Source organism: Vigna unguiculata, chromosome 5, assembly GCF_004118075.2.
Source record: "Vigna unguiculata cultivar IT97K-499-35 chromosome 5, ASM411807v1, whole genome shotgun sequence".
Taxonomy (NCBI): Eukaryota; Viridiplantae; Streptophyta; class Magnoliopsida; order Fabales; family Fabaceae; genus Vigna; species Vigna unguiculata.
The window spans coordinates 38,392,041-38,458,161 of record NC_040283.1 but is presented as its reverse complement, the minus strand read 5'-3'; the positions used below and the strand labels follow the sequence as shown (position 1 = coordinate 38,458,161).

At 29.1% G+C, this 66,121-nt stretch overlaps 4 protein-coding genes across 6 annotated transcripts; 2 read left to right on the top strand and 2 right to left on the bottom strand.

The window, feature by feature from the left end:
• Positions 1-12,782: 12,782 nt before the first annotated feature.
• Positions 12,783-17,945, top strand: LOC114183803. Its single transcript, XM_028070944.1, has 3 exons — positions 12,783-12,995; positions 13,215-13,269; positions 17,554-17,945. The coding sequence occupies exons 1-3, from the start codon at positions 12,911-12,913 to the stop codon at positions 17,714-17,716; spliced, it is 303 nt and encodes a 100-aa protein (XP_027926745.1). The 5' UTR covers positions 12,783-12,910; the 3' UTR covers positions 17,717-17,945.
• Positions 17,946-32,914: 14,969 nt separating this feature from the next.
• On the bottom strand, positions 32,915-34,709 carry LOC114183290. Its single transcript, XM_028070258.1, has 2 exons — positions 34,000-34,709; positions 32,915-33,677 (listed from the first exon to the last, which is right to left on the bottom strand). Exons 1-2 carry the CDS (start codon positions 34,619-34,621, stop codon positions 33,310-33,312), a joined length of 990 nt encoding a protein of 329 aa, XP_027926059.1. The 5' UTR covers positions 34,622-34,709; the 3' UTR covers positions 32,915-33,309.
• Positions 34,710-48,044: 13,335 nt separating this feature from the next.
• Positions 48,045-53,510, bottom strand: LOC114185455 (ADP-ribosylation factor GTPase-activating protein AGD5-like). Of its 2 annotated transcripts, XM_028073183.1 has the most exons (11): positions 53,267-53,510; positions 52,316-52,374; positions 52,042-52,132; positions 50,948-51,002; positions 50,746-50,836; positions 50,409-50,634; positions 49,906-50,131; positions 49,587-49,768; positions 49,135-49,338; positions 48,992-49,056; positions 48,045-48,466 (listed from the first exon to the last, which is right to left on the bottom strand). In XM_028073183.1, the coding sequence occupies exons 1-11, from the start codon at positions 53,315-53,317 to the stop codon at positions 48,304-48,306; spliced, it is 1,413 nt and encodes a 470-aa protein (XP_027928984.1). In that variant the 5' UTR covers positions 53,318-53,510; the 3' UTR covers positions 48,045-48,303. The 2 variants fall into 2 exon arrangements, with proteins under 2 accessions (XP_027928984.1, XP_027928983.1); XM_028073182.1 differs by having other exon boundaries at positions 48,057-48,466; positions 48,992-49,338.
• A 7,795-nt stretch (positions 53,511-61,305) lies between these two features.
• On the top strand, positions 61,306-64,807 carry LOC114183388. Of its 2 annotated transcripts, none has more exons than XM_028070400.1 (7): positions 61,306-61,869; positions 62,778-62,855; positions 63,192-63,226; positions 63,335-63,390; positions 64,192-64,287; positions 64,398-64,480; positions 64,569-64,807. In XM_028070400.1, the coding sequence occupies exons 1-6, from the start codon at positions 61,453-61,455 to the stop codon at positions 64,451-64,453; spliced, it is 738 nt and encodes a 245-aa protein (XP_027926201.1). In that variant the 5' UTR covers positions 61,306-61,452; the 3' UTR covers positions 64,454-64,480; positions 64,569-64,807. The 2 variants fall into 2 exon arrangements, with proteins under 2 accessions (XP_027926201.1, XP_027926200.1); XM_028070399.1 differs by having other exon boundaries at positions 61,307-61,869; positions 64,398-64,476.
• The last annotated feature ends 1,314 nt before the right edge of the window (positions 64,808-66,121 follow it).

Sequence of the window (66,121 nt, the reverse complement as noted above, 5' to 3'; positions counted from 1 at the left end):
AATATTTTATATTGTATCAATGTATTTAGATTTTTTTTATTCTTTTATAGATTTTAATAGTTCCAGGGATGTTTAAATCTTTAATCTATTCTTAATGTTTTAATTAAAAAATCTAACTTGGTTTGAATTTTTAGAATTCTCAACTCCATCTTCTTTACCTTTTTATATGTTTTTAATATCTATCCTTCTTTTAAATATTTTTATATATAATTTTCTTAATTATTTACGAAAAAGGATCCATTTATTTTAAGATTACTATAGAGAATTATTTTTAATCAACTTTTAATTTAATTAATTAACAATAATTAAGCGTTTCATGTTTTTATAAAAGGAATAACAATGTAATCGAAAGTATTTCATAAATAACATATATTCAATTATTTCTCTTCTTCTCTCAATAATAGATATATAGTGTATGTTAGCAATATGAAATGTTAATAAACTACATGTATTTATTATTAACTAACTGAATTATCAATTTAAAATTAAATAAAAAGTAGTTCTTTATACTTACAGTTGGATCAAGTAAATCCCTTCTCATTATGTATATATTTTAATTTAAAAATAAGATATGTAACAGTTTAAGTTGTTTATTGTAAATTCAAAATATATTTTATATATTTAAACATTTACAAAAGATTGGAAATTTTAGAGCATAAAAGTTAATAAAGTACAAATAAGATATTTTAATAGATAATATAAAAATGATAATGAAAATAATTTTAGCTACGACAGAAGAAAATGTTAAACAATTATGGAACGAAAATTAAAATATAAATAGTTAGGCTATTAAATAGTTACGATATTATTTTTTTAATAGTGTCCCGTGCATTCAATTTAAAAACTTTAGAATATAAAAAATAAAAAAGATTAAAAATTTTAAAATAATACAGAGGCCAGCAATCATGCACCCTCGTTTCCTTATCTATTATTCATTACCTAATTAGATTATTATACAATCCTTTAGTGACATTATTATTTTTAGTTTAAAATACACATATTCATTAAATAATATTATATATCTTCACTCATTACATTACTTTTACATGATTTTTTCCTATTCATTTTTTTTGTATCATACATCAGGTTATGATAAATGTCTAGTAAATATCATTTCACTCACCACATATTTAATTTTACTTACACCTCTCTTTCTGCTATTCCTCTTTTATACAATCAATTATTCTACGTCTTTTGAATTAAGAGTTTGAATAATATTTATAATAAAGTTCTTAGTTTTTAATTTAGCCGTGGTAATTGTAAATAAATAAATCAAATTATTTTACAGAAAAGAAAGTAAAAAGAAGGCAAATAGCAGTGATAAAAGAAATAGAGAAATTAATTAAGTTGTATGTATACAATAAGTACAAAATTACACAAAGAATAAGAAGAGAAGTATAATGGCTGTACCAGATCTTCCATCATGGTAACAAATAAGGTGAATTTGTGTGGTTTTTTTGTTTTTTCTTTTCCGACAAAACTTCATTCATGAGTATATATGCCTGTCATGTCCCTACCATGTGCCATACAACATTACAACACCAACTGCCCCGTTTTTTTTGCCTACCTTGTACACCAAGTCATTTTATTTTCACTCAAATTACTTTCAACTAATAAAAAAAACTAAGAAATCTAATTTCCTAAAGTGGAATTATATTAAACAATTATATTAATTAGTCATTACACAATTTATTTATCATGTATTAGAATTGTATAGGTTAAAAAATTTACATTAAGTAAAAATAAAAGATTAACTAATATATAAAGAAAATACGCCTATAAAATAGATTATGTTAAAATATTTGAGAAAATGAATACTTGTATATTAAATTTACGGGATTTTAGAAAATCATTATATTGAATTTGATATTTCACTTATACGTGTCTATGTTTGATACGTGTGAGACACAACAACATTATTACATTTAAAAGGCATGTCCTAACTTTGCATATATAATAATAATAACTTTCTTCATCCCAAGAAAAAAAAAGTGTAATTATCATAAAATAATTCATGTCACTTTATTAAATAAATAACAATGTGGTATTTATGTTAGTTATTTCTTTCTAAATGTCTCATTTAAGAAAAGTATTTTTGTTGTGTGGTATATTCACATATTACTAAATAGTTTTTTGGTTTATATTTTAGTAAAATTATTTTTATATAATTGATTTTAAAATGTGTTTGTGCGCGCGCTAAAAGTTATTTTATTTTTTTAACTATATCATATTATATTTGAATTATTTATTATTTTTATTGAAGATTAATTTTAAAAAAAAATCTGACCAAATATTTTTGATAAAGTTGATTTTATATTTGAACATTAGATTTTATTTAAGACTGTCACAAAGTGCATGAAGGGAAAAGAAGCTCCATATTCCATGCCATTGACTATACTTATCCTTATCTACAACGATTAAACAAAGCAATGAGCCATGTTCTTCACAACAATAACAGATATCATTGTCATATTCATGATTATGATAGATGAATATTATTCTATCAATAGAAAAATAGTTTGGTGATTAATTTGTCATAATTTGTTAACTTATGAGTGCACTTATGCCATGTCAAACTTTCTCTCTGTTGGAGTTTGCATCAAAAGTTTTAAACTAATGATGTGATCTAATCATATTAATTAATAAACTCAAAAGTGCATTTGTTTTTCTGATTTAGGAGTTGTAAAAGGCCAAATATTATTTTCTCATGGAAAATAATGAACATGTTTAGATTCTATTTAGCAATAACCAACTATAGTAGTTTAAATAATGGTTGATGTCATCATTATTTCACAAACACCATGTGGGTGTATTATTTTCATATGATATGAGGTCCAAAAAAACCTTATTTAGACCATAATATTTGGTCTCTTTTCAATCCAAAAACGAATGGTTAATTTGATTTCATAATGCGAAAAAGCAGTAAGAATTGTGATTATAAAAATGAGCTTCAATTGGCCAACTTTAAAAAAACTTCTTAAAAGTATTTATTCATTAATCAAACAAAACTTCAATATATATATATATATATATATATATATATATATATTAAATCAAAATATTAATCAAGAATTCAGTTCTACGTCAGTTTAATAATTAGTCTGATATTTTAAAATATTTTTCTTATATAATAAAAATAGTGTTAGAAAAACATGCAACCTCATTCATTAAATTTTAGCTTAGTTGGGTTACAGGTAAAGAAAATGAAAAAGAAAGTATAAAGAAAAAAAAATGGAATACGATTAAATGACTATCCATTTATCTGAGAAAAAAAAGTTGCGTAAAAATGAAGAAAATTATTTCATTTTAAAAAAATAAATTAAACACAATTACAAATATACTCATATATGTATGAAGTAGACGAGGGATGATTTTAAAAAAAATATCATTTTTTATTTTTTATTTTTTCCCTCTCATATATAAGTAAAAATGAAAAATATGAATGTAATTAAAAGTAACATTTTTTCTTTGTTACCTAACCCAATAAATACCTTCTCTATGTTTTCCACTTAAAAATACATTTTCCTTTCAACAGAACTAAGCAGTTAGTGAGAGTTGAAAAGGTTTTGCCAACTGCAAAAATGATTTAATAGTACTGCAAAAAAATAAATTCAAATAAAATATGATTACATTATGAAAGAATGTTATGTAATTTGTTTAGGAAATTATATGTTAGATAATAGGTCAATGACATAATCATTATTTTCTGAAATATTTCTTTCATCTTATAATCAAAGCTCACGTTTGGTATGAACATTGAAAATATAGTTATTAGTCCATTCTTCTAGCTTTGCTTTCAAAATTAGAGACAGAGTAACAAAATCCTTAGTTTACTTTAATATAAATTCTCATTTGATATTTTAAGATATCAAATAAGTATAACAAAAATATGTTATTATAACTTAATTTAGATTAAAGTTTACACTATAGTAGTATTTTTATTATTTTTTTAATATAATGACCCATTCTTTTTTTTTTCCCTTCTTTCTTCCTTCTCTCTCTTATATCTCTTCTCTCCTTTTTTTTTCTTCAAATTTTTCCTTTTGTATCTCATTTATTTTAGAATTTTATCACACATGATTGTAATTAAGGATATAAGGGTCAAATAAAAGAAGTTCTCATTTAATTCTAACTTGTTAGATTCTCAAACAAAAGAAGTTCTCATTTACTTTAATTTGTTCTCTTTTTCTTTTCCAATGACTTTGTCATTATTTTTTAGGTCAGTTGAGAAAAATAATTTTTTAAATTAGATTAAATATTTACTATTTTTTTATGTTTAGATATATTATTTTAAGTTATTGGATTTTAGAATAATATTGTTGCTTAGTTTTAAAAATTGATTTAAATGTAAACTAGTAAACATTTCAGGTAAGGAAAATTATTTATAATTGTAGTTGATTGAAAAAATTGCTTAAATGTTAGAATTGAAGTGACGTTGGATTTCGTTTGATAAAGGATTGTTTTAATGTTATGAATTGAGCATCGACGTTTTTTTGAGTACAACAAGACAAAAAACTTAAATTTAATAATTATCAAAACTAATTATCATTAAAGTGAGAATTTTAAATTCACAAAATAAAAAAAAAACAAAAAGTAAAAGATAATTGCATATTAATCTTAGTTTCTCTTTTAATAAATATATATAACAATTAATAAAAATAAAATATGTTAAAATAATAATATTTTTCTTATTATATTAAGAATAAAATATATTAATAATTTTTATGCTAAATAATGTATTTATCCAATAATTATCCTTAAAGGTACGAATTTTAAATTCATAAAAAAAACAAAAAATAAAAGATAATTGTGTATTAATCTTAGTTTTTCTATATATATTAATAAAAATAAAATATGTTACAATAATACTTGTTATGATAAATAATCTATTTATCCAATAAATGACAATAACATTTGTATAATATAAGTTATATACTGAACTTAGAAAGCAACTTTTGCAAGAACTACTAATTTGAATATACTAAGATACATAAGATTTAAAAATATAAAATTTTAAGTAATATCTTATCCATAAAAATGAAAAGATAATTTTTCATTTATTTTAAATATATATTTCTATGAAATGAAACATGAATTAAAATATCAAACTTATAAAATTATTGTATTAAACAAAAATAATAAAAAAATTAAAATAATATAATACTAAATTTCAGAAAAATACAAATTTATAAAATAAGAAGGTATTCTGCGCTGAAACAGAGAATATTCTGACTGAAAAAAAAAGAAAGCATTCTGAGCTCTGTGAAAGAAAAAAAAAAACATTAAATAAGGATAAAAATGTTTTCTTTAACTCTATCTAACTTTCAATCTCAAAAATCTAAACATACCAAACTTGTTCCTCCATATTCGTTTTTCGTAATATTTTAGTTTCTTGAACAACTACAGTAGAAAAAAGGTATATTGTGACAGTGATGATTGCACTTCATTCTAAAAGATGAAAATTCCTTCCTCTACGTACTGTCTAATCAGATAATTCATTTACTTTAACTTTTCTGTTCCTTGTCTTTACTATTTGTCTGTAATGTAGTGTCGAACACTTTTTAAGGACATGTTTTTCAGTAATTTCTTTTAAGGACATGTTTGGATTTACCTTTCAAAAGGATTTTTTTAATCATTTTTATTTTTCACGTCTGATCCAAAGCTTCAAACTTTTAATCGAACAACTATGAGTGAGTGTGATGGGAAGACTTTGATTGTTAGGTTGAAATAAATTATTCACTTTTATGTTTTTGTTCCGTAGATAAAATAGAAGTGACGGAGAAGAAAATGGGTCCAGTAGTAACAAAAGCCCAATCTAAATGATGCCGCAGTGAAGTCTATTGCTTCCTGCACTTTCAAATTACTAATTGCACTCCTAAAATATAAGGAAAAATTCCAAACTTTATTTATCATTATACCACACCATATCATCACTGTTACCTAAAGGAAGAAAAAGAGAGAAACAACGCTGCACAGGACAAAAAGAAGAAGAGAAAATGAAAAAATAAAACTCTATCGAAAGTATTTTCAAGAATATATTTCATGTGTTTTGAAAAGATATTTCCGAAATCTATTGGAGTTTTATGATTGCTATCATCTTGATAAGCCAAAAGACACGAAAAGAAAAAAGCGAAAGCGGAGAGAGAGAAAGAAACAGAAAAAACTTTTTGATATTTTCACTGTATTGTGGTCAAACATGGTTTATATATATATATATATATATATATATATATATAGAGAGAGAGAGAGAGAGAGAGAGAGAGATTAGAAAAGGAAAAAAACTAATTATATACGTAGAAACTAACAAACTAACTAACTGCGTAAAACCTGGTAAAACCCAACACGCCCCCATAAGCTCAAGAGTGAATATCAAGTAATCCGAGCTTAGACACAACACTTTTGAAGATGCCAGGATCAAGTGCCTTTGTGAAGACATCAGCGACTTGATGCGTGGAAGTTATAGGTAGGAGCTGGAAGAGTTTGGCCTGAACCTTCTCACGGATGACGTGACAATCTATTTCGATATGTTTCGTTCGTTCGTGAAAAATGGGATTCAAAGCAATGTGACGCGCTGATTGGTTGTCGTAGTATACTACAACAGACTCTTTTGGTTTAATTTGCAGTTCATCCAATAAGTATTTCAACCACTGAATCTCACAAGTGAGAGTGGCAAGGGCCCGGTACTCTACTTCTGATGAAGACCTTGAGACGGTGGATTGTTTTTTCGATTTCCAACTTATTAATGATGAATCAAGGAAGACGCATAGTCCAGTTGTAGATCTACGTGTGTTGGGGCAAGTTGCCCAGTCAGAGTCACAAAAGCCCTTTATTTGTAAAGTTGAGTTACTGGGGAAGAAGAGGCCTTGTCCAGGTGCTGCTTTAATGTAGCGAAGGACACGATGGGCAGCTGCGAGGTGTTCTTCTGTGGGGGATTGGATGAATTGACTTAGGAACTGTACGACATATCTGATATCAGGCCTGGTGTTTGTTAGGTAAAGAAGTCGCCCAATCAGTCTTTGATATGGGGTGATGTCTTTAAGAGGAACTCCTCATTCGAACAAATCTTTAGTTTCTTTGGTAATAGGAGTAGCACAAGCCTTTGAAGCAAGGAGACCATTGTCAGCTAAGACGTCTAAGGCATATTTCCTTTGTGAGACATGGATTCCCTCACTTGATCTAGCAATCTCCAGCCCGAGAAATTATTTCAAATTTCCCAAATTTTTGACTTTAAAGGTGTCATCTAGGGATTGCGTGATTTGCTCAATATCAGAGAGATGATTTCCTGCAAGTATAATATCATCAACGTACACTAAAAGAACAGTGATGTTAGTCTCGAATATTTTTACAAACAATGAATGATCATATGCAGATTGAGAAAAACCAGAGGCTTTAAGGTGAGATGAGAGCTTCGCAAACCATTGCCTGCTGGCTTGCTTCAAGCCATACAGGGATTTCTTCAATCTACAGACTTTCCCGCTTTCAATATCAGCACACCCTGGTGGAGGAAGCATACAAACTTCTTCATCTAGATCTCCATAGAGAAATGTGTTGTTCACATCCAATTGTTTCAAAAACCAATTCTGGGCAGAGGCAATGGCAAGTAGAAATCTGATGGTGGTTAACTTTGGTACAAGGAAAAAAGTATCCAAATAGTCGATGCCCTCCAGTTGAGTGTAACCCTTGGCTACCAACCTTGCTTTGTAGCGTTCTACGTCACCATTAGTATTATATTTTACCTTATAAACCCATCTGCAGCCTATGGGTTTTTTGTCTCGAGGTGGATCAACAATTTCCCAAGTCTCATTTTGTTCAAGGGCTCTAATTTCTTCTGTCATGGCCTTCCTCCATTCGGGAAAATTGACAGCTTCACTATAAGAAGATGGCTCTCTATTGGTGGACATAGCAAGAACATATTTCAAGTGTGAAGAAGAAAGTTTACTGTAGCTGAGACGTGAAGATATAAGATAAAGGATATCTTTACTGTTTTTGTTTGTATAAGAGCTAAGTTGGCAATGATAGTCTTGTAAAAAACTAGGTGCTCTTCTATTTCGAGTAGAGCGTCTCAAAGAATCAGTAACTTTTTCAATTTGAGATTCAGTGTGTGAATGATTGTGTTCAGTTTGCACATTTCCAACATTGTAATTGATAGATTCAAAAAAAGGATTAAAATATGATATTTGACAAGTATTATTTGTTTGCAGAACATGATCAATATGGTTGGCATAAGGAAACACCTTTTCATGAAAACCAACATCTCTGGAAACAAAAATATCTCTACTCTTAATGTCCAGCACAACATATCCTTTGGTTCCATTCTGGTAACCTAAGAACACACATTTTCTAGCTCTTATGTCGAATTTAGACCTATTTCTTTGCAAGCTAGAGGCAAAACACAAGGATCCAAACACTTTAACATCATTTAAATTTGGAGTGATCTCATATACTAACTCATAAGGGGTTTTTTCTTTCAAGACTTTAGTTGGTAAACAGTTTATTAAAAAAAAGCTTGCATAACAGCATAGGACCAAAAAATCATAGGAATGTTAGATTGAAAAATAAGACTTCTACTAACTTCCAGAATATGCCTATGCTTTTTTTCTACAATAGAATTTTGTTGGGGGGTTTCTATGCAGCTGGTTTGATGAATTATACCAAGATTATCATACAAGTCTCTACACATAAATTCACTTCCATTATCAGAACGTATGATTTTAATTTTCTTGTGAAATTGAGTGTTAATCATGATCACAAACTTTGTTAAAGCATCCCTAGTTTCAACTTTCGTTTTCATTAAGAACACCTAACAAAACTTGTTGTGGTCATCCACTATAGTCAGAAAGAATCTATGTCCATGTATAGAGGTGGTGCCATAGGGCCCCCAAATGTCAACATGTATCAAATCAAAAACATGCTCAAAATACGAGCTACTATTATTAAAGGAAAGCCTAGTCTGTCTTGAAAAATGACATACATCATAGGGTTTGGTTTCACTAAAGACAATATAAGGAAAACGTTTACTGACAAGATGTAGAACTTTATCTGAGGGATGTCCCAGCCTTTTGTGCCAAATTCCCCCATCTTGAATCTTCGAGTTATCATGATGTCCCTCAGTGATGCTGGAGAAGGAATTTACAATCTTCTTTGTGGCTGACAATTGCAGCAGGTACAATCCTTCTTGGAGCTTAACTTCTCCAATCATCTTCAAAGAACGGGCATCTTGGATCTGACACAACTCAAAGGAAAAAATTAGTTTCCAGTTGTGGGATCTAACAATCTTTTGCACAGAAATAAGATTGAATGCAAACTCAGGTACAAGAAACCCATTATGCAAGAAAAAGTTATCAAATAGTTGAAGAGTCCCATCATAGTGTGCAAATATATGTGACCCATTTGGCAGTTTAATACACGTCGGTCTTATTTTTCTAAAAACTACAAAATTAGAAACATCAAAGGTAACATGGTTAGTTGCTCCGGTATCTAGAATCCATGTAATGTTTCTGTTCTTACCAATTAAAACCTTCTCACCAGTAGAATCAGACATCAGATTGTTAACTTTGTGAGAAACATCACCTTTGGCTTCTTTGATCATTTTCATGATCTGAAGCATTTGTTCATTTGAGAAAATACTACCTTCCTTGCTTGGTCGTTGATCATGTTGTTTAATCACAGTTTCGTCTTTTTCAGCAATAGTGTTGTTAACCACCTTTTCACCTTTGGTCTTGTACCAAGGGGGATAACCGTGCTTAGCATAACACTCATCTATGGTGTGGTATAGTTTGTGGCAATAGCTGCATTGTTTGTCATTATTCTGATTCCTGTTTTTGCCTCGTCCTTGTCCTTGTCCCTTCCAATTCTCATGATTCTTGGAATTTCTTTGATCCTCAGTGTTCGCTGCAGCCACCAAGATCTTACTGCTTTCTATGTTGTTCCCAATTATTTGTCGTTCTTGTTGCATAACAAGAGAGAAGACACGGTTTATACCTGGCAATGGCTCCATTACCAAAATTTGTGTCTTCACAGTACCATAAACGTCATTGAGTCATTTTAGAAAACACATGATGTACTTGGATTATTTGTGCTTGATAACAGTTTTGATGCAGTCACATTCACACTTAACCTTACAGGTGCAGCTTGGTGTTGGTCTGAGAGACTCAAGTTCTTCCCACAACGCCTTGAGATCCGTGAAAAAATCTTGACAGATCTTTCTCCCTATTTGGTTGAATGTAGTTCTTGAAGAAGATCAGAGATCCTGAAGTGGTCTCCCTTGGAAAATCGCTCGCGCAAATCATCCTATAAATCTTTTGCGTTTTCAATATACACAACGCTTTGCGCGATCTGAGTATTCATGGCACGCGTAAGCCACAATATCACCATCATGTTACATCTTTCCCAGGCATCATGGAGGATGGTTCCATGGGTTGGAGTTTTGACACTACCGTCAAGGAATTTATGTTTATTCTTGGAGATCAGGGCACGTTTCATGGCGCGACTCCAAGCATGGTAATTAGACCCATCAAGCTGAATATTGACCAACGTTGCTCCTGGGTTTTCACCAGGATGCAAGTAGAAAGAACTCGAAGGATTCTGGGATTCGTCTGTCGTGGCTGTGTTTTCTGATGCCATCAAGAAAAAACAAAGGAAAGATTTGGAAAGACGAAAAAAGAAGCAAAGAGGGAAACCTGGCTCTGATACCATATTGGAGTTTTATGATTGCTATCATCTTGATAAGCCAAAAGATACAAAAAGAGAAAAGCGAAAGTGGAGAGAGAGAAAGAAACAGAGTAAACTTTTTGATATTTTCACTGTACTGTGGTCAAACATGGTTTATATATATATAGAGATTAGAAAAGAAAAAAACTAATTATATACGTAGAAACTAACAAACTAACTAACTGCGTAAAAACTGATAAAACCCAACAAAATCCATTTTTCGAAAGGTATTTTATGAGTTTCCAAAAGTTCTTTTCAAAATTCTCATCCCGAGTAATTTATTTGAAAAACATATTTCATGCCTTCCGAAAATAACGTTTTGAAAATTTTGTTCCGAAATTGTTTATAAAATTTTGAAAAACTTCTGAAATCTGAAAGGGTCAGATGGTCATTTCAGAAGCTTAGGAGCATGCATGAAGAAATTATGGGGTGCAGAAAGTAAAACTTCGAAATGGAATCTAGAAAGTAGAAAACTGAGGTTGAAGAAGCTGCTTCTTAAGTGAAACCTAAATCTCAAAATTTAAATTTGGATATTTCTTTCTGCACCCCTATACACCCTCATGAATATTATATTTTTTTAGTTCCTTTTTACATCTGAAAGTTATGTATAAAAATATAAATTTTTTATATAATTTTTTTTAATCAGCACATATCTATTTAATAAATTAATTAATTCATCAAATTTTAGAAAATCAAAATTTTATGAAAAAAACTTATATTAACATCAATTCATTTATTTTTTATGTGGTCTTAAACACAGTTTTTTTAGTTTGAGAATTTTTTCACGTAATATGTAATATTTCTTCTCTAGTTAGAGTTATAAAGATCATATGTTTTTCTCACACAATAACTATTAACTCTCTTTAATAAATAATAAAAATTTTCGTACTTAAAAATATCAATTCCCAAAATTTTATATATAATATATATTAACCACATCAATTTAAAATATATTGACCACAAATTTAATTTATACTAGTGTACACATGGACATTATTGTGCCTGTGTGTACGCATTTTTTAAATATAAATGATAATAAGTTAGTTGGTAATAATAGTGTAATGTTATTAAGTTAATATATAAAATAAATTTCTATTTATTAAAAATAAAATAAGGTAAATAGAGAAATTAATTGTTGATGAATAAAAAAAAATAAACAATTTTACAGAGAATAAGTAAAAATAATCATTAATTTTAAAATATTTAATAAATAATTATATGATAAAGAATAGAATTGATATTATAAAATGTGGACACGAAAGAGGAAATTCTCTTTATATATATCGTTATAATTAACGACCTCAATAATAAAACACAACCAATAAAAAATAAATATAATAAATCAGAAATAATTTTTTTTACCGTCACAACAAAAGAAAATATATAATATAACTAATTATATAACTCATTTTAACCTATTTAAATGTATTTGAGTTGAGATAAATTTAATATGTTTGCAGATTGGGTGAAACCCATGTATATACATATAAAATTAAAACCATGGTTCATTCTTTGTATTCTAATTGTGCATCTATTGTAAAATGTAGGATGTGGTAGAAATTAGCCTTCGATTTATTTTTTATAATTTTTTAAATATTAAAGGGAATAAAATGAATAACATATTAGAAATCATAAAAATAGATATAAAATATTTCGAGAAACTTACATATGGAAATAAATATAGAATAATTTTGAGACTTGGGTTTTTTCAGTAGTTAACATTTTATATTTATAATATCGATATTTATTGAAAGATAAAACCGATCTAATAATGAGATATAATTCATATTTTTATAAATTATCTATAATAATATATAAAGTGGATTCTTTCCCACTTTTCAAAATATCGATTTTATTCTTTAAATATAATAATTTATTAAATTTTTAAAAATTGACCGTTATTTTTATAAATTTTTTATAAAATCAGATGTTTCTCCTTCTTTTTTTTTTATTTATCGATGATTATTTTTTTATTTGTTTTTATATATTTCACTTTATTTTTAATAAATTTAATTTTAATATATATATTTAAAAAATACATACGTAAGGCTAGCACCTGTGTTAAGCTAGACAATAAACATTGTGTTTTCCAAAAATACATTTTAATTTTTAACGCATAATAGAAAAGGGTACCTGGTTTCGCCAAAACAAGCCGCACTGAACTTTCTCTGCATCGCCGTCGCCTCGTCTTCCCAGAACCATGGCGAAAAATCGGAATAAGAAGAAGAGGAACGGTGTCGTTTCAATGGATACCTCCGACGCACCCGTTTCGGAACAACCTCAAGGTACCTGATTCATCGGTTCCTGATCCCTTTTTACTTTCTATGCTTTTGGTTCAAATAAACATTGAAAATAGTTGAAATTGTAATTCTTTTAATCTTTCACTGGAACTTAATTCCTGTCTTACAAATCTTATCCCTTTTAAACCATTGTTTTACTTTAATTTTAAATTTTGGTTTCTACTTCCTTGGTGTGCTCTAAAATTGAGATTGGTTTACTTGCAGCAATGGATACATCAGAGTCAGGAGTTCAAAATGCGGTTTCCGGTGCCATCAATATGTAAGTAACTAATTTCTCTTTAGTGATGAGAGATAGATAGTGAATTTTACTTTACACCTCTTTGACACTTCTTAGACATCTTGACACAACTTGAACATGAGTAAGGAAAGGAAGTTGACACTTATTCTTGGCGAAAACAATTCGTAGACAATGCTATATTACAAAAGTAGTAAAGAAATTGAAATGAAACCATTTATATTATGAATAATGCATGGCTCTTTTTTTCAAGCTTGTCTGTATAAAACTTAACTAGTTATTTTAACTATTAAGATACGTGTTTCTTATTTAGAGTTACTCTGTGAAAGATTTTATTACCGGGAAACTATAACAAATTTGTTTTTATAGTGTGAATTATATAAGTCTTAACGATTATATATATTAGCGGTGTCGCCTTATCCTATATTTTAGATGTTAGCAATGTCCCAGTGTCTGTGACAGTGTCATGTCCGATGTCTGCCTTATAGATTATTGCAATTGAGTCCTCGCATAACCTTTTTTCTGTGCAATAGTAGTGTATGTATATTGCCTTTCCTTTAGGCCTTTATTCTCACTCACTCAAATGCATGGTTTTAGATTGTGGTTACGATTATACTGGGAATATCATAGTAGTGGTTTGCAATTGCTGTTGCGATGTGGTTGAGTAGATTTTAACTTCTCAGCAAACATACCAATTGAAGTTGTATATTGATAAATCAAATCATCTTTATAGCTATTTGCTCTAGTTGGACAATTTAGATATTTATTAACTAAGACTTAAAAAGCTTTAAATCAATATTGAAGCAAAGAGATTGAATACTATCCTATTCAATTGAAACAACAAATTAAATGAGATTTATATAGTTTTTCTAAAAGACTTGCAAACTTATAAAAATTGATTAAAAGGGTATAAAGATATAACCACAGTTGGATTTCATGAACATGACACAATAGTTTCCAAAGCTTTAATTATAATTTCCAATATAACTCTTCCATTCATATTGTAGTTTAATCAAAACCCTAATTGTAGTGGAAAGAGCCTAAATTTTAATGTAGAAATTTATTCTCTTTTATCTTAACACAATATTTGCATAAAAGTAAGTGTTATAAGAATGACTAAGACATTAAATAGTATGTCTAATATGAAATCTCATCATTGTTCAACCGTAGGTCTACAACTTCTAAAATGTTTTCCAAAGCAATGAAGCTTAACAAAGCATAGATGATTAAACCATGCACATGAAGCATAAATGAAGAACACAGGAATTGTAAAAGAAAAAATATATTGAAATATAAAAGAAAGTACATAGAGTCAAGATTTATTAATCCAACCCCAATGAATGGGATATTAACTACTCCCAGACATTCCTGGAGCACCAAAATGAGCAAGAAATTGTGAAGCTTGAAGATATAAGTCACCCCCTTGCTCTTTTCACGTTTAGAGCATGCAACCATTTGTTTTTATCTAATGCAAAAGTTGTCCTCTTGCATAGCCAAGTCTTCCTTTCGTTTTCAGTTTTCAGTCCATAAAGTCAACTTTTGCTCAGCAACATAAGACTCACTTAACGAAAATGACATAGCAAATTATGTACTTACGAGGCTTCTCGCTCAATGTCCTATCCCTTTGCTGTGCAACTTCAACCTGTTGCATTTTTGTTTCTTCATGTGCCACTCGTTGAGCAATTGATGGGCTTGCTGATTGAGTATTCTCAGTAGTGACTTTCTTTACTATTGCTTCAAAGTTAATTATCTAGGAAAAGTATGGATAACTTCGTGGTAGCCTTACAATTGTAATCCTAAGTAACATGACTTTATTATCTTTCTAATCCACAAAAGTAAGAAATATCTATTACTTAAATGTAAATAAGAGGTCAATAAGGTATTTTCCTCTTATTTATTTTTACAACCAGCACATTGGACTTTTTAATTTCATTTTCTGTCATATTGACAAGGTATGCTTAGTTTTAGAGAGTTTGTGGGGGTAAATAGGCTAGGCATGCAGCGTGTAATAGTTGTCAGCTCTGAAGGATCTTTGTCCATTTTCTTTCATAACATGATAGGTTTTGGAGGACTGAGTTGTTGAATTCTGTATCTTCTCATATCAAGGAGTGCAGACAATGCAGTTCCTTGCATTTACCATTTATTTGTAAGCTATTAAACACAAGTTGTTTGTGTTTTTACCTTACTTAGTCTTTAAGAAAGGTCTATAAGGTAACATGTGCTGCTTCCTGCTTTAGTTTATTATAGTTCCAAGTGTGGGTTTATACACATACACACACACACGCTATATATATATATATATATATATATATATATATATATATATATATATATATATATATATATATGGGTGATGTCTGATACCTTGATATCTTGTGAACTGTTAGTACGTAGCAGACCACATCTTGTTTTGCCATTCCTTAATTACTTTTATAATGGTCTTCTATATTAATAATTTGAAAATAAATCATTTACAAATGGACAATATGTGGTTAGTGATTTCAATGCTTTGTTTAATGAATGTTGAAATAACAAGTTAGCTCTATATGGGTTTGAATAAAGCTTAAAAAACTTTTTGTTGAAGCTTTGGAAAACAAAATAACTTTTACTAGATGGTCTAGAGGAGTGATCGTCTAGTTGAATACAATGTTTGGCTTAAACGAATTTTACAAAGAGGTTAAGCCGATATTTGATAAGCTATTTGTATAACAGAAAATTAAACATACACACTTTTATACTAATTTACTCACTCAAATTTAGCTACATCTAGTTTCAAGCAACCTATAAAGGATTCCTTTCTAATCAACTTATTACAACAATTATTCTAACTCCTATTTTTGGTTCAAGAGTTCATCAAGTCACTCCTCCCGACTAACTTTCTCAATCTCTTCCTAAGATCAAGAAATTAAGTATTTTTTCACACAAAGTCACTCCTAAGTTTCATGAGTATTGTTTTCTTTGTCACTCTTGACTTACAAACAAGAGTTTGATGAAAATGAGATCAACTCTTAAAAGAGAGGATTTACAAATAAGACCACTCCTGAAAAGACACCAACTTCAGTAAGTGAATAAATTACAGGTAAAAGGTCTTTCTTAAACTAGAATACACGGTTTAGTGTTCACTTTATGTCAAAATTTTTGCGTGCAATCTTTTTGCATGAATTGGACGTGTTTCTCTTTTATTTTTTTGGTAATATTCTAGTGGTCCTTGCATGAGCATCTCCTTGTATAGGCGTCTTAGATATTACTGGTAGAGCTTGCATGTGTTTCTTCAGAAGGTTTTGAGCTTTCCGTGCCTTAGGTGGGCATGTGTTTGACCTTTTTCATGTTTTTTCCAGAAAGTCAGCTGCATGTCGAAGCATGTTAGTCTTGTGACACGAGATAACATGCTTTTGTGTGTACAAGATTGTACGAAGTCATTTGTTGACATAGAACATGTTTTTTATCAAAATTAACCTCAAAATCAGGATGGTCAAACTGTATTGTTTATACACCGTCTGCCAGTGCTTTGAGTTTCTAGTATTGATGAACACGTCTTGTGCTACAAGACTTTGTCTATATGCAGAAGTTTTTTGTGAGCTCTTAGATGGTAGATGGCTTGACGTATATGACCTAATAGATGTTTGAATATGGCTTGCGTGTTTTGTTCAGCTTAACTCTTGCAATTACTAGTAATAGATGATAATTCCTCATTTCAGACCTTGGTACTTCAAAACTTAATGCCAAAATTTTAATAGTAGGAATTGTCTTACTATGCAAGTTCTATTCTTCATGCTAGTTTGCTGAGTTGATGGATTGTCTATGTTATTAAACAAAACATGACAGATTTTCTTTGAGAGTATTGCTTAATGTTCTAAAGACAGTAGTTAAGAAGCATGTAATAGATTTTATTAATTGCTTTCAATTACTAAAAATATTCAATTATTTTCATTTTTACTTATTACAAATAAAAGAACTTGTTAACATTTCTCCTTAATCAGTATCATAAAAACACTTATAAACACTGTTACTCCTTAGCCAGTGTCATAAAAGCACCAATAAGCATTGTTTTTTACTTTCCAGTAGAAATTCTACTTCTGTTTCATTAACTATTGTCACTAAAACGCTTATTAACATTGTTTTTCCTTCATACTTTTGCTCTGTTTGCTCCTCAAGTATGGGCAGAGGTCTTATGCCGGCTCCGTTTGCACCTAAATATGGATCACCTGCTTCATGTTTCCATATATTTGCAAAAAGATATGATGTGGCCGCTCTCTTAATATTTTGTTCTTCTAAACAGCTTTTAACTGTTGATATCTTATAAAACAGGAAGATGAAGCAGAAAGGAAGGCCTATGAAGAGATCAAAAAATGTCCGAAAGATGAAAGCAATAGCCAAAGCTGTATCCGCTAACGAGAAGTCCATTGAGAAGGTGTCCAAGAATGAAAACAAAAGAAGTAGAGTTAAATCTGCGAAATCACTCTATGAATGAACGCTCAAGTGCCTCATATCATCATCACTTGGAGAAAGTTTGATATATCTTGCAAGATACATTCCTTTTATAATTTACAGTAGTTAGATATAATTATTTATTAGGTTAAGAGTTCTTTTTAAGAATGAGGCTCCTTTTTTGTTGCATCCTTATGGTAATTATGATTTTATGTACTTTCATTCTGTTGTCTCAATGATGTTAAGGTAAAGTCATAGCTCCGTTTCACCTATCAGCGTCATAGATATGGATGAAGTTCAATAATCCAATGTGAAGCAAACCAGAATAATTATATGGTTTTTTGAAATTGCCAATAACTTAAATTTAATATACAATGAAAATTATTATTCTTTTCTTATTTTTCTGTTTTAAAAGTATTAATGAAAAACAAAACTTGTAATATATTTTAGTCCATAAATTATTATATCTTAAGAAAACGAAGAGGTATAATTGAAATAAGATAAATAAAATATAGGCCCCTTTAAAGATATGGAAGATACAATATTTTGATGGAGAAAATACAATACGCGTAAACAAACCCCATCCTCATTTACGTTAACAGATTGTTCATATATAGATATATAGATAACTATAATTGATTATATATAAAATAAAGAGTTATTTCTATTCTTTTAGCAATCGATTAATTAAATTTCTATCTAAATTTCTTTTTCGACTAAACGATTTCTATTTTCACCTTTTTTTTTTCTTTTATCACTTGCCTACATATTCCAGCTCTGTTTCTTTGGTGCGTAATATTTGGCGTTAAGAAGATATTATACGCTGCATGGGTCGGTTGTTTTTCATTTGGTACAGTCTGATACCTGTTATTTTTCTCACAGTTCTCTTTCTGTTTCTCGGTGAAAGCTTCAATGGCTTCTTCATCATCTTCTTCCTCCTTCTCTTCTTCCTCTGCTTCCTCCTCCTCCTCCTCCTCATCTTCTTCTACAGCGAACAAACTCACCTGCATGCAGTGCAAGTCCGACATAACAAACCTTGTTAACGGGTGGCCTCTTCGCGATGGTAATCTAGCTCAGCTCTGCCACAGATGCGGGTAACTTCTTTTTCTTTACTTGTAATAATCTTTTCTTCTTTCTTTCTTTCTTTCTCTTGTTTCTTCAATACACGTACATTTTCTGATTCATTATGTTCGATCTTTGTGAGTTCTTGATGGGTTTATGAGACTGCATGTAAATCTTTGTGATCATGTTGTTGTTGGGTCTTATTCAATCACAAAAAAACTTCATAGATAAGTGTGGAAAGGGTATTTCGCATTCCCATCGTGACCTAGTATTCATGCATTGTTAACGTTCATCAAGTTCTATACCTCTGTGTAAGTTTCACAATGAAAGTGTTCATGATATAATATTGAAATAAATGGTTCAGACACAAGATATTTTTATGTATTTAATTCTCGATAAAATGTATGAAAACTGAAAACTATGACATGTATAGAAAAAATAACTGCAAGAAGTTTCTTTTATGACTAGATAGTGTTCAAATTATTGTAATACTATGTAGCAGTAGTAAAATATTTGCTTCATCTGACACTTTTATAAATTGTTAACTTCTGTATTTAAATAGTTTCCTTATATAACTGGTTTGAACCTTGAAAATGTAGCTATTTCTATGAAAAAGGAATCTTTTGTGAGACATTTCATAGACATTCTGCGGGATGGTTAGAGTGTGCAATTTGCCTGACGGTAAGGTTGGAATTTTTATTTGTTGGCTAAAAGTGATTTCTGTTGAAGTAAGAAGTGTTGACTTGATTTTTCAGAAGTTGCATTGTGCATGCCTTGCGTCAAATTCAAAAGTTCAGTTCTCGTATGGTGGAGAACTTTGTTGCAACGTTTGTGCAAGGAAATTGATACGAGGAGAATAGTGGCATTTGAGATGTTTCTAGTTCTTCATCACAGTGAAAGAAAAATGAAGCAAAGAGAGTTAGAAAGTTTTGTAGATTGATATAATGGGAAAACCAAGTGTTTGTTTTCTGTTTGTTGTTGTGAATGTCATCATTTCCTCAGTACTTGCTGCAGTAATACACATGATATGATATATTCTTTCTGATACACTCAAAATTCCTATGATAGTATCATATATTTTATGATTGCTCCCTTTGAATACAGTAGCAAAGTCAGGGTCATGAACACATATAACTGATATTTTATTTAAAGATAAAATTGTTAGCTTTATTTAAATTAAGGAATTAAAAAATATATACTTCTTTTATTTTGAAAATTGGATCATAAAAAAATATGTTTGATTTGGGAGATTTTTTTAAAGTTTTTTTTTTTTTGAAAAATAGTTTCCCATTTTTTGTTTTACAAAATAATAGTACATGCACTCACACAACTACTAATCAATAAGCCTCTACTAATCTAAAAATGATATATATATATATATATATATATATATATATATATATATATATATATATATATATATATATATATATATATATATAATACACAGTATTTCTCTATTGCTTCATATAAGAAATAAACGGTATATTTTCTTAATTACTTTTTTATATATTAATTTATTATAAATATGGTAATGATACACCTCACTTTATTCTATATAAATAAATTGATTTATTCACCAATGCTAATATAATTTATACTTACCAAATATCACTAAAGTTATATAAATAATTACAGTGAACAATGATTCTGATTTTTAAATGGTGTCTGTCAAAGATATAAATAAACATTATAAAATAGTTATAGTAAAAGTTGAAATTTGGTGAAATAAGAAATGAGAAAAAAAAATTCAAAACTGTTGTTGGTTACTTAGTTGTTAGAAATGTTGGAACAATATATATATGTTTTCTGACAAACTAATATGATTCTTTTTTAGATTAGTAAAAGTCATAAAGTTAATTCTAAATGCAAAACAGTAAATGTAATTAGATCTTTGCCTTTTATAAATTTTGTAGTTTGTAGTGCAACTTAATATGCAAGATATATAGCCTCAAGTTTAATGTGAGACAAATAAATTTTTAATTTGTGCGTTTATTAAAAGAAATACTAATAATATTTTTTATTGTCTTCCTCGTTTTAAAAGCTAAAAATATTGGTAGTAAAGACACTTTATTATTCTCCAAACATGACATTAAATGAGATTAAGATGTTGTCCTTCTTAATTTAGCTATATTAGCCTTGTTTTATGGATGTAGTTTATTTTATTTTCTAAAAAGTCTATTTAAATTAATAATGTATTAAATTAAATGTTTGTAAATGACTAGATACTTTGGATTAAAATTGAATAACTTCTACTAACTTGTTTTAGACATCAATTGTAAATCAAAGAATGACTAAAAATAAAATGAAAAAAGGGATGAACAGAATTCAGTAAATTTTACAGAAATTTGACAGAAAGTTTTATTCAAAGTTGTTAATGATAAGAGGAATTTAATGCAATACTTAATAAATACCAATATCAACAAAAATTCAAAATGAGGAGCAAAAGAAAAACTCGAAAACTCAAGAAATTTTAAATCAGTTTGATTATTTTCAAATCTATATTCAGTTAATTAGATTTTTTACTAAAAAATTTGAATTGTCTAATTAGAGAAATCATACAAAACCGCTTGAATGAAACACCTTTCATGAATATTTACAAAGGTGATAAAAAATACTCAATTATCTACGACACACACCAGACACTAGAGAAAGATATTAATTCAAATTGCAAAACAAAGAAAGATATTACCTATATATATATATATATATATATATATATATATATATATATATATATATATATATATATATATATATATATATATATATATATTCACAAAGGAAATTCTATAACTTGATCACCTTCTTTAATGAATCTTAAGTATTTATTTTTCAAATAAGATGTAATTTGTAATTCTGTAAAAAAAACTTTTTTTAGAAAATCAGAGACGCAAAAAAATTTTTAAATTAAAAATAATTTACTATTCATATTTATCGTTAAGAATGGAAACAAATTCAAAATATATAACTTAAATAAATATAAATATCTATAACAATATATAAAGAGATTTCCTCTTTTGCTTTCATATTTCAAAATTCCAATTTTACCCTTTAAAATATAATTATTTATTAAATTTTTAAAAATTGACCGTTATTTTTATAAATTTGTATAAAATTGTCTATATCTGCTTATTCTTTTTTTTTCTATTTATCAACTGTTATCTTTTCTGATATATTCTATTTTATTTCTAATAAATATATTTTATTTTATATATTAACTTAATAATATTACAATATCATTACCTACTAATATAATATCATGTATATGTAAGAAATACATACACACAGGCGTGATAGTGCTTGTGTTTACGCTAGTTAAAAATAAAGAAGATTAATGTTCGTTAAATTAATAGTAAATTTATTTAATTTCAATATTTATTTTAGTTAACGTTTATTAAATTTATGTTTGTAGCTTTATTTTAATTAGTATGTGATAAATCGATATTAACTTAAATATACATAAATATTAAAAATAAATAAAATTAACATTCATTAACCCAATAATAATCTTAATTATTTGTAATATTTGTTTTATTTAGTATCTCTAGCTTATTGATTTTTAATATTTTCTAGATACTGTCTATTTATTCTAATTAACATCAACTAAGCTGATATTAAATTAAATGAATATAAATATTAAAAATAAATAGTTAATATCCATCGATTTTAATATTTTTTTAATTTTGTTAACATTCGGTAAGTTGAAACTAATTTATTAGATTTAGTTAGTGTATGCTGAACCAAAACTAATATAAATTATTTTGTTTTAAATATTAATTAATGTTGGATTAACTCGAAAGTTAAATTTATATTTTTTTATAGTGGAATATTAATACTATTGTCTCTTTTCCTGTTTTAAAATCTAAAAATATTGGTAATAAAGACCGTTTTATTATTCTTCCAACATGAGATTAAGATGTTTTTTCTTTTAATCAGCAGATGAGATTAAGATGTAATCCTTCCTAACTTAGTTATATATTAACGTAGTCTTGGATATATAATTTATTTCCTTTTCTAAAACAACTATTTAGTTATATGATAATTTTTGAAAGAAAATTTAAATTAATAATTTAACTAAAATTAGTTATTTTAATTTATCTTAATAAGTTAGTGTTATTATTTTTGTTTATAAAGGAAAAGAGGGAATATACTAATATCATTTTATTGTCATGCATCTCTAATGAAAAAACAAGTTAATTAGGTCACATGGTTTATGTTCGATAAAAAAAATTAAACGTTAAATAAATACATACTAATTTTGTATTGTTATAAAACAAGCTCATATTTTATCTTTATTTTTTTTTAACAAGGAAAAACAAATTAAAAAGAGCGAGTGAACGGCTAAAATTACTATTTTGAGAAAATAAAAATAGAAATAAAAAATTTGAAATCCAATTTTAATTTAGATTTGAATTAAACATGGATTGATGTTATGTTCAAAATTAGGATAATTTCATTTTGTTTTCTTGTTGAAATAAAAAAGATGATAGTTAACGAAAAAAAACATTTAAGCATGGTTTATTTTGATAGTTTTATCATATGATAAAGCTATCAAAATAAATAAATTTCTAGTTTATACCTTCTTCGAGTAAATAAATGATTTTAAGTTTTTATGATATTATTGACAATCATAAAAAGAAAATTCTATTTTCATATGTATGATCTTTTCATGTAAGACGTAAAAAAATTGCTTTTATTTATAAAAATACCATCGTGCTTTTACATTGGGGCCTAAGGATTCAACGTAAATGGAGCAATTTTTTTATGTCTGACCTTTTGAGGTCAGACATAAAATGTCTCATTTACTTCAAGGGTACAAGTTCGACATACATGAGACTTTATATGTCTAACTTAAAAGATTCAGACATAAATGAGTTTTCAAAATGTTGTGTGTAACTTTTCTTCCTCGCTTTTCCTTTCCCAAAAACCTGCATACATGACTTCTCTCTCCTCCTTCGACGACACTAGGTGCGATAAAACATCCATTGGTGACCAAAATAGCTCATTTCTTCATCTTTTGTGGCTGACTTTTCATAGGGAGTGGTTTCGTCTGATTGAATTATATTTGTGTTTTGCATTAAGGTTAGTTGTCTGAACATCTACTTGTTCACATTGAAATAAAGAGTGTTTTCCAAGAGCTCAATAACATATTTCTTTATTGTTAATGAATTTTCGTAGTGGTTATAGGTGTTTCGCGAGTTAAGAATCACAAACACACATGCACACGAGAAATTACAAGACAAAAGTAAAATAACAAGAACATAATATTTACGTGGTTCAGTCAAAATTATCTACGTCCATGGTTGTACTATATGGTAACCCTACATCAATTACTCTTTGCCTTCTCATTCAAGGTCATGTTCACTCTTTCAATAATACCATTCTGCTGAGGTGTCTCAAGAATAGTTTTAAGCATTCTAATTCCATTCTCAGTACAATAATCAACAACTTCATAACTACTATTCACCATCGTTGTCAGACTTTAAACATTTAATTTTTAACTATGTGTCATTCTCATTGGCAACTTTCCACTTCTTAAAGGTATTAAATACCTATGATTTTTTCTTCAAAAATAAACCCACATTTTTCTAGTGGAATCATCAATGAAGGTGACATAGTATTGTGATCCTCTTAATGATGAGACTGATGTTGGCTTATACACATTTGTATGAACATGCTCCAATTTCTCAAGCTTGGGCACTCCCTGTCTTTGCAAAAGTAACTATTTTCTGCTTCCCAAACACACATAGTTTATAGAAACCAACCTCTACCTCTTTTAATTATGGAATCTTCCCCTTTGAGACCAATACCTTCATAAAATTCTCGCTCATGTGACCAAGTCTTCGGTGCCACAGAGTCAAAGGGTGACCAACATCATCACTAATTGGATATACTTCTTTTGTAGGTAATTCTACCATGTAGAGGGTTCCTTTCTTCCAGCCGTGAGCAACAACTAGATTTCCCTTTCACCATCTTCCACTAGCCATATTTGAATATAACTCAATATCCTTGAACATCCACCATGCCCACAAAGATTAACATTCACTTAAGTACATGAACATATCTGACATCCTTCAATGTCCAGACTATACCAGTAGAAGTTCTAAGACTTATATCTCACATGCCTGTAATGTCTAAAGCTTCATCATCTGCTAGATGAAATTTGCAAAATTTTCTAGTTTTGAAATTTTCCTTAAGTCTTGACAAGGAGAATCATGTAAAGGTGCACTAAAATCCACGATCCAAGATTCAACTATAAGACCCGAGAAAATTAAATAAAGAATAAATATTTAATTACGATAATTGTGGACGAGAGATACATCTAAAAGAATTAAATTGTATTATCATAACAATGAGCAATGGTAGTTTAAGTGGCTGAGTGTGATGGGTGTTGTTGAGAGGACTTGGGTTTGAGTCTTATGTATGCCATTAGGGATATATTTAATTATTTATTTTATTTTTTAAGTATGCATGAACGTTTTGATCTAAGGAGAGGATAGAGGGTTGGTATGGTGGGAGTTGTACCTATGTGTTTCTTTCATGTGTTTATGCTATTTTTTTCGGTTTCAACCCAGAAACCGCCTGGCGGCAATGCAAGCCTACCCGACGACCCAAGTTGTTTTGAACCTAGTTTCTAGGTTTTTCCTAGAAATCGTTCAACAGCAATGAAAGCCCGCTAAGCAACACGAACAACGTTGGCAAGTTCTACGTTTTGGCTGGATTTTGTGATATTGGGTGCTTTTTATACAGTTTCTTAATCGTGTTTAAAGTATAAAGGTATAAATTACTGATAATTGTCCTTGTGTGATGTTACCTTGGTGTTCTTACGATTGCACAAACATGATGGTTCAACGAGGGTTTGGGGATGAATTGGAATATGATTGATTGTGCAAATGATGGTGATTTTATGTTTGTATGTGAGTATTGGATATACATAAATTCTGGAAATATGATTTGATATAAATTGTTACAATTGCATGATTGGATTGAAAGTTTTATGGTGTGTTTGGATCAAGTATTTTAATTAAGCAATTCAATTTTTTGAAGAATTTAGATTTCTTTGTAATGAAATGCTTTGTTTAGATATAAAAATTAAAAAGCATTTAAAATGCAATCATTTTTTTTTGAAGTATTTCAATTAGCTAAATTAGTAGAAATTCAAATACCCTCAAAATACGTAAAATTTGAAATTCTTCTCACTGAACCTCACACTCTAAACTCAACCCCAAACGGACCCGACAAGCCCGACAACCATGATGGGCTGGCCCGACGACACAAATGGGTCGGGCGGGCTCGACAACACATATAGGCTCGACGGGCTCCATGACCAAGAAGGGCCTAGTCAACTCGACAACCAAGACGGGTTGGGCGAGCCCGATGACCGAAACGGGCCAGGCGGGTCCGTCACCCCACATGGACCGACGAGCTAAATGACCTAGAGGTATCGGGCAGGCCCGACAACCCAAACATGTCAGGTAGGCCCAACAACCCATACAGCCCCGACTAACCTGATAACTCGGATGGGCTCGACGACCCGACAAGCCTGTCCGACTCGATGACCTAGACGGGCCGAACTGGCCCAAAGACCCATAAGGTACCGACCGACCTCAAGAGCTAGCTGGGTCGGGCTAACCCAGCGACACAGACGGCTGGGTGGGCCTGATGACAAAGACGGACTTGACAACCTAGATGGGTTGGGCTAACTCGATGATCTAGTGGGGCTAAGTCGGGCTAATGACCTAGACGGGCTGGGTCGGGCCGGGTCGACGAACTTGATGGGCACGATCGGGCTGTCAAGCTGATGAGGCGTGTCTGGATCATCAAGTCGGCTTAGCCTAGCCTGTCCGGGTTTCCCGATCAACTCGACCCATTTGGGTCTTCGGGTCGGACCAACCCATTTGGGTCGTCCAGCCCGTTTCCAAATTTATTATGAAGTCAAAACATAATGAAGTCTAAAATAAATATTGTTAAAATGAAATTTTATCTCATAAGAAATTAAATTGTTTTATCCAAACAAGAAATTGAGATGTAAGGAAGGTATTTTAATTTTTTATCCAAATAAGTTATTTAGAAAATGAAGAGAATTTAATTGCAAGTAATTCAAATATAATGCATTTCAATTTTTGTTGAAATGTTTCGTCCAAATACAAAGTTAGGGTTCTCGCAAAAGCAACAAAACCTAGATTTTAGATTCAACTTTTAAGCAAAACCATATATATATATATATATATATATATATATATATATATATATATATATATATATATATATATATATATATATATATATATAAGTTTACGTTGGATATTATAAAGTATAACGTAAATGTCAAATATTAATATAAATTTACATGAAATATTTTACCCGATATGATTATAAACCAAACTGAATTATTATTAGACCTAAACAAGCAAAAAAATTCAAACATAAACCACATTTTCTGTTATAGTGCATGTAGTTTTCAGACGAGTGAGGTGCATTGAGTGCAACTTTTCTACAAGCAATTTCCGTCATCACTATTTGCTCGTTTAAATATAACAAACTCTCATCCTATCACACATGCTCATTACTAATCAAAATGGCCAAAAAGCTTAATAATTAAAGGGACCCACCCATTGTCTAAATTATCTAACACTTTCACTTCACCATTGGACCACTCTCTTTGGAGCTTCGTGGTTTCTATATTTTCATCTATTATTATACCAGTATTGGTACAAAGGAAAATAATTGAATAAGTTGGTTGGTTTTTAAGTGTAGTATAAAGGTTTTTTAGAAAAACAAAAAATATAATAATTTTTCTTAACTTCAATATTTTTTTTTTTCATTTTTACATCACAATAAATATATGTAAATTAACTAATAATTAGTTAAGAAAATAAGAATATGAATAACAAAAAAGTAATAATGTTAGCCTAAAATTAAAAAAGACAATTAAGTAAAATAAAAATCTCAAAAAAAATGTGACATTTAAAAATAAATCGTAAAAAACTTACTTGTAACTCTTTCCTTATTGTCTCATTTTAAAAGTAAATGTTTTTATTGATCTTATATTTTTAAAAGTAACTGCTAATATTCTTTTAATTCTACTTAATTTTAATTACTGTAATTTGTTCTTTTGCATTTTTTGTGAAGCAAAAATAAAAAGAAAAAGGGTAAGTTATAAAATTGAAGAATCCTACTATTTTATTAAACGAACAATTTCTTTTATTTTTCTATATTTTATATAAAGAACTTAAAAACAAAGATAAATCAACATATCATTGTTTTCCTTTTCACAACTTCAAAGTAGTTATTTGTATAAGTCCGAAAAATTTGAAAATGAAAACTATTATAAAAATTATTATATATACTCAACATTATCTTAGGTTGTATATCCGATATCATCTCGATCTATAATCAAAATTAAGATTTTCTCAAACTTTTATGAGTAATGTCTGATATTATTATGGATTGTATTGCGAATGATTGAGATTTCTTCAACAACACCACATCACGTCGGCATGGATATGACAATTAAGGCTAGTGAGAATAATTGTAATCATAAGAGATTAAGACTGTGTTCTTTTGAGATGAAGGATTAGAAGGAGATGGAGAAGATATCAAAAAGATGAGAGGGTGAAGTTGGTGTTGTTTTAAGTGATTTAGAGGTGATTCTAGAGTGATTAAAGAGTGAAATTTGTGAAAATTTGTGACTGGATTGACTGATGTGATATATTAAAAAAAAATAGAAATAAAGTTAAATTACCAAAATGTTCTTATTATTATAAGTAATATAAAATTATATATAAATAATTTAAAATAATTTTATAAATTTTATTGAATGCTTGAAAATATATAAAAAATATTTATAAAAAATGAATGATACAATATATTTTGTATAAAAATAAATTTAATATATAAGGTGGAAAATAATTAATTTACATGAATTTTTTTTTTCTTTTTAATAGTAAGTTTAGAAGTAATAATTTTTTATTATAATCATAATAAATTATTATCCTCCTTAACATAGAATTAAGAAAGTAAATTAAAACCATGTGTATTGATTTTAACCGCTACATCACATGTAACAAAAATTAAATAATGAAGGATAATTTGGTAAATCCAGTTATGTCACTATCCAATATCACTATAGATGGTGAGATTGAATTTTCAGTCAATCCCTCTAATTATTTCCTCTCATCACCTTGTATCACCTCCAAAAGAATACGCTACTCACCTCCTAGTTGATAAAAAAAACGCTACTCACCTCCTAATCATTTCTTCCCATTCCTTATAAATAGTACATTCACCCAAAAAAACACAATCTAAGAGTTAAAATGTATTAGCAGAGTCTTAAACAAGTTAATAAAATCTATGTGGTCCACATCCAACCAGATATGACATTTGTTCACGAGTTAATTATATATTCATTATTACAGCATTTATGATCATCTGTCACACACTCTTAATTTGAGCGCGTCAGACTGTGTCTTCTGTAGACACATCCCTTTTTGGATTGAGATGATAATTGAACTAAGAGCATTTCAAATTTGAGACTAAAAAGTGAGAAGAAAAACTTTTTTGGAGTCATTACCGTGTGTTTTCAATTTTGTAAGAACACAAAAAATACTAAAAACGGAAGAAAAAAATTAATTAAGTTTTATTTATTTTTTTTATAAATTTCAACGTTTTTAACTGATAGAATGAAATTTACTTGATATCTCAAAAGTATTTAAAATTTTATATTTTGTAATTTAGTTTTGGGAATTTACTTTTTTTTTTTAATTGGATAGTATGGTTATTATTTTGTCCCAATTATCTTATATACTTGTTCTATGTGTTTAAAAAATATGAAGATCTGGTGTTCATATAAAATGAATCATTTTGATTCTTTTTATTAAAAAAACATATTAGATGAGAAGATCAATTTTATGAATGGTAGTGAAGAAGGCAATCCCTTGTTAGTTTGTCATGACATGTGTGTCATCGGAGAACATGAAACTCCGTTTCTAATTAGAACGTACAAATTACTCATTATTTTACTTTAACCACGATATTATACTAATCACAAATATTTCTTAATTCATAGAGACATAAACAAAATGCACAGTAAGATAATAGTCATATCACTTAACGGACAAATTAAATTACAAAAATTCAGTTAAAAAATATGTAAATTATAAATATTTAACATCCAAAAAAGTTTAGGATTAAATATGTTTTTGTCCTTCAAGTTTCAGTAAAATTAAGAATTAGTCTCTCATCGAAATTTTTGACCAATTTAGTCGTTCATATTTAAAAATGTGTGAATTTAGTCCTTTTAATTAAATTTTATTAAGTTTATTTGAAGTTTTAAACGTGTTTTATGATAATATTTGAGTTAGCATTTAAGCGAAAATGAGTCAAACGATGTAAATAATTCAAATACTATCATGAAATACGTTTAAAATGTTAGATAAACTTAACAAAATCTAGTTAAAATGACTATATATATATATATATATATATATATATATATATATATATATATATATTTCTAAAAATGAAAAAGTACTAAATTGGTCAAAATTCGAAGAAAAACCAATTTCAAATTTGACTAAAACTCGATAATAAAAAACATATTTAACCCAAAAAATTAATAAAAATCCAATTTCAAGTAGAAACTTAATTATTATTATTTTTTTTTTCAATCATAAAAGGTTTTCAAATCCATTTATATGTAACTTGTGGAGAAATAAATGCAAGTCCATTAATTTGGTGGTTCCCCAACCGCTGAAATAAATGCAAGAATTTCTAACAGTGTCTCATCTTAGAATGTTGCAATTTAGAAGTAGATAATAACATCACTGTGCCAAGTTAGCTTGGTTCAAATTGCACAAAGCAATTTCATGACATAACTTATCTTCCTCTGTTTTATTGGGTAAATCCATAATGTGATGTTTCATTATGATTGTGAATTTTGAATATGAGAAGTAGTTTCATCATAGAAGAACAATGTGGAGAATTCTTTGTTTCCAACAAAGTAAGCAATAATGTGTCTGCTTGTGTTTGTGTGCAACTGCTTTATCATGTAGCCAAGAGGCAAACCTTGTTTTTTTGTGTTTGTGCTTGCAATTTTACTTTTCTTTTTTTTCTTTTTTTTTCTATGTGATATTGAAGAAATTAGTGAATAAGAAAAGCAAAATAATATTTAGAAGTTATCTCAACATTCTTCAAAAAACCATGCATTATCCAAATTGTTAGATATCTTGCTATTTTGGCGACATGGCTTTTGAAAAACAGAGCTTGTCTCATCATCCATTCATTGCATTATACAAAACCATCTTTTTGACACGCTTCCTTATTCTTACCCATGAAAAATCACACACTTTTTAGAAGAAGAAGAAGAAAAAAAAGATTATTTTTCCTTTATATCTCAATCGTTTAGTTATCTACCACTTATGAAATACTTCATTCATTTATAAAGTAATTTGGTTAAAAAATTTCTGCTATGATTTAGGCTTTTATTTTATATTTTCTAGATCATACTCTTATTTCATATGTAAACAGTCATTAAGGACGAGTCTAATTTAATTTTTTTTTCTTCTCAAGTTCTTTTCCTTTTTTTTAATATGAAAAGAATTTTAAGAAAAATACTATAACAAAAGTCATATTTTAAAACTTAAACGTAAATAACCGGTTTAAAAATTACTTGCAAAATGATTTTTGATTGATTTATATATTTTTTATAAATACCTCAAGTGAATACAAGAATAACTAGAATGAACATAATTAGAGTTTAATTTGCATTTTTATTAACGTTGTTTTTATTGTGAATGCATAAAAAATGATATAATTGAAGATAACATAGGTGATAGCAAGTTGCTGGAAGGTTATGTTTCTTTGTTATTACTTATAACTGTGATAGTTTACACCTTATTTATTTATTTAGGTTTAATTAGTCAGATGGTATCTACTCTCGTTCAGATGTGTCAGTTTTGTATCCGTTTTTAAAAATGTGTCAATTTAGTCCCAACTTTTGCAAAAAGTGTCTTAATCAGGTCTCTTTCATACAAAATTACTAAAGCCGTTAACTTCATGAATTTTACCACTAAATTTTAATATAAATATCAATACTTAATTTTGTAAGTCATTTTAAATATCAATACCGTTAATGGTGTTAATAATTTTTTGCTAAAAAAGACCTAATTGAGACATTTTCAAAAGTTAGAATTCAATTGACATATTTTTAAAAGCGGATATCAAACTGACACATCTAAATAAAGGTGGGTATCATCTGACTAATTAAACCTATTTTTTATTATAGGCGTCTGTTTTTTAATAAAAAATTGTCTGCAAAGAAAAAAATAATAATATTCTTTTGTAAATTATGCTATTTGTATAAAACTATTTTTCAATGTGTTTTATTCTATATATGCAATAATATGTAGTCTATATACATGGCATTATCTTCTGTTTTTAAGCATAAAATGCATTTAAAAAAATTGTAGGATATATTTTTTTTTTTGTAAGATATTATATAATTATATAGTTGTCTTTCTTATCTTATTAATGGATAATTAAAGATAATCTTGAAAGTAATTAATGATGAGAATTAATTGTATTCATTAATAACACTTTTTCAAAAGACACTTAAATGAATTATTTTTATTGTTACGTGTGATTATATTAAAAGTGTATCGTGATCCATATATTCATCGCGTAAATTACATATAAACTTAGTTTCACACGTTTAATAAAAACAATATAAGTATGTGTTTGGTCTTTTAACACAACTTTCTAAACTTGCGTTTCATTTGCTTCAAGTCAAACAATGGTTTGAAAGCAAACATCTAATTATATTTATATACACAGTTTCACATTAAGAGCTATTTGATTTTATTTATAGATTCAGAATTAGCATAAATTCCAATTCAAATAATTATCCACCCATTTCCCAATTCAAATAATTATCCCTCCATTTCCAATTCAAATATCAATCCTCTGCAACCATGTTCTGGAAATTGATGGCTAATACCTATTGTTACATTTTTCCTTTTCTCATTTCAATTTTTTTATACTAAAAGTACCACATTTGAGTTGTTATATACTAGTACATTTTTTTAATAATATAATCTTAAAAATGAATGAGATTTTTTTACAGCATTAAAGCATAATAGAGTTTTCATAGACTAAACAAAATAAAATAACACAAAAATGGTTAAACAAAACATTTATTAAACCTTTCAGTTCCGCTAAAAATAATTACACCTTTCGGTTATTGTCCCCTCACAAATAAAAAGCACGAGATGAAACCTTACTATTAACATAATAAATAACCAAAAAAATAATAATCCAATTCATGGAAATTGAAAAATATCCTCAAAACATTTTCCATGATTCACACTAAACTACAACTTTCCTTCTATTCCAAACTGTTTCCCTGCTTTTCCTGAAGCAAAAAACCAATGCAACAAACAAAACCTTGTTTAATCACACTCTGCTTTATATTCATCGAACTTTCAATTTTCTGGTTTGAAATTTCTTCGTTTTCCCCCAAATTGGATCATCGGAGTAGTGAGTGAAGCAAAGCAAAATGTGGTGTTGTGTGTTTCAGCGAGCTTCTCGATTCATCATCTCCCTGTACTGCCTCAGCGACTCCTGCCTCTGCAACCTCATTTCCGCGTTGAACTTGTTGATGAACGCTTCCACTCGCCGATTCAACTCGTCCTGACTCAGCGACGGCTCCTTCCTCAGCCTCGTCGACGCGTTCTTCTCCCTCCCGGCAAACGTCTCCGACTTCTTCATCACAGGTCCGCCGTTCAAATCCCTCAACGGCGTCCCCTGCGTCTCCCACGTCTCCGACTTCTTCAAATGCCGAGTTAACGGCATCGCTCGCCCCTCCGTTATCGTCCTCCACGTGCTCTCCAACGTCTCCTGCTTCTTCGCCTTCGCCACTCCCAACGCCACCACCTTCCCCCCTGAACCACCACACCATAACCAAAACAAATTCAGATACATCATCATACAACAATATCTCAACTCTAATCATAAGTTTGTTGAAACAAACAACATACACAAACTATTTCCAAATTAGAATTGAAGTTTCATCTCACTACTTTTAGTAATAGTTCTTCAATATATACCTTGATTATGCGATTAAGAGCATCAATCTAACGAACTTGCATGCTTTGTACAACATATTTCAAAACCGCTTCATTTCACTTTTCTCTTTGTCATTAATTTTCAATTTCAATAAATACGAGATAAACAGAAACACTGTTGCAGTTAAGATTACGATACCTTCTGGACTGGCTCTAACCGCTTTCCGGTGGCCGAATCTGGCAGAAGCCGGCGGTTTCTCGTTCTCATCTGCGAACGAAAAATCCGATGAATCTTTTCTCAGAAGGCTCGGGGAGGGAACGTCAGCGGCAGCGGCATCGTCGTCGTGAACCGTCGCTTTCACCGGCGTGTTCTCGTCGTGAACACAACCGGCGTTGCCTTCGCTGACCGCATCGTGATTCAGCGTCGGTTTCGTCTGGTAGAGGTATTCGGCAGAAGAAACGGTGTAGTCAGTTTGTGCGGCGGCGGCGGAGAGGTGGACGGCGTCAGGAGCAGGGATCTGGACAGCGGGAATAGGACGGTCGTAGATAGGCGGGTCGGAGGGGAGGAGGAGGGCGGTGTCCGGCGGGGAGTGGTGGTGGAGGTTGTTGTTGAGTTTGGAAGAGGCGAGGATGGTGAGGATGATGAAGTTGAGGAGGATGTAGAGGTAGGGAGGAGTGAAGCAGGTGAGGAAGAAGGTCCACACGTGTGGAGCTTGGGTGAGGAAGAAATACGAGAGCAAAGGGAGTGTGAGTTTCAAACCCATTGCCATTGATAAAACCCCGGTGGAGATTAGAACCGCTTTCACAGACACATAACCCATTCTCTCTTCTTTTTCGTTTTTTTTCCTGAACTTACCTTCTTCGCACCTTACCCTCTGTGAGTGCTGGGAACTTTAGTAAAGGGTAGAAAGGAAGGTATTTATAGGAGTGAGTGTTTGCAAGTGTGTGATGCGATTTGAACCGTCTGATGAAAACGCTGGTGTTGCCTTTGGATCCAACAGGACAAAAGTCTCTTTTTATTATTAATATTAATCCTCTATTTTTAATAATTTACAGTGATAAAGAAAATTTGTATAATAAGTAGTTACCAAAGTGAGCAATGAATGGAGGTAACAAAAAGGGTTTTATTTGAGATATAATAATTTAAAAAGAAGCTCAACGGCTAAAAGAAATATGACCGTTACAGAGGAGCGGTGGGAAATGGCATGTGAAGCGCTGCACCGCCATACCGACCACTAGTGGGAACTGTTTTGACCACCATCATCGCCAATCCGAGACAACGCAACAAAATTAATTTTACAACGTTATATATAACAGACATGCCTTGTTTCATTTCTCAATAAATCAAATCAAACTACAAATTAAATAAACATAAACATAATTCTTGCTTAACACTTTAGTAGTATAAAATTTTATTTTAACTTTGACAACAAAAAAACAAATTCTATAGTTGAGTCGATAACAACACATTTCATTTTATTTATACACCACAAGTACATACAGGTAGGTTGTTGCGGACCACCATCATACTTGAAATTCAAAAAGTTGTGTATATTGATGATATATGCTACTGCATGTATTCTGAGTGGAGGAACGTACTACGATATGTTGTTGATATTGATCATGACAAATCTCGAAATCATTAATTTGGACTCTTGAAATCTTTGGAATTTTTATTGCTTATTAAATATTGATTACAAAAAAGTATTAATTGCAAAATAAATTTTAACTAGAACATTGTATGATGGAATAAATATAGCTTTGCATCCTTATCTAATACTAAATCATTAATGATATAACTTTTTAAAATAGTTATTGTAAGTAGAAAAAAATGAGTTACCCCACTTGTTCAATCATCTTGTATAAAAGAACTAGAACAAGATGAACTTCCACTTGTTACAGAATAAAAATTCAACTCGTCCTATGTGCAAGTTTGTAAAATTATGTGCAAGTTTTTTATTTGGTAAAATTAATCTAAAATGATAAACTTAGTTAATAAATATAAAATATATTAATAATTAAGTATGGTTTAAATATAGTTCTTATAAATATTAAGGAATTGAAACGGTTTAAATATAGTTCTTATAAATATTAAGGAATTAAAATTATCGAGTAAACTAATAGAAAAGCTAACATTTATTTTCACTTTTCAATATAACAATTATTGCAAAGTTCAACAAATTTATGATATATGGTGATGTGTGAATTAATAATAGTTTCAAATTATTTCATGATGTTAGTATATCTTCTTTCATACTATTTTAAAAAATTTAATAAAAATTATTTCGAGATTAATAGAAAATTATTTCGTAAAATTAATTAGATGTACAATATTGTAATATCAATTTTATTTATTATATTTAAAATTAAAATTATTATTATATCACTTAGATTTATTACTTCATTATTTTAATAATAACATTTATAATTATATAACCTAATTTTTATGATATTTTATTATATAATATTTTCATTACTTTATTATTTTAATATACAAAATAACAAAATATAACTCGTGCGTACGCACTGGTTGGTTTACTAGTTATAATAAAAATTAGGGTTAAATATGTTTTTGGTCCCTCAAGTTTAAGTGAAATTTGGAATTAGTCCCTCTTCAAAATTTTCGACCAATTTAGTCATTCATCTTTGAAAATACGTGAATTTAGTCATTTTAACAAAATTTTGTTAAGTTTATTTGACGTTTCAAGCGCATTTCATGATAGTATTTGAATTGTTTATACCGTTTGACACATTTTCGCTTTAATGTTAACTCAAATATTATCATAAAATGCGTTTAAAATGTCAAATAAACTTAACAAAATTTGGTAAGAAGGATTAAATCCACACATTTCTAAAGATGAAGGACTAAATTGGTATAATGTTTCGAAAATGAACTATTTCTAAAATTCACTGAATCTTGAGGAATCAAAAACATATTTAACCGTAAAAATTATTTGGAGACTAATAGAACATTTGCTCCATATAACCTCTTAAATGTTTGACTACTTTGAGTAAAATAAAATAGGCAAAAAGTTATTTTGTTTTCTAAAAACTTTTCAAATAAACTTTGAGTAAAAATATAACTCTAAGTTACATGTATATAAGAAATAATTAGTCAAAATAGCTATAAAAAAAAGTTCCACCATTAATAGATAGTTAGAGTTTTCTTCTTATACATATTGTTAGGAGTTTGTTTTCTGGATATATGCATATAGAACAAAATTTTAATTTAATGATACCTTGAAAAAATTAATAATCAAATATCAACATTGGAAATATCTATCTTTCACATAATTAAGTGAAAAACATTAAGAAAATTAGTTTTTCTATACTATGTATAGCTTTGTCTACTTTTTGTGTCCTTCCTTGTCCCTCTTTTTTTCCTCTTCCAAGTCACTTTTAAAAGTAGTAAAAATTGTCTAATAATTCTCTTGTAAACTTCTAACTTATTTATACTTTTAATATGAGTTATCTTTTCTGGGTACACATATGTAAAAAGGAAAGCAAAAAAAAAAAACTTAAACACAACTTGCTCCCTTGTTAAACTTGTAACCACTCGTATAAGTGATTTGGACTTGCTATTATTCAAATCAACAATTTTTTAGTCTCTAAATTATTTTTTTTATGAATCAAGCATTTGTACATATTTATGATACTTACGACCACATTTGTGTTTAGGGTGAATATTATAATAAAAAATATGTATTATAATTGTTATCTTATAGGAAATGAAATACTTTTACATCAGTTTCCAAATAAATGTAACATATATAAAAACTATAATGATTATAAAGTTCATTATATAAGGACATATTATATTGATTATGGTTTCAACTAATGTATCATATCATGATAAATTCTAATCCTTGACTATCATATCATGTTAATAAATAAACTTGAAATTTAAGTCAATTTTAAAAAATCACAATTCACTAGCGTTTAAATTATCTTTTTATAAATTAAATCAAGCATTTGTACATATTTATAATTACATGGTTATGGTACCAATCAATGATGTAACATGTGAGGATAGACTTCGATCTATAGTTTTGATATCATGTTAAAAAATAGATTTTAACTCTAACTCAATCTTACAAAATTAACCTGTAAAGTCGAATTTACACTCACTTTTATATATATATATATATATATATATATATATATGTATATATATATATATATACATATATATATATATATATATATACATATATATATATATATATATACATATATATATATATATACATATATATATACATATACATATATATATATACATATACATATATATATATATATATACATATACATATATACATATACATATACATATATACATATACATATACATATACATATATACATATACATATATATATATATACATATATATATATATATATATATATATATATATATATATATATATATATATATATAAACTTCAAACAATTACAATGAATATAGTAATAAATCAACCTATTATCAAATATTGTTCGAAATTCTACATAGATTAAATATAAAGACAATTTAATATATATATATATATATATATATATATATATATTTCACATATTGTAAAAATATAATGAAGTTTTAAGCACATATATGTAAAAGATAGAACATTTGTTAAGAAGTTGATTTTAAACATAACTCAACCCCCACAAAATTGGCTTGTAAAGTAAGGTTTGCATCTACTTATACATGCTAAATTAACCTTATCTCTATTCGATGTAGGACTTCCAATCCTTCTCCCTCACACCGAGATATATACATTTCAAGCATGAGACTTGACATTAATTGGTGGTCCGATAGCGAGCGAGGGAAAATATGTTCAATAAATAACAAATCTCGCTAAGATAGACCATAACAATGATTCTGATACTATATAAAAAAGTTAACTGTAAGTCTAACTATAATTCACTTTGTTACTTATAAAGATTTCTTAATAAAGATTTTGATGATTATATATTAATTAAAGTATCTACATTTTCAAAGTTAGGTTTGTCGTCATTTAGGTATAGTTTTAATTGTGTAAAAGTTGGAAGCTTCCCCTTATAATTGATTATACATAGATGAAGTTCAGAGGAACTAGCATGCATGATATACTTTTACGGTCAAAACACGACATATACGCATTGTGTTTCGTAAGAGGACGATAATAATATTCCTTAATCGCCTACCATACAAAAAATAATTAAATGCATGCCTCACCAATGTCCCTTGTTAGCTACTATTTCACCCCATAACAACACACAATAATCAATAACTTGATCCAATGTGATATCATGCATGCACCAACCTCAACCAAATAGTTAGAAATTTGGTTTTGTTTTGCGTATCATAATAAAATGGGAGAACTCTAAGCTGAGTGTAGGAGAGCATGATCGAATGACTAATGGCTGTGAATTTTTCTTTTCCAATGCACCAAAGTCAGATATTGTTATCTGAAATTGAAAATGTGATGATGAACGAAGAAAGTGCACGTAAAGACAAATAATAAATAAAAACTATGCATGAGCAGTAACTGTGAACACGACCGCTTCCATTTGTGGTTCATTTTCATTCAGAATGAATGTGTGATAATGTCATGCACACGTACCACACTCATGTTTATTATTATCGATTTTGTTAACCCCATCATTGTCTTAATACTATGTTCTTCTAAAAGAAAATCTATTTTAAAACTTCCACACATTATTACTAACAATATGTTCGTGTTACCTAATGCTTGAATTTAAACATCGTCGGTGAGAAAACAATAAATAAATGTTATAATTATATCACAAAGTTAATCATGGTTTTAATACAAAGACCTACGCCATATTGTAAATTCAACATTTGATATCAAGTATATCAGGATAATATCGTTACGATTAATTATTTTATATAAAGTTTTGTTTAGTATTGTTTGTTTTTGTTCTTAGAGAATCAAATTTGCAAAAGTTTCAACTTTGTGTAGTAGTGTTTGTTTTTGCTTTTACAGAATGGAATATATTTTGCAAAAATTTCAACTCAACATTTCAAGTTCTAATTTCAAGGTACTTGTCCTCTTCAAGGACTTGTTCTCTCCAAGAATATTCGTCTTTTTTAAGTTTAATGAGAATTGTACTTGCAGAGAACATTTCGATGCTTAATTCAGCTAAGGGCATAAGATAATAATAAATATAGTAATTAATGAACTTAATGATATATATCTTCTAACTGTCATATTTGTATTAGCAAATGATATTATGATTCCAAATTTTGTTGACTCGTATCCTTTACTTTCTGACGTGGTTTAGTGTAGACCATTGATTAATGTACCACTGTCTTTTCCTTTAAAAGGATCAATAGCTCACACTAAACCATGTCAGAAAGTAAATCATGAAAGTAAAAAAATAAGAGTCATAATATCATTTCCCTTTATATTATGACTTATGAACTTTTTATGATGATGAGCTTAATTTATATAACTAATTACCTTGATTTGTTCATGGATTAATCATTGCGCTAATCATGATTTTGGATTGATTAACTTAGTCGTAGGCTAAAACTAATTACCTTGATTTGTTCATGGATTAATCATTGCGCTAATCATGATTTTGGATTGATTAACTTAGTCGTAGGGATTGCCTTGACTGACATGTAGTTGGTCATGTCATTATGGTGCAAACTCATCTTATTAAGGATGAGTAAATCTAATCACAAGAGGCAAATGTGTCCTCGAGCACATGATACATATTTGAAGCGTTCTAATTTTATTTTTTAGAAATAGATTAAAAGATAAAGATATATTTAAATTTATACTTTAGTTTAATTTCTAAACGATAAAAATATTTATGTTATATATATATATATATATATATATATATATATATATATATATATATATTTATAAAGAATATCTTGTGATATAATAATTCAAGTATAACTATTGAAATTTAAAATTTTCTTATCATTAAAATATGATAATTCATCGAAAGACTCCTCGTCAAATTCCAACAATAATAATAAACATTTTTTTTATGTGATATGTGTGTTCAAACTCTATTGACATATATTTACTTGTGTTGAGAATTTTTAAATATTAAAATCATAAATTTATACGATTTTATTTAGGATTAAATGTGTTTTTGTCCTTCAACTTTTAGTGAAAATTGGAATTAGTTTCTTTTAAAAATTTTGAATAAATTTAATCCTTCATCTTTAGAAATACATAAATTTAGTCTTTTAAACTAAATTTTTTTAAGTTAATTTGATGTTTTAAACCTGTTTTTCAGTCAATATTAAAGCGAACATGTGTCAAATGGTGTAAACAAACTAAAATACTATAATAAAATATGTTTAAAACGTCAAGTAAAATTTGATTAAAATAATTAAATACAAACATTTATAAAATTAAAAGATTAAATTAATTCAAAATTTTTAAGAAAGATTAATTCCAATTTTTACTAAAAACCAAAATATTTAACCCTAGTGTAGTACTTTTATTGTATACATTAGGGCTAAATTGATGAGAATTTTCAAAGATTTCATGCATTGTGTGAGACAGTGAAAGTAAAAGACAATAAATTAAGTGGTCGAGCTTTGTTGGCACCGTCAAGGTTTTAGATACGTGACACGTTGTTAAACCAACTTCAAAACCCATGTTCATCATCATTATGAATACGACTACTACGCCTAAACTTTCTGAGCTTTGGTTCAACCATGGCTTTCAATTTGGTCTGGATTGTGGATTTTTTTTATGCTCTTCTTTTCTTAAAAAAGATTACGAACACAGTGGAAAAAACAATTTAATTTCAAACTTATGTAGTTCATGCCAAGGGCATGGACACATTTATTACCCATTTAACATGATGACTTTGGTCCACGTATTTATTGATACTGTATTAAAATACAGTGTTGTAAATGCCATTCACGATACTATACTTTTTTTTATTATTATTATTATTATAATACCGGATTTTGTGAACTTTTATAATACTCTATTATACATGTTTGATAAAAAAATTTAAATAGAGTTTATTCTCTTCCAGCTTGCTCATATATCAATTCTCCGGTCAATTTTAGCAAAACAAATGATAACGATAACTATCCTAAAAATCACATGACTCACAATTACGGTTAACATATGTTAAAAATTTTTACAATTTTTCACAAGTATACATTATTGTTATCTTTGTATTGATTATCTTAGTTTTGAACCGTTCTACTTTTGATTTATAAAAATTGGAAAAGGTTTATCTGTCTTGTATAAGAAATATGGTTCATTTATTTCGTCTGTAATGTATAACATTTGGTTTGCGATATTATGGGTCGACTTGTAACGTGAATAAAAAATTGTTTGTTTTGTAATTTTTTTCTTTTGTAAAATATTAAGGTGCAAAATTTTATAATAACTTTATTTTTATTTAATTAAATTAATATAAATAATAAATTTTATAAGTCTATTTTTTAAAATAATTAACATTTTCCTTTTATCAATAAAGAGTATAAATATATATAGAAATGCACTTTAGGAGTGCTCAACCATTACACAGATCATGATTTTATATTGAAGTTCTTGGATAAACTAAAATAACCTAACAAATATGAAAAACAAAAAATTAAAAGCAAACAGAGGTCCTTACATATTCATAGTGTAATTAAAAAAAGTATCATCTAAAGAATTTTCACTTATAGGTACTTGTTCAAGTTAGTAACCATTGTTAGTAACTGGATTCATTCCCATTAGTTCAATCCTAGATTCAAATTCATTTTATAATTTCTAATCTTTAATAATTATGTTGAAAATATAAATGATTTTGAACTAGATCGAAACAAGGAAAGAAACACAAATGGGAAAACCATTTTTGGATAGTCTATAAGTGTATTGAAGAAGAGAAATGAGAAAAAAAGAATTCCTTAATACATATTAAAATTACAAAGAAGAGATATTGAATATAATGGCATATTTAAGCCATTAGAGAAGCAGAATAAAAACCACAAAACATAAACAACAAAGGATTAATCTAAACTAAAGAATAACGAAAAAACTAATTAACTAATTCAAAATAAAAGCTAAAGAAGATTTTAATCGTATCTTTATCATCCTCCTCAACCTGAGCGTATGGATTGAAGAGACTAAGCTTGAAAATAGCAGCCTAGAAAGGAGCACTATAAAAGGACTTTGTATATATATCAGCTAGTTGGTGAGCAAAAGGAATGTGCAAAAGGTGGATGTGACATTCCATGAGCTTTTTCCTAGTAAGGTGACAATCGATGTAAACATGTTTAGTTCTTTTGTGGAAAGTAGGGTTTTTATTTATTTGTATGGCTGAATTGCTAGCATAGAAAGTGGTATAAAAAAAAAAGTGGTACAAGGAGTAATATCATCCATATGGAGATCTCAAAACATATAATGGAGCCACTACATTTCACATGTTAATGTTGCTAAGGCACAATATTCAACCTCTGGTCTCTAATGAAGACCATGGGATAGTATTCTATTTATGGATTTCTAATTAAGGATATGCCTAAGATACAATAACCAGACATAGACCTCCTTGTAGTAGCACAACCCAATCACAATAAGAGAAAACTTGAACTTTAAAATCATTGTTGGGTGCAAAGAATAAACCATATCCAGGAGCATTTTTCAAATAGCTTAGGATACACAGCTTGTTGGAGATGTGAATCGCGAAGGAAACAAATTGACTAAGGTCTTGTATGTGTAAGATAGAGAAGTCTTCCAATAAGACATTAATATGAAGAAAGGTCAATCAATAACAATCCTTCATTAGCACACAATTTTATTGAAGGATCTGAGGGAGTAGATGTTGATTTGAAACCAAGGAGACCGGTTTCAGAGGTAAGATTGAGACAATATTTTTGCTGATTCAAAATAAGTTCATCATATGAGCGAAGAACTTCAAGACCTAGGAAATAACGCAATGGACCAAGTTCTTTTATATGAAATTTGTTGTTAATGTGAGTTTTGATAGGCTGGATTTCATAGATGTTATTACTAGTGAGAAACACATCATCAACGTAAACAAGCAAAATTTTGGGAGTATCACAAAAGAAGAAGTTGTGCACTGAGTCTATGATTCCAATTTCTGCTTGCTTGTTTAAGACCATAAATCAATTTGTGAAGCTTGCAAACATATTTAGGATGAGGAATGGTAAGATGTGATGGGAGTTTCGTGTAAATATCTTCTTGTAAATTCCCATGGAGAAAAGCATTATCAACGTCTAACTAGTGGATAAACCAATGATTTACCAATTATTTGTAGTGGTTAGAACGAGACAAACTTTTCTTTGTTCTTGGTTTCAAGAGCAACAAACACATCTTGTTTCCGCTAATGATAATTGTTGTCATCAAGGGGTTGTGAAACAAAAATGAGAGTAGGACTTTCTCCTGAATGCAGAAAAAAGAGGATTTGCCGAATTGATGAGATGATCCGATTGAGAGGTGACCATAAAGAAACAAAAAATGGTGAACACCAGAACAAGATTAAACTGATACCATGTGAGTGTATTGAAGAAGAAAAGAAAAAAAGAAAAAAATTTATTAAAAGAATACACTTTAAAATTACAAGGAAGAGACATTAAATATAATAATGACCTATTTAAGCTATTAGAGAAGTGGAATAAAAATCTCAAAACAAAAACAGTAAAAAGTTTAAAAAGATTAATATAACATTTAAATAAAAACTCTGAAGAAAATTTTAATTATATCTCTATCATAGAATAAACACGACTAAGTGAGCTACATTTATATGAATTAGAAAAGAAATATGAATTAGAAGAAATGCACATATAATGTCGTGGTGCTTTGCAATGACTCTTAGAACAAAATCCCGATTATTTGATTTTTATTCGGAACTAGGTGTTAAAGAAGTTCGAAAGATAGAATAAGAAACACTTGATGTTGTGGTTTTATGCAATGGGATGTTTCAGAATCTAAAATCAGATATGATATGATATAAAATACAGTGGGCGATGAACAAAGGTTGCGATTTTTATGAAAAGAGAGGAGTGAATATTTTAATAATTGCACTTGGTGATAGAGATGGCAAATAAACCCGTGCCCGTGGGTATCACCCGAACTCGTCTCCGTTTTGACGGGGAATCTCCGCTTTGACTGGGTATGGGTATGGGTATGGGTAATACCCGAAATTTTCAACTGGGGATGGAGATGGGGATATATATATACCCGCCCAAATACCCGTCCCCGCTTAAATTACTAAACTATTTATAATTTATTAAATAATCTAAAATATATATATAAATAAATAATATATTTACACATAAAATATAATATAATATAATATAATATAATATAATATAGTATATATACATATAAATAAAATATACTTTTATATATATATATATATATATATATGTATATATATATATATATTTACACATATACATGACATGTAATATAATATAATATAATATAATATACATATAATATATATACATAATAATATAATATAATATATATAATATATACGTATAAAACAAATTAATCATTTAACTAGTGAGATCTTTTATAAACAAATTTATAACATTACAAATTTATAAAAATTTAAAAGAAATATATATATATATATATATATATATATATATATATATATATAAAAGCATAAAATATCTACGCATATACATATAATATATATACATATAATATATATACATAATAATATAATATATATTATTATATTTATATTATTATATAATATAATATAATATATACTTAAAATAAATATATATCTATAAATATATATATATATATATATATATATATATATATATATATATATATATAAACATAAGATATCCACACATATAATATATATACATAGTAATAATAATATAATATATAATATAATATAATATATATAAATAATTATATATATATATATATAAACATAAGATATCCACACATATAATATATATATATACATAGTAATATAATATATAATATAATATAATATAATATATATATATATATATATATATATATATATATATATATATATATATATAACATATTTCTCATTCTCTTTGTTTTTTGTTATATAACATATTGGCAATTGCTTCAGTTTTAGATCCAAGGTACAAGATGGACATGTGGACATGTTAGAATATTATTTTTATAAATTGTATGGTAATGATTTTGATCTGAAACTTAGTAGGATTCGTCAAATGTACTATGATTTGGTTTTGGAATATCAATAAAAAAAGAATGAAACTTCTTCTTATAGAGCTACATCATTGGAGTTGGGAAAGGATGTTGATAATGATGCGAATGAATTTTTAGAGTTTATGGCAAAAAAGAAAAAATCTAGAACTACAGTTATGAAAACAGAGTTGGATTATTACTTGGAAGAAGATAATTTGCCGGTTACACAAGAATTTGATATCCTATCATGGTGGAAAACAAATGGGTTAAAGTTTCCCACCCTTCAAGCAATTGCAAGGGATGTTTTAGCTATTCCAATAACAACTGTAGCTTCTGAATCTGCTTTTAGTACTAGTGGTCAGATATTAACTTCTCACCGTAGTCGACTTCATCATATTACTATAGAGGCTTTGATGTGTACAAGAAGTTGGATATGGAACTCAAACCATCTAGGTAAGTTACTCAAATTTATTAATATTTTTTGTTAGTATTTTTTGTGAATTCTCATCTAATATTCTACATTTGGTGTTTGTAGGTGTTAAAAAATTAAAAGGAAAAGATGTTCTCATGAGTGAAAATGAATCTGATGAAGAAGGTACATTATATTCTAGTAATTAAAATTTTCAATTTCAATTATTATATCATATCTAATTTTTCATTTTTTTTCTATGTGTAGGTGGATCGAATGCAAATGAAACCACTGATCATTTGTAAAATTAATAAATATTTTGGTTATTATAAAATTTTAGTAATGTGTAATTTTTTAGCTTTTATATAATTATTTGAATTTTATTTAGTTGTTATTTAATACTTTAATTTGAGATTTATACTATTATAATATTTTTCTTAATATTTGACATCATGAAAATCAAAAAGAGTATGTTATTTTAATATTGAATATTTTGATAGTATCATGATTCCGTTGGTGTGATTTTTAAATTTTTTTTATAAAAAATATTTAATTGATATATGGAACAATAAAAAAATGGGTATGGGTATGGGTATAAGAAAATACCCGTTACCCGGTGGGGATGGGGATGGGTCAAAAATTGTATATCCGTTGGGTTTGGGGATGGGGATGGGGATAAATTTTTATTATGGGAATGGGGATGGGGATAAATTTTTATTATGGGAATGGGGATGGGATCATGATACCCGTACCCGCCCCACCCCGTTGCCATCCCTACTTGGTGGCGTTAAAAAGCAACTCTTGCCAAACACAAAAACTAGTGTACCCTTACATGCGACTGGCGTGTAAAGGCAAGTGAGTAACGTTATGTTCTATCTTTATCCGTGAAGATGTGTAAGTGACTATTGTGTTTCCATAATATAAACAATAAAAAAGACGTGTTGGATAGTGATATAATATAACCAGATACAGTATATAAATAAGATATAAACTTTACTTTATAAATAATTTTGTAGGTTTAAACTACGACCAACTTAAAGAAGCATGTGTGAAGTGACGATGATTCTAGAAATTCTAGGTCTAGTTGTGTAATAGAAGAACCTAGATACAGTGATATATGGTTATAGACCACATTGCAAATCACTTTATTTTCTTGGCATTCTACAGATTGTGGAGGACAATGTATCAAAAATTGTTCTTAAAGTGTTAGACCAAACTATGTGGATATGTCTTTGTTTTTCGCAGCAACGCCCTCTAGCATCTTTTCTGAAAACCATTTTTCTATCGTTTCATGCCATAAAATGTACCATGTACACGTTTTTTTTTTGTCATTTTATTCTTACAACTATTTGTATCATTTATCTTCTATTATCTTATATAACTTTAATTTAATTCACACGTTACTTTGTCATAAAATACTTATACACAAACAACTTTTAAATTTATTAATTGTCAATTTAACTCTTACACAATAAGTTTACCCATCAATAAACATAATAAATAGAATTTTTAAAATAGTTTTTATAAAAAAGTCAGTGAGCATTCCATCATTCATCATAATTTCCAATGGAATGTTAACTCCGCCACACTGTTGAAGAATGAAATTACAGTACATGGTATGAAAGTGGAACAAGCATCAAAACTATGTTTAGCATTGAGTGGAGTAACAAAGGACATAGAAGCAGAGAAATGAATATATATAATTAATATCACTAACTTCTTTTTTTTTTATTGTGAATAAATAGTGAATAGAACTAGGATACAAATGAAGCAATCAGCTGAAATAAACAAACGGGGAAAACCTGAACTAGCTCTACAAATGGATTACAACCCAAGGACAGGTCAAGGGGAAAATGAGAAAAGAAAGCGCAGTTCCTGTAAATTTACTAATCTTCTTCTATGGTATATGACATAGCCGGAATTGCCCAACAAACCTATCAGTGTTTCGCAAACATCCCCTGTGTTAAGGACGAAAAATCATAATCCTTCGCTGACTGTGTACTGCTAGATGACACTGGAGCTCCTGACTGGGGTTTACTCGCTCCCATTGTCGCCATCACACCGTTAACTGGAGGTGGAACTTGCCCCATACCATAGAAACTGCAAGAAAAAAAAAAGCATTATAAACTTGGTATAAGTTGGGGAAATAGTAGGAACAGTAAAAAACAGGTTTGTAGGTTTACTTTGGTGAACAAGAGCACTGGATGATGCATAAAATTAATAGAGATCACTAAAAATAATAAAATACACAAACGGCACAATATGCAGTTAGTAGATTGGTGCGCGGTTTGACACGAGATCTTCAGTAAAAGATGACATAATCCAGGTAAGTTTCATGTTCTGTAGATCTAGTTCATCTAGAATTTTCATTTCGTGAATGAGGAGGGCGGAACCATTAGCTTTGAAAAATTAGAGTAGTTGGAATGGAAACAGAACCCCCAAAAGTAGTCTTTTAGTACAACAGTGTACACTCTAAATCGTTATGGCTTATGGGACTAAAGTTGATTGGAACCAATTATCCACCGAGGTTAATCAGAATTATATGGACCAACATAAGGTAATAATCAAATAAAATATTACAAGTAATCCAAAGAGAGATTAATTTGGTGATGATCACACCAATACCTGGATGGTTGATATTGTACAGGGCTCCCAGCAAAATGTGCTGGGGTCATGTTCGTAATCGGCCCCTGATAGAAAAGAAACAAGTTAGTTGCTGGGCAAAACCAATAACTGATTATTAACATTTGGCTTACTTCAGTCATTACCTGCATGGGCAATACTCCAGAAATCGAGTAGCCAGTAGCTGGCCAACTTTGCACAGGAACATTTGGTCTAGGTTCTTGTATGCCAGCAGGATACTTGAGATCCCCACCAGAAGACTTAGCTGCAGCAGCCATCAGAAGAGACTGTTGCTGTGCAAGCATGGCAATCTGTTGCTGATGCATAGAAAATGGAGACACCATATTGCCCTGCAATACCAAAATGACTGGTCAGGTAAAAGTATTTCAAATACCAGAAAACAAGCATCTAAGATAGGGTGCAACTAAAAAAAATATTGTTTTAATGCTGACGAGGATATATCTTGCACATAGAACATGTTGAGAACAAATCAAATAAGGGTAGAAGAAGTTTATATTCAATAAACAAGACTATGCAAATCAGATAAAAGAACTAACTCCAAAATCTCACACAAACCTACAGAAGAATTGGAAAGTACCTTCTCAAAGAGGCTCATTATATCATTTTTAACATCTTTCTGTGGCTTTTCTGGAGTTAAGCTTGGCATCATAGAAGGTGAATCTTTGAAAAGATCCTCAATACCAGTTGCAGACGGCAGAGTACTATTATCAGCTGCTTTTGGCGGACTAGTCTTCTCAGCTGTTGACACCTCTGCAGCAGCTGAAACAGTTATGGCAAAGGAATTACAACCTAAGTTCTATCCAACATAATTGAAGCAACTTAAGCATCTTCAAAAACGATCCAGCAACACTATGTTTTGAATTTCAGCACATTTTTTAACAAGGACACAAACATACACTGAAAACCTGCCCAGAGATTATCATCAGTAGTTGTACTGGCCGACTCAGAGCCATTTTCTTTGGGGACATCCATAGACAACATGTTGAAAAGGTCTGTAGCATAGTCAACTTTTGGAGGGGTATTTTGAACTGCATCCATAGCTTGCTTTGAAGATTCAGCTTGTGGCTGTGGTGCTAATGGTTCCACTTTCTCAACAGGCTGAGGTTTGGTAATAGGAGTTACCTGTTCACAATAGATTATTTCATACCAGTATAAACAATAATAGTTTTATTTTATTTAAAGAGGACAAAAATTTAACCATCACTCAAACAGCACAATAATCATATTACTACAAATCAAATATGAAGTGCAACTAATTGCAGAAGTAATAACACATGAAACTAACGACAGAAGAACATACATTAAAACTGCAATATCACTTTAAGTGCAACATAAAAAGTTAAACAGCAGGGGGGAAATTAACAGAATAACAAAATCAATAGGGAGCAAAAAAGATTACTTGCTCCGGTGCTTTGGGAGGAGCAGGAGCAGGAACACTGTTTCGTGTAGCAGGAATTGCATTTGACTGTTGGAATTTCTTCTTTTCCTCAAATTTTTTTTCAGAAACAACAGTATGACCACTTCTCTCCACAGGCCTCTGCCAATGTGAAGGACTTCTTTCTTCCCGCAATCCAGAAGGTGTTTTTGGATTCCCATCCCTTGGAATCCATCTCTTCTCGTCATACCTTTAAATACATGCAGCGATTGTAAACAGGTCATAAAACAACATGCATACACCTTAAACAGTACAAAGATGAAAATTTAGCAAGGTTCAAGGAGTTTAACATCAGACATACTTTGCACGAATGAAATTCTCAATTCCAACTCTATCATAATTTGGTGGTAATTCTGCTTCCCAGTAGTTATTTGCTTTCTCGTTTCCCATTGCTTTGCAGGACCAAAACAAGAAAATTCAAATTGACGGAGTTGATACATAATCAACGCGTATCAGCAAAATTCAAAATAACCACAAACTCAAGACCACTTAGACTATCTTACATTGAATGAATGCAACTTGCTCCGGAAGCCAAGTGTCAAGGGTTGCAGAACGAACCTGAAAGGGAAGTCATTAAATAAATATATAAGTTTGACATTAATGATTAAATAAAGAAAGTATTTAGATACTACAAAATTCCAACAATGCCTTAGAAGCCATTTTCAGTTATTCCCACATCAAATTCATTCAGTATTATTTTACTATATTTTAAATGGAAAAGTAACAGATCAAATTGAAAACTTTGTCAATCAAATAAGTTATTTATCAGCCTACCATTATCATTATTAAGAATAAATACCAATCCACAATAAACAGTTAAACACTTTCATTCAGTACTATTACTATATTTTAAATGGAAAAGTAACAGATCAAATTGAAAACTTTGTCAATCAAATAAGTTATTTATCAGCCTAGCACTATCATTATTAAGAATAAATACTAATCCACAATAAACAGTTAAACACTGCGTCAACCAAAGTAAAATGATAATAGTAATATTAATAAAAATAATAATAATAACAGTAAATTGTGAATCATATAACAATAACAACATCAAAAGTCTTCACCACGCACAAAAAATTTTAAAAAATATCTCAATTTGCATTTAAGGAAAGGATCACCAATGACACTTATTTAGAAATCTTTTGTTAGTCATTACTAGAAAGGATGTTTAATAAGTATACACTAAATTCAGTATTTCTCAGAAGAGTAGTGCTAAACAATACTCTGGCGAACACACTCCTAACAAAGTAACACACTCTATTATCAGTTGAAGCGTACTAAGAACTACAAAATTATGAGAGGGAATCATTAAATAAAAAGAGAGAGAGTATGTGAGTGTGAGTGTGTGTGTGTGTGTGTTTCTCTTGAAAAATAAAAACATTAACTTGTCAAAACACATTATCAAGCACAGAACATACCCTCTATATTATGGAATTGGAAGACATTTTCTACATGCAACCATAATATACATTCTCCCTCTCATGAGCTTTTTTAGATCTAACTAAAACCCTTCAAGTCTCAGCAGTACAAGTAACAAATTATAATCACTAATATTCAGAGTACGGATAATCCATACAAAGGAAAATTACATCACCTTTGATATATGCACACCCAAACTTCGATGTATTCCCGAACACTGCATACATATAAAGATGCCAAGATTTACACTAGCCCATCTTGGACCTCTGCAAATTAAATTAGCATAGAAAGTTGAGAAAACATTGCTAACCGCAATAATTAAAATAATATATCCAGAAAATGCATAGAAAAGAGATAGCCTTTTCTTCATGAACCAATTAGTATCCCTGTGCTTAATTTACTACTGACATAAAATTCAGACCGGATCATTCAGATCCACCAGTACATACTTAGCTTTGCAGTCAGCACATTCTCTATTGTCTGGTAATTTAAGAAGTCCTTCCAGTATCTGCATATTTAGAGTAAGGAAAAAAAACTGTGTAAGGAGAAAAGGAAAACAGAAAATGAGGCAACTCTAACATACCAACACATTCAATAAAGATGAAAACCCAATTGAAAGTTCAATGTTGAGAAAACATTAACGATCTCACTGATTACCAATAAGTATACATCACAATGGTGACTGCAAGGAAAACTCCTCCCTAATCAATTGAACTTGTTCTATCTTTACATGGAAAAAACAACTACCAATTTCTTTCAACATTTGCTACGCAAACTAATTTTCTTCTGCAGTTTTCTTTTCCTTTTCCATGATCAATATATAACATGACTCGAATTCACCGCTGCAGTTGCCAAGGATTAAATCCCCCCTTAAAATTATAACCCTACAATTACTAAAAAAAAATTAAAAATACCTAAAAAAGGATGGACTATTTGTTACAATACGCACAGAGATTTTGAAGAAACGCATAAACTAAGCTTCCGATAGCTTCACACTCTTCACTGAACGTGTAAGTAGCGCCAATAAACCCCTAAACTATATGTTGGGAGCTAAGCGAGCATCAGAAAAAAGGATCCAAACTACCAAACCACAACATCCCATTGATTAACCCCCAAAAATATCGAAAAATGAAAGATCGAAAAACCTGTCAGCCATCAGTAACTGAAATCATGACAAACATATAAAAACAAACCTACTAGGGCCTAATTTTCCGAGCTATACCATACACATTCGCATTAAAAAAGAATCGGAAATTCTGACGTTCAAAATTTCGCGACATGCATCTACTGGACAGTGACGGATTCAAATCTAACAAGAAGATACGATTAAAGAATCGAGGCAACTAGCGAATGCGGATTGGAAAATCGAAACTGAAATAAAGAAATAAGGAGAAAGAAACCTTCTTGTGCTTAGCGTTGAGCTCTTTGGTGACGTTAGCCTTACCGTTCATGGTGGAAGGTTCTAGAAGAACAAGGAAAACGAATCGGAGCGAGAAAGTTAGCAGAAGAAGCTAAGCGAGAGAGGAAAGACGAAGATCCAAGGTCAATTTGGTCTTTTCACACTCTTTCCTCTCTCTATCTTTCACTCTCTCACTAAACTGAAAGCCTCGTCTCTCCGGTTATTAATATGCGACCAAAAACAAACGAAGAAGAAAATGTCGCCACGGAGACGCCCTCCTTGACTATTTTTTTTTTAATTATTATTTTCATAATGGTGGAAAACACTTTTGTTATAGCATTTTCTATGATATTGTTTTATTCAATAATTAAAGTTAATTAATATTAATTATATTATTTTAAAATAAAATAGTTTTGTATTTTAAAATTAAAAATACTTCATGACAGTGGATTCCACGTGCAACTCCTCAACTACATTTTTACTTTGTTAAATTTAACCATTTTTTCTAATCACATAATAGAATTGATCTAATTTGTTTGTATTAAATTGAAAGATTCCCTTGTATATTATTTTGTTATAAATTATAAATTATTATATTGTTTTCCCTAAATTTTCTCGCATTTGTTTTTCGGCCCACACGCTTCTATAGCTTTGTCCCCTACGCTTATCTGTTTGTTTATTATATTTTCATTGTTTATTATATTTTCATTATGACATTTATGTCATGAATTAAGTATAAAAGTATTTGCTTTTATGAAAGGGAAAGAATAGTGGCTTTTCCATTCATGGAAAACGAATTGTGTTAAACGTTGTGTTCTTTTCTTATATATGTGGAAGTTATTTTTAGATATGTACAAGGCTTTCGACATTTTCATGGTTCAACCAATATCTGCACCTAAACGGATGCAGGTGATTTCTGTAATGTAAATAAATAATATATTTAAAAAGAATAAAATAATATTATTTTTATTTCAATTAAAAAAAACTAAAATTTAAACGTACAACAATAAATAAATATATTTATATAAGATTAAATATGTTTTTAATTTTTAAATTTTAACATAAAATTAGAATTTTTCTTTATTTTTGATATATTTTAATCTTTAATAATCTTTAGAAAATAATAAATATAATCAATCTTAAACTTTTTTATGTGTTAATCAATGATTAAGTTGATGTCTAATATGTGTATAATAGTTGTAAATAATTCAAATATCTTATTTAATACATAAAAGAAATATTAAGTGAATTAAAAATATTATATTTATTTATTTTTGGATGTTTTGTTTTTCTTTTTTTCTGTTAATTTTGTGTTTAAAAAATTACTAAATATTAATTATGATTTGAGTAATTAATCTATGTAATGGTAATATTTTTGGGATATTTAATTGAATTTTTAAATAGTTTTTATTATTCTCTAAATTAATTATTGTTCATCATTATTAAACAAGTTTATTATTGTTCTTACATAAATATTAAATAGAAATGAATGTTGGTAAGGGAATATGTCTTTTCAGGAACAATGTTGGTAAGGGAATATGTCTTTAAATATATTATTGTTGTTTACTGGACCAGTGTTTTTGTTGGTGTAATTAACATAATCTTAGTATAAATTTTTTTTCCACTTTAAAAAATTTAACGAAAAATATCAAATTGCATCAATTTTTAAAAAATCAAAACCAATTTGAGATTAAAAAACATTAGACGGCCAAATTAATATTTTTAGACAACTAACTTGATATTTTTAGACGAAAAAATAAACTAAAAGAGTAATTCAACCAAAATTTAGACACCCCTAACATATTGACTGAAGATCCGCTACTGGCTGCAAGGGTTTGTTGATTTTGAAGATGGTTGTTGGTTGAATGGGAAAACAAATTATCTATTGGGATGAACTATTTCATAGACTCAATGGGAAATGTTTTTAATATAAAGTTTGATGAGTTCTTAATTAAAAAAGGAATGTTTTGTATATCATCTGATTTTAAGGAATTCTATTTACAAAAAATTTATATAGAGTGGGTTGAGGTACACAATGTATTATTTCTTTTGTATTGTTCAAATATTTTATTTCTATCAATATAAAACTAAAACGTACACACACTTATTTCTTTACGGTCTTTCTCTTAATTATGATTTATTTATCTCAACACATTTCAATTTTTAATACTATTGTCCGAATTTTTATTAATGTGGAATGAGGATTGACCCCTTTTGAGGCATAAGTTGCTCCTATATAATTTAAATGTAGGTAACTATTGTTGTTCAACCGATAATATTTCATGAACTTTGTCAAACCAAACAAAACAATATTGCCATCTACATTTGTGTCCAAAAATACATCAAACTTTTTTTTTATAAAGGATCATACAATTCAACCTTCTCATCAAGTTTAAATTCATGTTCACACAATATTTGAAACTCATTGGAAAAAGTATATATCATTGTTTAGAAACATGAAAAGCAAACCAACATTAGTAACTATAGATATACATATACAAGACCAATAATTATAAATAAGGAATAAAATATTATACCCTTGATGCTAAGAACTTGACCTTGAAGGATTGAAAAAATCTTGGTGAACATAGAGGATTATAGGCTAAAACAGAGCTCAACTGTCCTATCACATGATACTGGATTTCATTCCAATCTAAGTCAAATACTCTTAACCTAAAGTATCTATGACCATAATAGAGAGTATGAACATATCCAACATCATCTAGATCATAAAACCTTAATATCTCATTGACAACACAAAACTTTCTCTAAGCCAAAAGACTTTCCTGAAACTCAATGCTCATAATGTTTCTCCTGAAATATGAGAAATAGTTCATCCCCATCAACAATGACTTACCCCATTCCAAAAAGAAACTTTCATAAAAAACTAGAAACTCCTAGGATAAAAAGAATGTTCAACTATTAACGTCGAATAAAAAGAAAAATTGAGGTTTAGAAGGAAAATTATTTTTGTAACCCAAATTATAATTGTAAGAAGAAAATTGTCTCAAAAAAAAATCACATTTCAAAAAAAAAAAACACAGAAAATTAAAGCAACCAAAATCATATACACCAAATCTAGAAGGCACACTACAAAATCAAAGTGTGAAGATATTAACGAAATACGTATGTAATAACTATTCCTTGCTACCAAAATTCTCTACGTTTATTCTCAAATGTAATCATCTCAAAATAAATTAGGTTTATTTCATAAAAGTATTTAATACCGTAAAATATGAATTATATTAATACTTAATGACCAAAATTATTAGTTAACCATTATGATAATAATTAGTTAATAACCAAAATATATCATTTGTGTTATGAAATAAAGCGGATAACAGAGAAAATAATAGATAACAGAGAAGAGAAGAAACAATAATAGAGAATGAGAGAATAGGGAGTAACTCATCTATATCTTATTATTGATAGGAAAAGTCCTATATATAGATACAACATGTATTCCATAAAGGAAACAAATCAACATAGTCAATACAAATATTTACATAAAGAGTAATGAATCATATTATGAGTATCAATTATATGAGTAAATGTATCAAAATCAATGGACAATCATTAATTCATTAATTCATAACACTCCCCCTTGAGTGTCCATTGATAAAAGAATGTGCCTCGTTAAAACCTTAATAGGAAAAACCCTTTAGGATAAAAAAAACCTAGTGAAGGAAAAAGAGTACAACATTTTGTATTCTGTAATACAATATTGTTCATCACATATTCTATTTCTCCCCCTCATGTAAACTTACATCATTAAGGTGACGAAGTCCGCACTTGTGAATCATTTGCTCAAAAGTTCTTCTTGGCAAAAACTTCATAAATAGACCTGCCATATTTTCATATGAATGAATTTTTGGATATCTATATCATCCTTTTAATTGAACAATACACTATTATCTTCATATATGGTTGTTAATTTCATATTTGTCGGGGATAGTCACAAGTTGAATTATAAACCTTAACCAAATATATTCACAACTTTCCTCGTAATTTTGTATGATTAGACAATGTCGCTACTATGGTTTGTTTCATATACGTTCATGACACCATTGTGCTACCACATGTGAACAAACATCTTGTTTGTGATCAACCATTGTGACATTGTAAGAATATGTAAAATAACATGCATATCCATAACCCATTGGTCTGAATCTGAATCATTTGGATGGAATAAGTTCATATTCGTAGTACCCTTAAAGTAACGAAGTATATGTTTTACTCCAAACTATTTTCTTCTTGTAGTTGAAGAACTATATCTTGCTTAACAAATTTATAGCAAATGCAATATTAGATCGAGTATAATTAGCAAGATACATTAGTGTTTCTATGACACTAAGATATGGTGCTTCTAGACCAAGAAGATCTTCATCATTTTCTTGAGGTCTAAGAAGAGTCTTATCAATATCTAACGACCTCACAACTATTGGAGTGCATAATGGACATGACTTGTCCATTTAGAACATTTTAAGCACCTTAATTATATAAGCTTCTTGACGTATAAAAATATCCTTATTTAAATACTCAATTTCTAATTTCAAATAAGACTTTGCCCTTCAAAGATCATTCATCTCAAATTATTTCTTTGAGTAATCAATTGCCTTTGTAAGCTCATTATGAGTTCCAACGATGTTTATGTCATCTACATAAACAATCATTATGGCAAATTCATTATTTGGATCTTTTCATATAAATACAAGAACAAATAGGATCATTTTTATATCCTTCTTTTAATAAGTACTCAATAAGACGGTTATGCCACACACGTCCTGATTTCTTTAATCAATAAAAGAGCATGTTCAATTTTATTGAATAACCCTCTTTAAAATTTGTCTTGTTGGGCAAATAAAATCCTTTAGGAATTTTTATATAAATATGATTCTCAAAAGAAACGTACGAATAGGTTGTAACATCATCCATTAGATGTAAATGCAAACCATGTTGTGCAACTAGGATAATCGAATATTGCAATGTTGTTGCATCCAATACTAATGAATATGTTTTTTCACTAATCAATACAAGGTTTTGTGAACAACCTTGAGCAACCAATTGTGCTTTGTATCTAACAATTTCATCATTTTAATTTGATTTTTGCGCAAAAATCCATATATACCCAACGGGTTTCATAACTTCAGGTGTGCGAATTATATGTCCAAAAACCTTTCGTTTAGCAAACAAATATAATTATGCTTCTTTGCATATTTTCATTTTGGCCAATCTTTTCTTTGCTGACAATCTTCAATGATCATTGCTTATTGATCCTCAATGTCATTCATAGCATTCATCGCTATGTTATAAGTAAAAGTTTCGTCAATGTTAACTTTATTTTGGTTCCATATTACATGATTCATGACATAATTTATTGAGATCTCATCATTTTCAACAATTTTAGGTACATGAGGTTCTTATGGAGCCAAACCATTAATTATGTCAAATGAATCTTTTGGGATTTCAACCTTTTCGATTAGGTCATTTTGCATTTTAGCTCCCTTTCTCATTCAAGAGTTTTTATATTTGGAACCAATAGGTCTACCACGCTTCAAACGTGTCCACATGAGTTTTTCAACCTTTTTTTTTCACATCATAATAACTGATCATGTCAAACAAGGTAATCATTTTGATTTGTAAACTTCTGGTTTACCATGACATGCATTTCAATAGTACTAATAAACTTGTAGTACAAACTATGAGAAAATGTTCATAATTTCTCCAATACACTTTCTTTTTCAACTCAATCATAGAGATATAAAGATATTTCATATCTTTTTCATTGTTTGTCTCAATATAATATCCATTTAGACAAATATCATTGAAACTTAATAAGTTTCTATTCAACTTCTTGGTAGAAGTATAATAGCTCTTCTAGAGTCTTCAAATATATTTGTAGTACTATAAATAATACTAACATTGATGTCTCGCATTATCAAAGAAGAGAAAAATTTATTACTCTTGAGAATTGTATAAGTTGTTGCATTATCAATAAGACACATATCTTTTGGTACTAGTGCAAACATTCATTTTTCATATAAACGTAAATATCAATATGAGATTTATTTTTTTAACACTCTCATAATCAATGAGGTGATCAATGCTTCCATTTGCTTTAGCAAAGAAAATAATAATATCAAGATGAATAACATCCATATGGCCATAATCAGAATCACCATCTTCATAAGCAAAGTGTGTTTCTATGTTTTTCTCATTATTTGTAAGATGCTTTGATGTACAATAAGTACAACTCAAATGGCCTTTATCGTAATGATAATATATACTTTCATCTTTTTGTCAATATTTTCACATTTTTCTTTTCCCTTTTTCACATTATTATGCCACTTCTGGTGACAAAATGTGTCTTTGAAATTTTCTTTATAACCATGTCCATAATCAATATCACGATCACGATCATGAAAATATAAATCAAATGTTGCTACATTCACTTCTGGGAATGGAGCAGAACCAATTTGGACAGGTTTCATGATTTTTTATCAAAAGCTCATTGTTTTGTTCAGCCATACAAAGGAATGAAATAAATTCATAATATTTATTGCTGCATTCACTTATGGGAATGGAGCAGAACCAATTTGGACAAGTTTCTTGATTTTCTATCAAAAGCTCATTGTTTTGTTCAGCCATACAAAGGCATGAAATAAATTCATAATATTTATTGCTGCATTCACTTCTGAGAATGGAGCAGATTAGGCGGATCTCATGATTTTTCATCAAAAGCTTTATTGCTTTGTCCAGCCAGCCATACATAGGGATGAAATAAATTCACAATATTTGTGAAATCTCTTTTCACAATATTTTTGTCATGTTGCTTAAATGTTTTATTTCTTTATTTAATGGTATCCCAATATCCATTACATCTAAATATATTTCAATATTTAAAATCCAATATAAGGAATTCTTCCTTGTAATATCAAGGATCACAAATCCAAATTTTGCAACATTTCGTGTGTTTAGAACTAGCACATAAAATATTAATATTAATAATAATAATAATAATAATCACCATCATAATAAAAATAAAAATAATAAGACGGAGATAAAGATTGATAAAGCTAAACAATTCTTATCACATGAGAAAGAATATAAGGTAAAATTATAAAGTGAGAAAGAATTAGAAAGAGTCTGGATTGAGACACGCAGAGTATTGTCGTTATAGAGAAAAAAGCTTCCACTAGTCTTCAATTGGTAGAAAATGAGAGAATAGGAAGTAACTCATCTATATCTTATTATTGATAGAAAGAGTCTTATATATAGATACAACATGTATTCCATAAAGGAAACAAATCAACATAGTCAATACAAATATTTACATAAAGAGAGTAATAGAGTAATGAATCATATGAGTATGAATTATATAAGTAAATGTATCAAATCAATGAACAATCATTAATTCATTCATTCCTAACAATTTGTTATTACTCGTAGAAAATATAATTTTTTTTAGAATAAAGTGATTGTTGTTAATTAATCCAAATCTATATCTACATAATATATGTATAACTCCACATAACTAAACCAATAATAACAATAGTTAAACTTAATTTTTCATTAAAATATAAAAGTTAAATAACACAAAAATATCACACAAAAATATATTATGTATGACAAATCAATTCTATTTATGTAATATTTAAATATTAATTCTTTAATCCTGTTATCATTAATATTTCTATTAATTAATTTACCCAAATCTTTATTTAAATAATACATATATAACTGTACAACACAAAACAATAACAATAATACACAAAAACAAAAAGAACGAACCGTGCAGACAATGTTTCTCATACTAGTTAATTGTAAAACAACGTTTAAGAAAACACTGAACTTAACCTAACCTAAGATGGTAGAAAAAATTTGGAAAATGAACAAACGAATAGAAGCTATCAAAATGAAGCAAGAAAACTTGTTTTGATTTCGTGGGGGTTTCTAACTCTCTAGTAACCAAAGAAGATAATGTGGTTGTAGGGGTCCCTTGAAGCGAACGTGGCAACGCTTCTTTGGAGTTTGAAAGAGAGAACTTGTGAAGGAAAATCCAAGGCTCTTACTACTCAACTTGGAAAATCCAAGTCATGAAACTCAATAAAAATATCATCTACAAGCCTCTAATTTCATCATGTCTACAACTTTCCTAAGTCCATCCCATTACATTTCCTTCCCCTTATGTTTCCCATGACCACACTTGTGCAATTCTCTATCAAATGTTCGCTCTTGAAGCCCAAGTTCTTCCATGATGGCATATACAAGAGACCCACTTTCCCTTTCTCTCGGATGGAAGCAAAGTTTGGTTCTTTTTGTGGGAATAGCTTGAAACTGAGAGAGGGCAGGGAGAGCTCGTGCTTCTTGGGAGGCGCAGTGTTTCAAAATGGGGTTTTGTCGAAAGAAAACGGTTGCAAGAGGGAAAAGAGAATGGTGGTGGTGAAGAATAATCAGGGGTTTGGCTTCAACGGTGGTGGTGGTGGAAGAGATGATGGTGCCACTGCTCGGCTTTTGGGAAATATTGCTTTAGCTGTTGGACTTACTTATCTTTCTGTGACCGGACAACTTGGTTGGATTTTGGATGCTATTGTCTCCATTTGGGTATTGTTCAATATTTTTTTTCCGTGGTATCTTTTGTTCTATTACTGTCTTGAAATATGGAACTGCATATTATTGTTCAAAATTGTCTCATGATGGAGGATAATCGAATCTTGATGTTTGCACTCTTTGGAAAGTTACCCTATTAAAAGAGTTAATCGAATCATGGAAAGTTACCTTATTAAGTAAAAAGAGTTAATCGAATCATGGTGTTTAACTGTTTGGAAAGTTAAGCTATTAAGTAAAAAGAATTGTACCTTGTTCTTGTTCTTGAGCTGAGTGGTTTAGTACGTTTAGCTGAGTGCATACTTTTACTTGTTTCTTTTAGAAACCTTGAGGTTGTGCCAAGACTCATCTTGTTGCTTTTATCATCCTATATCTGGAAATGTTCTTGTAGAATGAATAACCGAGGAATCAAATATGAGAGTACTTGATTAATTGTAATCTATTATGGCAGAGTCTATCAAATAAGTTTTCCTGATGGAATCTTTTACACTCCCCATAGAATTTCCGTTTTCCTGGTGCCTACCGGTTACACTATTCTTCCCATCTTTTAATTGTGTTTGTTATAAATCCTTTTCTGGTCTAACACATCCAATAAAAAGATAGACATCAGTGTGGCAATTTGTTTTTGGATAGGCAATTAAATTAGAAATAGGTTTGCTTTTTACATAATTTCTTAAATTTCCCCTGCATAGAAAAACACCATCATTGTCAGTATTTCATAAAACATAGTGTGATGTAAATTCCTTTTGTTCAATGTAAAATATTTTTCAAAGATATGCCCTTTAATCCCTTGGAGGCCCTTAAGGCTCAGTATCTTCCAATAAATGTAGTTCTGAGAAATTAGCACTGTAAATCAATGAACTGATTGATTTAATTTTTCTTCTCCTCTTCTGTTTCATTTGCAGCTCATTGCAGTGTTAATACCAATAGTAGGTGTTGGTGCTTTTCTCTGGTGGGCAGGACGAGATATAATGCAAGGCACCGTGAGGATTCTTCCAAATTTAACTCTGAAACTTCTTGCTCTTTTAACTTGTAGTTTATAAACTATGAGATATATTGCTTATAGTCGCTTTATTGTATTGCTTTTGCACACTTCCATGTTTATGCATGAAGCTTTTGTTTTAAAAGGTTTTAAGGTGGAAAATTAAACGCTGAAGTTATTTTATATCAAACTAGCCTTTTTATTATTTTGTTTTGATATCAATTTCTTGATTTTATTCTATCCACTCACTGTGAACGCATAGTATATTGAAAAGTAGTTAATGCTAAGGTGACTTGCAACTGTACTGACTGGGTTTGTGTTTGTTGTACATATGCAGTGTCCAAATTGTGGAAATGATTTTCAGGTTTTCAAGTAAGATTTGTTTGAGTCATCTTTTTAAGCTAGTTATTTATTGATGATTTATTTAGAATTAATCCAAATAACAACCTCTACTTTATAATGTGTAATAATTTGTTTCAGATCTTCTCTGAATGATGATTTGCAGCTGTGCCCTTTTTGCGGTCAACCTTTTTCTGGTAAGAATGGATTACTTTGCTTGTCCATGAATTATTCTCAGTGTGTTGTCAGTGTCAGTATTAACAAAACTAAAGCTTTGATTATTAATTAACGGAGCTAGTTTTATTACAGATTTTTAGTAAAGAATGTAAATGACCATTCTAGGAAGGTTGTTTCCTTTTTACACTGAAAACATTTTTGGAACTTCCTACTGTTACATGCCATAACTGGTATCGTTTTTAGTTTCTTTTTAAACTACGGTTAAGACTTGAAAGGTTGAGTTTTATTGTTATACCATTTGTTTTGTCAGCATTACATGGTTCTTATTGGCTTAAATTTACATCGTGTCTCATTTAATTGATCAATTTACTTCGTTTTCTTTCATGCATAGGTGCTAGAATATGCCATATACTTTAGATGTTCTACAAAATATTACTTTATCTATCCCTTGGTTTATTATTTATGTATCTTCTTGTATACCTTGGTCTGTAAATACTCTCTTAGCTGATTGATGTATCAGTTCTGATTGTTGCTTCTTGTCTAAATTTTCCATTTACTTGTGTATTTTAGTCCATATGGAGTTAAGAAAATCTACAGGTTGCAGTAGACATGCCACCCTAAAATAAGATGAATGGTTTGCCAATGTTAATGTTTCTAACTATGAAACGATTTGTTGTTTTTTTATCCATTTATCCTTTACTTTTCTGATGGATTTAGTTGCATGAAAGGCAGTGATGTTCTGAAATTAGTAACTTAAAATGCTTTACATCATTCACTGTCTTCATGAAAATCACAACGGTTGAAGTTTATTGTGATATCAGTTGTTGAAAATGAGTTTGTGAAGGAATCAGTGAAGTTTTCAAACCAATCTACAACGTTTGGACAAGCATTCAATAATTTCACCCGTTCTAAAAATGGTAATCAATCATGGCAGCAAGGCTTGTTTCCTTTTACCCTTATCTGCCCTCACTTTATTGTCTTTAATCTTTGTTGGTGATGCCGTGTGGCGTTGTTTGTGTCTTGGCAGAAAAAGATTCTGGTAGAGCCATTGATGTTGAAGCTGAAATTAAAGATGTAGACTGAGTCTTCACAGCTACAACATGTTGGTAGGTGTGTGTGAAGTAATTTGCAAATTTTGAGTTGAACACAGTTAAGGCACTATTTAGATAGCTTTCTGAAACTGGCATTGCATTTTCAGGTGACTACGTGAACACAAATCTTAATTGGTTAAAGAACAGACACAATAGTGACATTGTAGTGAAGAGTGTGTTGAGCAGAGTAACATTGCAATTGTAATATAAGTTTTGACAGTGATGTTTCTCAGGTCACACTTGTATTATTTGGTGTACCAGAATGCTGCGTCATTTTTTCTTTCATTGTTGTTGCATTATTTACATAAAATGCTTAGGGGAAATAAAGATGCTTCATTTCAATGTTTGGGCATTGCACGTGACAACTTTCTTCTCTTTGTTTTAAACCCTTTACAAGACAAGGAAATAAAGAAAAGTACAATATTTATGATAGTGACAAGTTAGACACAAGTTAGAGACAAATTCATTATATTGACGGATTTAAAACTATTTTAGTTATAAATAATATTTTGTTTATAAATTAATCATTAGTTATTAGATATTTTTTATTCTTAGTTATTATTTAAAGATTTTTTGTAGTAAATTTTTGTTATTCTTTCTGAAAAAACCTATTAGATCATATTATTTTCTTTTTTCGGTTTAAGTTATTTCCCCTTGGGGATGAAATGCATTACGGTTTAATCTTTTTCTTGAATCTTTTTCAACACCTACAATTAAGGAATTTTGGAAAAAACTTATTTTCATGAATATTTTCCATCTTTTTGCTTTTGAACTATTTTTATTTTAGTATTTTATTGTACGACTTTGATGTATATCATTTGCTAATTTTAAATTATTCATTGATTTCAGGTTTTCGAAATTTCACATAAATATAATTTTATTTTTTAAAGTTAGGCTCGGAGAGTTGAACCCACGGTAATGGAAAATACACTTACACAAAAAGTGTATCTCTAATTAAAAATAAATTATCTTTGTACAAATTCCATCTTCTAATGTGAAATTGAGTTTAATATAAATAAATTTATTTACTAAAATGGTGGATGACTCATTTAAAACTAATTTTAGTTAAATTATTCTTTTATTTCATATATATAATTAAATGTTCAAAATATTTATTTGTTTTGGAAAGTGTACTCTCTGATGGTTTTGTCTTTAAAAAATTTCTTGAAAAGTAGAAAAGGAAGGAATATTTAACTCTTTTTAGGTCTCAACTTCTAAACGAGTTGGAACTATTAAATGCAGTAAAAACGATATATATGTTTGGTTGTCCTAAATTATTTTTATAAGATTAAATTAAGTATAAATCTATTTACCAGATCAATTAATTATATAATAGAATTATAATATATAATATATAAGTTGAATTGTTCAAAACATGTTTCTATAAATTTAAATTAAGCACCGATGTATTTACCAGATGATTTAATATACAAATCATCTTGAAAAAAGAAATTTTACTACCTAAGAACCGAATTCTCTTTTGGAACATTTTGTAAATTTGAGTATGATGCATCGGTACAAAACAAATAATATTAAAAATATAATTAAAATAATAAATAATATAGCTTGTAAGTAATCAGTACGTATTTAATATATCCAGATGGAAAATCAATTAAACTACAAATTTGTTATAAATTAATACTTAAGAATCTGAATCATG

Coding starts and splice junctions, on each gene's coding strand:
- LOC114183803 (XM_028070944.1), top strand. CDS start 12,911: ATGGCGAAAAATCGGAATAAGAAGAAGAGGAACGGTGTCGTTTCAATG. Junction 12,996..13,214: donor CGTTTCGGAACAACCTCAAG/GTACCTGATTCA, acceptor GTTTACTTGCAG/CAATGGATACATCAGAGTCA. Junction 13,270..17,553: donor GTTTCCGGTGCCATCAATAT/GTAAGTAACTAA, acceptor CTTATAAAACAG/GAAGATGAAGCAGAAAGGAA.
- LOC114183290 (XM_028070258.1), bottom strand. CDS start 34,621: ATGGGTTATGTGTCTGTGAAAGCGGTTCTAATCTCCACCGGGGTTTTA. Junction 33,678..33,999: donor GGTTAGAGCCAGTCCAGAAG/GTATCGTAATCT, acceptor GTGGTGGTTCAG/GGGGGAAGGTGGTGGCGTTG.
- LOC114185455 (XM_028073182.1), bottom strand. CDS start 53,317: ATGAACGGTAAGGCTAACGTCACCAAAGAGCTCAACGCTAAGCACAAG. Junction 50,635..50,745: donor GAGAATTTCATTCGTGCAAA/GTATGTCTGATG, acceptor ATGTATTTAAAG/GTATGACGAGAAGAGATGGA. Junction 49,339..49,586: donor TAATGAGCCTCTTTGAGAAG/GTACTTTCCAAT, acceptor TTGGTATTGCAG/GGCAATATGGTGTCTCCATT.
- LOC114183388 (XM_028070400.1), top strand. CDS start 61,453: ATGTTTCCCATGACCACACTTGTGCAATTCTCTATCAAATGTTCGCTC. Junction 62,856..63,191: donor GAGATATAATGCAAGGCACC/GTGAGGATTCTT, acceptor GTACATATGCAG/TGTCCAAATTGTGGAAATGA. Junction 63,227..63,334: donor AATGATTTTCAGGTTTTCAA/GTAAGATTTGTT, acceptor AATTTGTTTCAG/ATCTTCTCTGAATGATGATT.